At 49.8% G+C, this 71,334-nt stretch overlaps 1 protein-coding gene across 1 annotated transcript; it reads left to right on the plus strand.

Moving 5' to 3' along the window:
• Positions 1–4,150: 4,150 nt before the first annotated feature.
• Positions 4,151–59,067, plus strand: KCNK12 (potassium two pore domain channel subfamily K member 12). The gene is made up of 2 exons (XM_060623643.3): positions 4,151–5,893; positions 53,751–59,067. The coding sequence occupies exons 1-2, from the start codon at positions 5,503–5,505 to the stop codon at positions 54,650–54,652; spliced, it is 1,293 nt and encodes a 430-aa protein (XP_060479626.2). The 5' UTR covers positions 4,151–5,502; the 3' UTR covers positions 54,653–59,067.
• The last annotated feature ends 12,267 nt before the right edge of the window (positions 59,068–71,334 follow it).

Here is a 71,334-nt window from a genome sequence, read left to right on the forward strand (position 1 = left end):
AGACAGGAAACCATCAAAACCCTAGAGGAGAAAGGAGGAAAAGACCTCGCTGACCTCAGCCGTAGCAATTTCTTACTTGACACATCCCCAAAGGCAAGGGAATTAAAAGCAAAAATGAACAACTGGGACCTTATGAAGATAAAAAGCTTCTGCACAGCAAAGGAAACAATCAACAAAACTAAAAGGCAACCAACGGAATGGGAAAAGATATTTGCAAATGACGTATCGGACAAAGGGCTAGTATCCAAAATCTATAAAGAGCTCACCAAACTCCACACCTGAAAAACAAATGATCCAGTGAAGAAATGGGCAGAAAACATGAATAGACACTTCTCTAAAGACATCTGGATGGCCAATAGGCACATGAAAAGATGCTCAACGTTGCTCCTCATCAGGGAAATACAAATCAAAACCACACTCAGATATCACCTCACGCCAGTCAGAGTGGCCAAAATGAACAAATCAGGAGACTACAGATGCTGGAGAGGATGTGGAGAAATGGGAACCCTCTTGCACTGTTGGTGGGAATGCAAACTCGTGCAGCCACTCTGGAAAACAGTGTGGAGGTTCCTCAAAAAATTAAAAATAGACCTACCCTATGACCCAGCAGTAGCACTGCTAGGAATTTACCCAAGGGATACAGGAGTACTGATGCATAGGGGCACTTGTACCCCAATGTTTATAGCAGCACTCTCAACGATAGCCAAATTATGGAAAGAGCCTAAATGTCCATCAACTGATGAATGGATAAAGAAATTGTGGTTTGTATACACAATGGAGTACTACGTGGCAATGAGAAAGAATGAAATATGGCCCTTTGTAGCAATGTGGGTGAACTGGAGAGTGTGATGCTAAGTGAAATAATCCATACAGAGAGAGACAGATACCATATGTTTTCACTCTTATGTGGATCCTGAGAAACTTAACAGGAACCCATGGGGGAGGGGAAGGGAAAAAAAAAAAGAGGAGGTTAGAGTGGGAGAGAGCCAAAGCATAAGAGACTCTTAAAAACTGAGAACAAACTGAGGGTTGATGGGGGGTGGGAGGGAGGGGAAGGTGGGTGATGGGTATTGAAGAGGGCATCTTTTGGGATGAGCACTGGGGTTGTATGGAAACCAATTTGACAATAAATTTCATATATTTAAAAAATAAAATAAAATAAAAATAAAAAATTACTTGAAAAATTAAAAAAAAAATTTCTCTTTAGCACAGCTAAACTTTTCCCAATTTTTCCTATTTTTTTATTTTAAAGAAATCATGTTCCTTGGGATCAGTTCTTTCCTATTTCCATTTTTTCAATAAAAATTTGGTCAACTAGTTGTAGGTGTATTTTTAATAGCTTTATTGAGATGCAATTCACATAGCATACAATCCACCCATTTAAGATATACAATTTGATGCTTTTTAGTATATTCTCATAACTGTGTAATCATCACCACAATTTTAGAATATTTTTATAACCCTCAAGGAAACTCCTATACCCATTAGCAGTCACTCCTATTCCTCCTCAATTCCTTGGCTTTAAGCAACCACTAAGTTACTTCTATCTTTATGGATTCTCCTATTCTGAACATTTCTTATAAATGAGATCATACAATGCATCATCTTTTGTGACTGGCATCTTAATACTTAATACTTTCAAGATCCATTCATGTTGTAGTATGTGTTCAGTACTTCATTCCTTTTTATGCTTGAATATGTCATTGTATGGATATATCCCATTGTACTTATCCATTCATAAGTTGATGGACACTTATGAACTTGATGGGTTGTTTCCACTTTTTGGCTATTATTGATAATACTGCTATGAACATTCACTGACAAGCTTTTGTGTGGATATATCTTTTCACTGATCTTGGATATATACATAGAGTAGAGTTGCCAATTGGGTGCAGTTGACCTTTCCCAATTTTCCTGGTTTACATTCCTGTCATTGTGTTTTCTTTTACAAATGGCAGCAATAGAGAAAAAGAGAAGACCTGTGCCCATTCAGATGTCTTATTTGAAGTTCTCAAGGGCATAGCAGAATCAAATGATCTTAGGATTGAAATGATGGCATCAAAGTGATTGGGTCAAAATATCCTACAAAGGAAAATTTTTCTGGAAAAAAGTTCTAACCTGAGCTGAGCTGTATATTTGAAGAGCTGGAGAGGAGGAGAAAGAAGATGGCACTCTGGCAGGGGCCATAGCATTAGCAAAGGCCTGATGACTGAGCTGAGTATGGAACACTTGGGGGATAAGCAAGATGTAGTAGAAAGGGAGCCTGGAATGATTTGCTGGGAATCATATCATCAAGGGTTTCAATAGCAGGGTTTTAATATCTTTGGGGGACCATGGAAGACTGTGGTCTAGGGACATTAGTCAAGTGATCAGATCAAATGGCATGGGCACAGCAATGACTGGCAGATGCAGGCAACATGGAGCTAAAAAGGGAGACATCTGAGATAGCAAGTCTTCATCCCTAGGAGGCTCTTGCAGTAATTCAGGGCCAAGGTGAAGGCTTTGAGGATAGCCAGCTGGAAATCAGTGACTTAAATATTGATTCAGTGGGCAAAGTGGCATTCATCATGGGGCTGGTCCCTCAAAGGACCCGTGCCTGTGTGCAGGGAACTCATCATTTTCCTATTATATAAATTGATTAGATCATTCAGAGCTGAGACTGATGCCAGGGGTTTGCTGCTAATCAAGCTAGAATAACAAGCTGGAGGACAAGGCAGGCCCTTTGCCAACTGGGCAAGGAGCTGGTCCAGAGGCACAGAACACTGCAGCAAAGCACTCTGTCCCTGCCCTGGGATTCTGGGCAAAGAAAGGCCCTGAGGTCTGGCAATGCCCTTCAGCTGCCTCTAGAGGCTTCTAGGGCCGACTCCTGGAATGATACTTCTCAGGGCGTCTGTCAGATACTTCGGTCAAGTGGAACCCAGCCCTGAAGGCCTATGGCTGGGCTGTCCCCCCTGCCTTCAGGAATTTGTAGAGATGGGAGTATCATAGGGAAGACAGAACAAGTTGGGGCAACACCAGTGGAGAGCCCAAGGGAGGCAAAGCCGTGGAAAAAGAATAATTGAAGGGCATTTTGCAAATAAAGCAATAGTCTGCGAAGGCAATAATCTGTGTTTGCTTAAGCCTCCCACTATGAGATTCTCCCCTTCACGCAAAGATTCCCCTGCCCCTTTCTAATAAGATCATCGCAAAACATGACACGTGCCACCCACAGCCAGAAAGCCTAATTCTGACTATGGTGATGGATCCTCTTCTCATCTGTCCCTCCCTAACACGGAGGGGAGTGCAGTTGGCTCCATCTACAAACTGGAACAGCATTTCTAGGAAGATCCAAGTCTCCAATGTGCCTGGTTTAAGCAAATCAACATCCCAAGTCAGATGCCTTTTAGCTTTCTGCCAGCTCTCCTGCTCCCCACCCACCTCCAGTCTCCATGTGGGGGCATGGGGTCAGAGGTACTTGGTTTCCAAGCAGGGGAATGTTCAGTGAGTGGACTGAGGCTCCTTCAGGAACCACTTTGAGCACCCGGACCCTGAGGGGTCGGACGATGCTGCCACCACTTTTGGTCGACCTTAGCTCAGTGTTTTCTATTGTGGAGGCCAGATAGCTTGGGAAATGGGGTGGGGAAACAGTTCTGCATTTTGCCCCAGTTCACCCACCTAGGGTATTTAAATACAGTTACCATCATTGTTTTTATTTTCTGTATCTGCATGGATTCATCGTCGTCATCGGAAGGGGGCAGAGAAAGGGCTGGTTGCCTGAATAAGGTGGTGTTTCGTCCGTACCTAAGGTGTTCCTCACCACAGAACTTTGTGACCCAGGCCAAGCCCGGACTGTGTTCGCGGAGAAGCTCCGGCGGTAGCGCGGAGCACCTGCTGTTTCCCGGGCGCGGCGGGACCAGGGGACGACGATTCCCCGCCCCCGCCACACTCAAAAGCACACCCTTTCCCCGCCCCCCACGCCGGCCTCCTGAGAGCCCTCTAGTGAGCTTCCTCTACCCTTCTACCCACCCCACCGCAGCCAGGTTCCTATCCAGACTCCCCGATCCTGGGCTAGAGGGGTAAGGGGGCTGGGTGGCAAAAGAAGACCCAGCAGCAGGGTGGGTTTGGACGCCTCCTCCTCCTCCGGTGGCACCTCGATCCCCTGACTCCTCCCCTGTCTCTGTTCCGCAGCGTCCTCGCCCTGTCAGCACTCTGCTTCAGCAACTGTACCTGCCGCTGACTGGGGGAACACAGGAGAAGGAGAAAGGGAAACAGGGTTTGGGGAGCAGCGCGCAGCAGGATGACGGGCCTCGCCCCGCGCTGCGGGCCCCGGCAGCCCTAGAGCCGCCCGCCCCCCGGCTGCCGCACCGATGCGCTGTCCGCGGTGCTGACGCCGGCCGCCTGCTAGGTTGGGAAGGGGAGGAGACTCCCTCACTCCCGGGTCTCCAAGAGCCGAGTGACCCCACCCCCATTCCTTCCCAGGCGGGATCATTTCTGCAAAGGAACCTTCAGAGACCTAGCGCTGCGGAAGGATCCAGGAAGAAGAGGGAACTTAAACTTCGGTTGCAGCCCAAGAACCGGGTGTCGGGGGATTCGCGTTGTGTGGCCCCCAACGCCCTGCGACCTCAGGGCACCACCAAGTTGAGCAAAGTTTGGCGGCAGCTTGGAGATAAGAAAGGGATTCCGAAGCCGAAGCTCAGGGAGGGGACGGACGGGGTTCCCCGACAGGGTGGTAGCCAGCACCGCAGTCCGGACACCTGCTTCGGTGCCCCGCATTTAATGCCGCCGGAACGACTGGGAGGCGTCGCAGCAGCCCAACTCCCCACCCCTTCCCTCCCATCCTTATCCCCCCCCCCCCCCGCCTTCAACACCCCGCCCCGGGCGCCGGTGACTCCGCCTCTCCGTGCCGGGCGGCTCTCCGGCTGGAGCTGGAAAGGGAGCGCTTCCCGGGACTCGGCTCGGTTCTGAGGCTCCGAAGCCGACGCCGCCGGCTCAGGCCCGGGGTTGGGAGCTGGACTGCGGGTGCAGCCGGAGCCTGGGAGCCGCCAAGCAGGGAACGCCTCATGGGACGACCCCAGGGGCTCTCTTCGTGCCCTGCTGCGGCGTCCCAGTCTTAGGCTCCCGGGTTCCCCAGCCCGCCCCGCCCGCAGCCCGCGGCCTGTCTGGAGAAGAGTATGAGGCCCGGGGCCCCGTGGACGCCGGCCACAGGGCGGCAGGGGCCTAGCTTCAGACCCCCGCGCCCGAGGGTGGCTGGTGAGGAGCCGCGGGAGCCGGCGAGGCGTCGGGGCGCGGAGAGGAGCGTCCCAGCCCGGGCGCCCGAAGGGCCGCGGGACCCGTGTGCGGCCTGAGTGCCAAGGAGGAGGCGGAGGCGAGGCGCCCCGCCGTCCGGGCTCTGGGAGAAGCGGCAAGGGGCTCCGCGGCGGCCCCCGACCCCTGGCCACCATCCTCACGCTTCTGCTCCCGCGGGGGGGATGTCGCGGCCCGGGCCCCGAGCGCCGCCCCGGCCCTGGGGCTGAGCTCCGGACCATGTCCTCCCGCAGCCCCCGGCCCCCGCCCCGCCGCTGCCGCCGCCGCCTGCCGCGCCCCTCCTGCTGCTGCTGCTGCTGCCGACGCTCGCACCTCAACGAGGACACGGGTCGCTTCGTGCTGCTGGCGGCGCTCATCGGCCTCTACCTGGTGGCGGGCGCCACAGTCTTCTCGGCGCTCGAGAGCCCGGGCGAGGCGGAGGCGCGGGCGCGCTGGGGCGCCACGCTGCGCAACTTCAGCGCGGCGCACGGCGTGGCGGAGCCAGAGCTGCGCGCCTTCCTCCGGCACTACGAGGCCGCGCTGGCTGCCGGCGTCCGAGCAGACGCGCTGCGCCCGCGCTGGGACTTCCCTGGCGCCTTCTACTTCGTGGGCACAGTGGTATCCACCATAGGTGAGCAGCGCGCCCGGCGCGCGTCTTTCCTCTCCGCGCCTTTCACCTGCCACCCTTTCTACCGCTCGGCGGCTGGTCCGCGTCCCTCGGCTTCCCCCTTCCCTTCTAATGCCCCACTGCCTAGTTTCGTCTTGCCCTCACCCCTCCGCCGGTCCCCCTCCTCCTGACCCTTCTCTTTCTTAACTGGCTTTCGGCGCGGTAAGTGGCCTGGGAGACCCATCTCTGGCGCTCACCCAGCGGTGACTCGCCAGGCAGTACGGCCCAATGGGGAGAACCCTCACCCAGCCACTGGGCTGACCCGCGGCCGCCCGCGCGCTCTAGCGCTTCCCAGCTCCGTAACTTGACCTCTGTGCGCCTCAGTTTTCTCCTCTAAAAGGACTTGGGAGAATAAGCGTCTAGGGCCTTCTATTTCCTTCTGTTTCTCACGCCCCCTGGGTCTGTTTCCTCATCCAGATGATTTGGGAAGCCCCCTTTCCCTCCACTCACCACGTTTTTATCTCTCTCTCTTTTTTTTAATCTCTCCTTTCTTCTTTTCCACGTTTTTCTTCAGCATCCTCTAGCCCTTTACCCTGGGGAGGACGAACACTTTCCTTGATCTCCTTCCCACCCGCTACTCCTACAGTCTACACCGCCCCCTCCACCAAAGAAAAGCCCTTAGACTCTGAGGCCAGGATTTCAGCGCTCTTATTCCGCCCGCCTTCCCACTTGGATTTTCTCCCCCTTCTCCCTCCACCCGCTTCCCAGCTTCTCCTCCAATTTCTAGACCTCTCTCGTTACCTTGCCATCTTTTCCAACCAATAGTGGCACCAAGGGATAACCGGGTGGGGTGGGGAGGGGGCAGTTTCTCCATACTTTTTATCGTTCCTTCTTATGTTTGGTATAAACAGTTCACGGTTTCAGAACCACACAAAATATGATGTGTAAATACTCTTTCAAGCCCCCCACTTCTACTTTCACACCCCCACCCCCATCCCACCAGCCTCTCCTGTAGAGATCTTGGAGCCACTGGCTGCTCAGCACTACACCCCTTCCTTCTTTTTTCTTCTCCTGTCACCCACTTTCCCCATCCCCCCTTTCTGAGGATGCTGGGTTTCATGTGAAACAGACCTCCTCCTCAGTTACTACAGAGTGCAGAATAAATACAGGATTGCCACTTCGGTGAGATTTTGTGTGTGTGTGCCGTCCGCTCCTGCTTTGAGCTCCAGGGTGGGAGAGGGCATTTGGCTGGCCATATCACTAGTCACCCCAAGGCACTATCTCCTGGTGGTAGTTTTGGAAGAGAGGGCTGGTTTCACTGGGTTGAGAAGTGAGGGATTGCATAGACACAACTTCCATGGGTAGGTTCTGGGCTGGTTTTGTATGCCAGCTCAGAGGTGTGCATAGACCAACTGGCCAGTGTAAGCCATCGCAGATGGCTGCTGAGAGGCAGAGAAAGACTTCATCCATGTGCAGGATATGAGCAGCTTAGAGATGTCTGAGTGTATATGTATAGTCTACGAAAGGGCTTCCTTTCCTTCAATGATTTTTCATGTGTCATGCTTCATCTGATTATTTTAAATAGAAATGGCAAATATGGCCCAAGCCCAAAGCACACACAAATTTGGTAAAAATACCTTTTAAAAGCTATATCATGTTGTTATGGTGATTGAAGATATAAAATGACCCCCCTCAAAAAAAATCCCCTTGTAAGAGCTGCATCAAGTTGCTATAGCAACTAGAGTTTTTTTTTTAAGTGCTTTAAAAGTACTAAGGATGCTTAGTCCTAGAGGATGACATCATGCACTCATAGCTCATTACTGATTTGTGCTCTTCCTCTTGGAAACACACCCTTTTGCTTTCTTCCACCTAGAGGCACACCTGTGCACATATTGGATGGCCACAGCATTTCTCTCCCGGTTACATGCTCTGGCTTCAGCTTCCTAATGGAACGTACACGCTAAAGGGAGAGGTGTTAGCAGTGTCCTCTTCCCCTACAGGGAGTGAGTCCATCCAGATGGAGCCCCATGCCAGTGACCTGTTGGTCTCTGTGCCTCTCGGATGAGCACCCATCAATTTCTTCATGCACTGCCCAGCCACAGCTTCTAAAGCTTCTCTCAGTCCTTGCACGAAATCAAGTCTGTGTGTTGGCAAATTGTTCCAAGCCCTTTAAGCTACTGGCAGGAGTGGCTGTTCTTTAGTCAAGCAGAAAGGAACTATGTTCTCTTTCTTGATTTGTGTTCTCAGATGTAGGCAAGCAGTGTAGGAGGGCTACAGTGAAGCATGTGGCTGTGTTACGAATGACCCAGCACATTGTTTCCAAAATCTGCTGCACGGAGACATTCATCTCTCAGGGGAGCTACACTCAGGGACAGGAACTAGCCTGTGGACAACTTAGCATTGAACTAGACCTTTGCAGGGATGCCAAGACAGCTACACGAGTAGCAGGATCCACGTGCTGCCATGGCCTGGAGCACTGGTTCAAACTGGTCACTTCTGTCATATAAGTTCTGCTGAATCCCAAAGTAGCATGGTTGTCATTTCAGCCTTCTCTTGCAAAATATACTTAGATGAGATGTAAGTAAAGGTCTACATACATCAGTTTCTTTCCCTTAAATGCCCTGAGTCTTCAGAGACAATTATTATTAGTATTGGTGCTTTTGTGGATTTAGCAGCTCAGGAAGCCACAGCTTGGTCCAAAATGGGCAGTCAGGATTCTCTGCCTGCCACCTCATCCAGTGAAGAGGAAAATTAGCATGCACTCCGTTTTCTCTGATCAGTGGATATCATGGTATAGATGGTCCATGCAGCGGTGGGCATTCCTCTTTTGTGGTGCATGGACCCTGCTAAATGATTCATCTAGATGTTCGTATGGACAAATCTTCCTTTATTTATTCTATAAATATTGATGTATTGTGTATGTCAGGCCCGGTGCTACATTTTGAAAAGTTAAAGCTTATTCTATAAGACACAGGTTAAAGCATATTCCACGGCAGATGGATCATAGCATTTATGGGCAACATATCCTGGCTATTTTCACTAAAGATGATTAGAACAAGGAGGAGACCTTTAGTCCAGTCCCGTGTGGTGCAAAGTTCTAAAGGAATTGTCTCAGGTCACAGTTAATTATATGTTCAGCTGGATCGAGAATCCATGTTGTGCAGTGTTTGGTCTACCAGTTTCATGCATATAAGTGGCGGACACCTTCTTGTTTGAGACTGAAGTATTTAATAATGGGTGTGTGGGGGGATGGTCTGACATCAGGGCAGCGCTGGGCAGAACTGGTCTGTTGGTCAGGCCAAGAACTGATTAAGTCCAGAGAACACTTGAAGGATCAAACATATGTTAGAGGTCAGACAGATGAGAAGCATCTGGCAGGTCTAAGACAGCTGGGAAGGCAAGAGCCAATACCAAGAAGGTCAGTCAGAGACAGGTACTAACAAGTAGGAGACCTTCTGGTGTTTATCAGAATGGTACAGAGATGGAAACCACTTGCTTTCTGCCTTCTTTTGCCCCAATGTGTGTGTGTGTGTGTGTGTGTGTGTGTGTGTGTGTGTGTGTGTGCGCGCACACACACACACACACACACACATAGGGAAAGGGAAGAAGGGGCAGGAATGGGCCTTCAGCTAGAGGGAGACACACATGTGGCTGTATTTAGGGTTAGATGAAACACCATGATAACATGGAATATTTGTCTGGACATTTGGCTTGAACAGGGCCCCATACCAGAGCTAGGTAGTTTGCAGTGGTATAGACACATGTGTGTACACATGGTACAGATCCAGTGGGAAAATTTGCCAGTGATTGTTCAGCAGTAGTTGAGGCTGTGCAGGAAGTCAGCCTGAATAGCTCAAGCAAAATACAAATCCACTTTGTGGTCTAAATTATTCATATTGATTGCTTACACTGAACTGAAACCCTGAGTAGTATTATTTCTTTCATTTATGCGATGTGACATATTCCTAAGGGGTTGAAATCAAGTTTGTTTTAATGTGAATGCATTCATTTATTCATTCCTCCATTTAACAAAATCCAACACAAGTCTAGCTCATCGTAGATCCATGTGTGGCCTTTGGCAGATCATTATCTGCATCTCCTGTGATTACATGAACTCCTCCAGGTAAAGATGGCGGCTTGTGTTCTGTTCGCACTAAACAATATTCTTGGAGGCAGTGCTCTAGCTCAAAGATATTCAAGCAATCCAAAGGGTATTAATCCGTCGTTTCACATCCTAAAGGATGTTTTACTGGTTTACTTTGAAAAGATTAAAAGGAAACTCTCTACTGGGGTTTTAATTATGCAACTGCTGTCAGATTTACACATAGGGAAGAACATATTTAAAAGTCTTTCTCAAATGGCAGCTTGATATAAACAGAAATATTTTTGCTTCCTTTTATTAGGTTTGCTGGCAGCGTATTTGAGCTATAAAGTTAAAACCACGCCGCTCTAGACGGGATGGTGTAGGTATATGAGAGTTGTCACTGTTGACACTGCATAATTTAGCTTGCTACTTTCAGAATTAGGCACACTTAATTATTCAGCCGCGAGATTAGTAACAAGTCCTAACTTTTTTCCTCTTTTTTTCACATGGATTTTTAAAACGGTTTTCACTTCAAAGGAAACTAAGACATTATAAGACCGAAATGTCACCGCCACATTTACATTCGGTTTTCTTCTAACATGTATGTAATCCAACTGGAGGTGGTTCTGATCCCAGGAGGCAAATAACATTACCCAGAAGGAATGGAGCCCCTTTCCTCACTTATTTCCCCCATCAACTATTTTTTATTGAAAGATGGTGCTATGACAGCTTTGAAGGACCTTTAAGGAAACGCATTCTCATCCACACCCATCCGCAGCACCCAGCCCTGACCCCAGCACATGGTGGACACTCGATCGTTATTTATTCAGTGAACAAGAGAGCAAATCACTCATAATACAACTGTAGTTCTCTGGCACACCTTTCATAGGGAAAAGAAAGAGAACTGATCTGTGCTAAGCTGCTTCCCTTTTGTTAACATTTTATCATCAGTGTTGTTTCTAGGTTTCCACATAGCCTTCACATGCTAATTTTAGTGGGTGCATAATATTCCATCTGGTTGATGTTCTATAATTTACTACCCCTATTGCTGGGAAGCTGGGTGGTTCCCTGTTTGGGGCTATTTTGAGTAATGCCACAGTGATCATCTTTATGCAGATGGCCTTTTCCTCCTGTAATATCTCCTTGGGTTGAATTCTCAGTGGTGAAATTGCTGAGTCAGTGGATACTGCTGTCTTCTTGGCTTCTGTGGCCAGCCCCTTCCAAGTGAGGGGCTGTCTGGTCTCCCCCAAGCTGAGCCTATACCTCTCCATGGCCTGACAGAGACCAGTTATCCAGCTGCTTGTTCCATGGAAACAGGCCACAGACTGCCACTTGGTTTTCTCCAGGATTGCATTCAGTCCCTGGGGCTGAGCCGCCCCTTGAACAAGTCTGTGGCTTCAGCATTTTTAGCCTCCATTGCTTTAATGAGAATTGCTTCCTTTGGGAAGTTCCGGGTGAATGAAGAATGGCAGGAAAGAGGAACAGATGGGAATAGCTGCCAGGCCATCAAAGACTGAGAGAGAGGGGTACCTGGAGCTTCTTCCCTCCTGTCCCCTGCACTCCTGGGGACCATCTCCCACCACTCCTGGGCCGAGCCAGCTGAAGGAGAGCATTCTTCCCCTCAGCCCTGACTGGGCCACAGCCTGGAATGGCCCAAATTGTGCCACAGGAGCAAAGATCTACCCCTCAGGGATTCCAGCTAGACACTACCATAAAAGTCTCCCAAGCATTTAGACCATTTTGCCAACAAAAGCCAACAAGCCTCCCATTATAGAAAACAGACAGTAGCAAAGCTGCTCTGATTGGAGCCCTGCCCGTCAGGCCTACTCTTGGATGCCATGCTCTCCCCAAAACCTTCTCCAAGAACCCCCTAGAGCTCCTCCAAGACCCACCTGAAGAGGGCTAATTTAGCCTTGTTCTTCATTTCACGTAAGGTTCAGAGAGGGGGAGAGGTTCCCAAGGTCACACAGCGGGTCAGGGGAACATTTAGCTGTACCTCAGGGAGAAAAGGGAAGAGCTTATAGAAAGGAGAATAGGACATCTCAGGAGCAGCAAAGTCAGGTGCCTTCGAGGTGTCCTCCAGGGAGAAGCTCCTACTCCATCTGAAGGTGGTCTGTGTTTGAAGGTGGGGTGTGGTGCCCCCAGCCCTGTCATCTACAGTGGGACTCTCCTTGCCCCTGTATGGCCGCCTCAGATTCAGAGGAGCTGAGAGAGCAAAAAGCCACTGTGTTCCTGTGATCACTCCTAGCCCGGGTCTTCCCCAGTCTTCTGACCCTCCCCTGGCTCCTGTCTAGTTCCACTCCCTTCCCCAGGGCCCAGGGCTGGGACAGGGGATGCCAGCCAGCAGACCGGAATGTGTGTGGGCTGAGGTGGGCACACTGGGCAGTCTCAAGCTCTGACTGCACTCAGGGGCAGGGGCAGGATTTCTGTGTAGGGAAGAGTCGGGAGGTGGAGGGGCTTGAGGCTATGAGGACATAGGACTTTCCATGGGATTGAGAAGAGCCTTTCACAGTACTCGGGGAGGTGCCAGGAGAGAGCAGAGAGAGAATCAAAACCCCCAGGCCCTCAGCCCAAGCCAGCCCTTGGCTGCCACCCTTGCTGTCAGGCTCTGCCCCAGGGAGTTTTGTCCTGAATCTGCCATTCCCAGGCCCGCCTCCAATCTAGCTGTTCCTCACAGCACTCTAGGCCGCCTCTGCTAGCCATCAGTGGTGATGGGGGAGGATGCTCTGGACCCTGTCTGTGAGTGTCACCCCTTCCCTGGGCTTGGCAACCCCAGCTCAGGACTAAGCTCCCAGCTCAGTAGCAGTCAGCGGTGACTGGTGTACCTGTGTCCTTGAAGGATCGAGCTGTGGGGGACCTGCTCTGTCTGCTTCCCCTAGATCACAGAGGACTCACCCCCAGGTGAGCCCAGGATGGAGATGCCAGAATTTTATAATTTCAGGTTTTACTGTGTCTGGATACAGTATTGTTGTGCTCACAGTAATACATACTGCAGGGCAGGAAGACAGAGTAGCACAGAGCAGTGCTTCTCAAACTATAAAGTACATGTGAATCTCTGGTTCTTGTCAACACGCAGGTGTCTGCCCAGTAGGTCTGGGGGAACCTGAGACTCTGGATTCCTCACAGGCTTTCAGTGACATCCATATCACTGGTCCCCAGGCTGCACCTCTACTAGCCAGGGTGTAGAGAAGCAGCAGCGAATCAGGGGCTGGCAGCTGAGACCCACCTCTGCCACTCACTGGCCCTGTGGCTTTGGACAGGACACATCACCTCCCACTACCTCAGTTTCTCCATTCCTAAAAGGAAGGAGTCCCTGCAGTCCCTGGGGTCCCTTCCTGCTCTGACGTTCTCACGTCTAGGAAGGTGATTTGCTCCCATTCTCCCAGTGCAGTATAATGTGGACTAAACACGCCAGCTATGCAGCCTGCCGGCTTGACTTCCGGTCCCCGTTCTGCCACTTACAATCCATGGGCTCCTGGTGCATAGATATACCTCTCCTCACCTGTGTTTCCTCTAGAAAGTGAGGATAACGATGGCTCCTGCCCTATGGAGTTACTTTAAGGACTGAGGGAGCTAGTCCGTGTGTGCAGTGCCTGGCAAGCCCTCAGGAACCATCAGCTGCCCAGAAGTGGCTCCATTGGCAAGTTGCCTCACTGCACAGGAGGGAAACTGAGGCAGTACTCACCCCCTGCAGCTCACCCACACACACCACCCTGTGCACAACCCTCTGGGTCCCAGCCACACCTGCAGCGTGGCATCTGCTGCCCTCTCATTGGCCACTGCCTCTGGGGTGTGTTGCTGTCCTGCACTGTTACATAACTGGCCTGGGAGGGTGCTTTTTAAAATGCATTTTATTTGGTTCCTCAACTAGAACGTCTTACTAATTCTTCACATGTGTGTGCTCTGGTAATCTTTTTAAAGAACCTATTTAGGGAATAATTGAATGGATGATTGAGTGGTGGGTTAGACCAGTGTCTCCTGGTGCTTCTCTGTTCTCCACTCTCAGAATGGAGCCCTGGTGGGCCAACTGCTGCCCAAAGCCCTGGTTTCCCAGGTGGGCTATAGGGCCTCTTGGCAGTGCTCGGGCTTAGGGGGAGGTGATGGAGCTGAGAGCAGCAGAGGCAGAGGTGACTGAAGTCAGGCCCTGACACGCTTCTCTGAGATGGGACTGTAGGGGGAGGCCACTGGAGGACGGCACTGCAGTGAGTAGTCACCCTGTGGGCGGGAGCCAGGGTGTCGCTCCAGGTCCTCTTTACCCTGGGGCTACCTCAGTGCCCCTGATGGACAGAGAAGCATTCCCAGTCAGAGGCCTCCTAGGGCAGGACAGGGGAGGCTACAGAGGCTGCCAGCATCTCCCCTCTCCAGACTCTACTGTGCCAGCACCCAGGGCCTCTGTTCTGGGGAGCAGGAGCGATAGCTGAAGCCTTATCATTCTCGCTGGTGGTCTCCCCCTCATGTCATGCTTGCTGGTTTACCATGCTTTCACCGGAAAACATGTTTACTCAGGAACCTTTCAAAAACCCAAGGACAGCAAAGAGGAAGCTATTATCCCATTTCACAGATGAAGAAATAGGCTCAGGTAGGTTAAGCGACTTGCTTGGGGTCACACAGCAAGTGCGTCATTGGCAGGATAGAAGATTCAGGACTCTTGACCACCCAGCATCCTCTCTGCTGCCCCTGAGCCCCTCATTACCACCGACAGGGAAGGATCACAGCCCGGTCTTCAGTCTGCTGGGAGGTGGGGGTGGAGGAGGAGAACATGAGGAGGTATCAGCAAGGGCTCAAGCACAATTTAAGGACTTGGATTTGGCTCTGCTGTGCTCCTCGCAAACCCAATGGCTTCAATGAACTAAGGGCTGCTTGCTTTCCATCGTTTACAACTGCTCCTCTCTGGGAGGGAGACTTCTGGGCAGATGAGAGAAGGTAGATAAGCATAGTGCTTTGTTCAGAGCTCACCAGAACTCTGGGAGCCTGTGTGGAAGGGAACTTTGTCCCAAGCTCCTGCTCAGAGAGGGGACCCCATTACTTGAGGGCCCTCAGCCTTGCACTTGGGCTAGCAGCAGTGGACACGGAGAGGTGAGGACAGAAAACTGAATAAGGACCAGAAGGTCCACACACCAGCCGGGAAAGTCTGGGGATGCAGCCAGCTCAGTTCCCAAGGGCCAGCTGGTTTATGAAAGGCTCTGCTCAAGGTCTTATCCTGGAGGCAAACGTGCCCAGATGTTAGGGGAGCACATGAAACCAAGGACTTGCCAATGCACCCCCCTCCTTAGCCACTCTTAACTTCTGGCCATCCCTCCCCTACTCCCCACCCACTACACCCCAACCCTTCCCACTCACCCCCATCCCCAAACTATAGGCACTTTGAGCCTCCAGGCCATGGCTTTTGTTGTTCTCTTGACCTGCAGTGCTCTTCCCTTTCTCTCCATTTTCTACCCAGTGAACTTGGTCCTCAAAGCCCAACTCAAATGGGGCCACTAGAGCGAGACCTTCTATGAAGTCCCTCTTACTGGCCCCAGACTTGTGGCAACTATTTGTCTCTATGCCAGTTTCCCTGGAAATAATGCAAGCTATATCAAAAGCTGTCACAGGACCCAGCACATAGGTGTCAGAAATTATTCCCCCTTCCTCTTCTTCCAGGCTAGGAGCTCTTAGTGGGGCTTGTCACTGCTACAGTTAACAATAATAGGCATGCACTGAATGACTACTATAAAGTGGGCACTGTATCTGGAGACGGATGGAGATAATTAAAGCAAAGAGACCATTTCTGTAAATCATGAAGCATAATGCTTGGCACAAAATAGGTGATTAATCAACATTTGTTGAATGGATGGAATGAATGAATGAGTGTTAGTAACTGACAACCTTGGACTACTGGACATAGTAATAAAAAACTTTTTTCTTAAATGCAAAAAGCTGGGCCCAGGCTGGGCTCCAGGAATCTCCCCCCTCCTCCCTCTCCCTCCCCACTCTGGAGCCAGAGGGACTGGCTATTCCCTGGCCTCTCTGCTGGGCCATTGGTTTAACGATCTCTCAGCGGCTGGCAGGTGTGCAGCAAGCAGCCAGCTCACTCTAGCGGGGCTTCCCCTGGCTGACAGTGCTGTCTCTGTGGCTCTCTGAGTCACCTTGGTCCTTTCCTCCCCTGCCTGGGGCCCTACACGATGCTTGGCATGAAACCACACCAGACAATTCTGAGACTCAGCCCCTGTTGCCCCAGGAATGGTAGCAAAAGTTCAGTCCTAAACGAAGAAGCCAGACTTCTGGTCCCAGCTCTCTCACCGATCCTGATTCCCCATATGGCCTGGCCTTGGCCACAGCCCCTGGTCCCCAGCCCTAAGGAGACCCTGTTAAGTTCTAGCCCTCAGCTTAGCAGTGCTACCTTCTCCCCATCCTGCCCAGGACACACCCCTTGGGAACCGGATATTGGTTCACAAATTGGACAGAAGTTTTCCCAGTAACTAAACACAATTGCACAAACTGGGAAAAACCATGCCCACCCACACAATCCAGCACCATCACAATGCCTCCAAAAATACTTGGGGAGCTTTTATTGGAATTGGGTGTCCCAGCTTTCTGGAAAGTTACAGTTGAGATAAACACAAACCCCAAATCGCACTGTGTGTGACTTCTTCCTAATCCTTTCCAAATGGCCACCATCTCATTCCCTGCTGCCAAGTGTTCTGAATTCTGAGCTCCTCACACCAGGGCCTGCCAGAAATGCTGCAGAGACATCCCGGGCCGAGAGGGAAAGGAACACATAAAACTCTGCCCATGTTGGGCTGGTTGGCCTTTCTTAGGAGGGCAGGGTGCATTTTGGAGACCATGCAGTTTTTGATGCCCGGATTCTATGTTTAAATGGAAGGTAAGGAAGGAAAGGTGGCAGGTGAGCCAGTGCTGGGGGAGGTCTGGAAGCCCCAGGCAGCAGGCAGGGAAGAGAACCCTGCCTTTGTCAGCGCCAGTGACGCGGAAGCACAGGACCCTATCCTGCCAGTGCCCAGTCCTGCCAGCACCCGTGTCTTCCGATCTCTGCTGTGCCTCCCATTGGCCAGCACAGGGCTTGGCACATGGGAGGGGCTCCAGGAATATCTGTGGGATGAATGGCTGTGTGCAAGATTCTCAAGTCTACCTAGGCACCAGTTTAAGAAAAAGTAAAATATGAAAATCAGATGACGATTCGCCTTGTAAAAAGAAAGCTTCAGTTTGCAGAGGGCTTTACCCCAGGGCTTCTAGAAGTAGACCCAGGCACTTCATTGTATTTAGAGTGAAGTGCAGCATGCAGCCAGTATGTCAGGAACCCAGCAGCTGCATTAAGTCCCTTTTCCTGCCATCACCACCTACACACGAGCCTCAAATTCCTGAAGCAGCACAGTCCTTGATGGCGAGGGACCGTGGTCAAACTAGTGAGCACACATCTGGCCCAGTGAGCATCTCAGAAGCAGGTGTGCCGAGAGCTGAAGTGGGTAGTGTGCCCTGTACCCACAGGGCAGCAGACTGGATTTCCTGCCTGCCGTGCAGAAAGTGCCTTACAAAGCTCCCTGACACACACCGTTCAGCAGGCGGGTGGCTGTTCACGTCTCTGTTGTCAGACTGAGAAAATCTGCATCACCAGGAGACATCGTGAGGGTGACACAGTGGTCAGGGAGAGAGCGAGGGCTCTGGTCTGGGGTTTGAATTTCAGCTCTGCCATTCACTAGCCAGTCACCAGGGCATGTCTCCTGCTCGCTCACTGAGGAGGTCTTGATCACTGCCTTCCTCTGCACCCCTCTCCTGTCTTCTGAGTGTGACCCATCGAAACCCAGGGCACATGGCCCTCGGCCATCTCGTCTATAGAGATGCTCTTCTCTGTCCCACCCCACTCTACCTCTGTCTTTGCTGTGACCAGGAACTGTACTACCTTCAAAGCTTTTGACTCCAAACATCTCTTCCTCTGACCACCTCCTTCTGTCATTCCAGCTCTCCTCCTCTATTGTCCCAGAACAATGATCCTGGGACCTCAGGACCTGCAGTGTCCTATTTCCTTAATTTTTTTTTAACATTTTATTTTTGAGAGACAGAGCATGAGTGGGGGAGGGGCAGAGAGATAGAGGGAGACACAGATTCAGAAGCAGGCTCCAGGCTCTGAGCTGTCAGCACAGAGCCCGACACAGGGCTCGAACTCACGAACTGCGAGATCATGACCTGAGCTGAAGTCGGACACTTAACCAACTGAGCCACCCAGGCATCCCCTTTAATTTTTTTTTAATGTTTATTTATTTTTGAAGGAGAGAGAGACAAAGTGTGAGTGGGGTAGGGGCAGAGAGAGGAAGACACAGAATACAAAGGAGGCTCCAGGCTCTGAGCTGTCAGCACAGAGCCCGACACGGGGCTTGAACCCACAAACCACGAGATCACAACCTGAGCTGAAGTTGGACACTCAATCAACTGAGCTTCCCAGGTGCCACCACCCCCCCCCCCGCCCCTTAATTCTTTTCCAATCCAGTTTAGATTTATTCCTTCTGCAAGGACCCTTAACTTCCTTGCCCTGCTCTCCATGTGCTGTGCCCCTGTCTCCACTTGGTCACCATCAAAATGCCAGCTTTCCACCTATTCCTCACCTGCACCCAAGCAGCTGAATGTGGCTGGAGAAAACAGTGCCATCATGCTGGCCGATCTAACCTTCAGTCAGTGGCCCTGGGTACCAGGCCGGCCCTCCTACCACCTTCCTACGATGTCAACTCACTGCTTATGTCCCCTCTTCCTACCTCCAGCCTCTCACACCCCTCACTCTGCTCACACTTCACTGAGAAAATAAAAGCCACCAGAGACTCTCTTATCCTCACAATGCCAAATCCATGCATCACGTGGAACCGTTTGCCCTGTTATGACAGCACATGAATTGTCCACTTTTAAATGCCTGTTTTACTAGGTTCCATCCCCTCCAACTTGCTCAAAGATTCTGTTCCTACAATTCCCACTCCCATGCATTTGTCAAAGTGTCCTCGATTAGTAGGCAAACATGCTGCATTTTCTCCCTTTTTTTTTTTAAGTTTATTTATGTATTTTGAGAGACAGAGAGGGTGAGCAGGGGAGGGGCAGAGAGAGAGAGGGAGAAAAGGAGAATCCCAAGCAGAATTCTGCACTGTCAGCACAGAGCCCGACGTGGGGATCCAACTCATGAACCGTGAGATCATGACCTGAGCTGAAATCAAGAGTTGGACACTTAACTGCCTGAGCCACCCAGGCGCCCCTCTCCCTTCTTAGTAGACAACCCCCTTGACCCCTGCACTGTCCTCCAGCTACCTCATTTCTCTGCTCCCCTTCACAGGAAGACTTCTCAAAAGTGTAGCCAACCTCTCCCTTCCTCCCTTTCCTTCTCTTCTGGGTCCACATCAATCAAGAGGTTATCCCGCCTTTCCAGAGTCTGTACTTGCAAGATCCCCAGCAGCCTCCTTCTGCAAACCCAATGATGGCTTCCCTGTTCTCAGCTTACTCAGCATCTTAGCAATATTAGACATGGCTGACCACCCTCCTTCTTGAAATCCTCTTTTCTCTTGGCTTCTGAGACACCATGCTCTCCTTTAGCTTCACTGGCTGCCTTCCTCAGTTTCCTCTGCTGGATCCCCTCCCTCTGGCTGGCCTTTCAGTGTTGGAGAGCCCCATGTTCAGTCCTCAGACCCCTCTCTCTGCTCCCTCTTCAGATAATTGCATTTAACCTGTAGGGGAGGGAAAATCTTTTTTCTCTACCCTCTTATATTCAGTTCCTGGGGCCCTGCAAATTAAACTGGCAAAAGCCAGGTTAACAGGAGAAAGGGCTTATTATGTATGTATATGGAGGCCTGTTAAGGAAAGAATTGATACCCAAAGAAGCAGTTAGGCCAGGGTTTGATATACCAGTGTAATAAAGAGCTATAAATTGTGAAGCTGTAAATTGTGAAGACAAGGAAAAAAGGGTTTAAGCTTCTAGGAGTGATAAATTGTAGGAAAGGGAAACTTAAACTTAAGTGTTATTTTAGTAAGGTTTGTTATGCAGATTCAATCTCCTGCAGCATCAGTGTGATGTGAGTGTCTCTGGTGATTAAGAGCTCTTTTCTTTCTGGTGCGGTTGAGGGAAGGGAAGACACCTTCACCAAGGAAAATTTATACCCTACATTTAGGCAGATAGGAGAAGGGTAGAGAGCTTTTCCTGTATCTGCTGTTTCTCTATTGCCGTCAGCTCAAAATAATCCTCTGCCAAAGTTGCCTATTTTGGGTCTGCATACTCTCATCCCCTTACATCCCATGCCCTTAAATCCTGTCTATCTGCTGATGACTTCCAGAAGAAATGCCCCAATCTTCCACACTAAGCTTCAAGACCACAGGTCCAACTGCCTACTTAACATCTCCACATGGATGTCTAATTTGGTATGAAAACTTAAAAAGACCAAAAACAGAACTCTTGATTCTTGCCCCATCTCCATCTTCCTTATCTGAATGTCACCAACATAAGGAGCTGTCCTGATTCCTCTTTCTCCCTAACTTCCCATATCCAATCCATCATCAAATCCTGTTAGTTCAGGCTGCAGAATATATGCTGGTTCCATCTCCTTGTCCCCATACCTATCCCTACTGATCCACTCTGACCACCATCACTACCATCTGTTGCTGGGCAACGAAAGCAGTCTCCTAACCAACCCTTAGCTTCCTCTCTGCATCTTGACAACCTCTTCTCTACACAGCAGTCAAAGAGATCTTTCAAGGTATAAATTAGATCAAGTTCTTGTCCAGTGTTCCACTTGAAATCTTTCAATGACTTTCCCTTGCAAGAAATCTGATTCCTTACTGTGACCTGCAAGGCCCTGTGGGTTCTGGCCCTCCTTCTCTCAGCCTCACTGGCATTCCTCTCCCCTTTGCTCATGTCACTATGCCAAAACTGGACTTATCAGACCTCAGGGTACTTGCACCTGCTGCTCCTGCTCCTTAGAGCAGTGCTCCCTGAGTCTTAGCATGGCTGACTTCTCAACCACATTCAAGTCCCCATGATGAAAGCTAAAATGTCATCCCTTGAGGAGCCTTCCCTGACCACCCTGACTACCCCTACTCACCCCCGACCACTGTCCGTCGCACTTCCTTATCTTATTTTTTAACTTTTTAAATGTTTATTTATTTTGAGACAGAGAGAGCAAGCAAGTAGGGGAGTGGTGGAGAGAGGGGGTGAGAAAGAATCCCAAGCAGGCTCTGTCTGTGCTGACAGCATAGACAGAGCCCAACATGGGGCTCAAACTCACAAACCTTGAAATCATGACTTGAGCCGAAATCAAGAGTCAGATGCTTAACCAACTGAGCCACCCAGGTGCCCCTTCCCTGTCTTATTAGAGCATGAACCACTTTCATAAATCATTGGGTTTGTGTATTTGTTTACTTGTTTTCTTGTTTGTTCCTGACCACCAGCCACTCCCTGCTCCTTGAGAGGAGGGTTCTCCTCTCTCTCACCCACAGTTATGCACCTGTTGCCGAGCATCTGGTATTTGTTGAACAGATGAATCAACTTCCATAGCTTCAGTTTTAACATCAATAAAATGGGAGTATAATAATGCCTCTCTCTCTGGTTGTTGGGAGGATTCTGTGAGGTAATGAATGTAGTACCTAGTCTGGCCCTGGCATTTAATAAGCACTCTAACAGAGCTAGTGTTTGTATTAATAAATAACTTGGCTGAGGTCGCACAGTGAGTGGCAGAGCTGGACCGTGAGCTGAGGTTTCTGACCTCAGAGCCTTTGCTCACTCCACAGTGTCTGATGCCACTTCTCAGGCTGCAGGGTAGGGAGGCCTGGAGGAACAGCGTGTGACATCAGGACCAGCCTAGCCTTGGCATGTTAAGGAACAGTGACCTGATTTTGTAGGTTTAGATCATATCAGAGGGCCTTAAAAAGCTGGGCAGAAATGTTTAGACTTGGCGTGGGGAGCAATAAGGAGCCATTATGTGTTCTTGAGCAGGAGTGCAGTGTGATGATGAATGTTTTAGAGAAGGATTCTGACTGATTAGTCACTATATAGCGTGTCATTAAGTCAGGCAATCTAGTCTAAATTGTCATTCTCTAGACTGCCTGGAAACAACCAGATAATTGTGAAGTACCTTGTTTTGGCTGTTCACCTCGAACACTTAAATCAGCCCACTACCAGCTGTCCCCTTCACTTTATGGGGAGCTTACATGTCTATATGGGTGGTAAATCCTTGAGGAGTAGGTACTTAGTTTGTATATTTAGCTCTGAACTGCAGTGTGATTCCAAACTCATTCAAAAGGATTGCCAATGTGTATTGTTTCTTCATGAGCTCTAAGTGGCTCATGATCTATGATAGTTATAATTTTATTTTATAGCTACTGGTACACGCACATTGAACAAAGAGCTAGCAGAATTTGGCACATTAGACTTAATAGCTATATACAAATCTTTCCCACAATAATGTCTGCCTTGTAGGCGTACAGGGAAGACCCTCACATAATAGGCCAAGGGTCAATAAATGTTTGTTCATTTGTTTATATGTCAATCCAGGATGCTGAGTATCTGTGTGCAGAGTGAATTGGGTGGAAGGGGCTAGGGATAGGGGCTGACAATCCTGAGGCCTTTGGAAAAGAACAGAAGAGAAGCTGAGAGAGAGAGATGTTTTCAGGAATGATATGGCAGGATCTAGTGATTGTCACTCAACATGACCCAGCACAATCTCCACTAATCTTGGATTTTCTTGTTCTCTGTTCTTCCCATCCCTGTCATCAAGGCCACACATGACGATCCAGGGAAGGGGGCTGAAAGTGATCTCTACAATACATCTAGAGCTGCTTGTGTATGTGTCTAGTAGTGGAGGGAAGGCAGTTAAGGATGCTCCAGCCACAAAGAAAGTGGGGAGTGAAGTCAGGCTGAGGCTGGAGGAGAAAGCCCGTCCTCCATATCTGGGCTCAGCAGGGCAGCCCTCCCCTCCCTGCTCAGAGATTGCAGAGGGCAGTCTCCTGTGCCCTGTGCTGAGAAAGGCACTAGGGAAGGGCGACAAGACTGCAACAGAGGTTGGTGTGTAGCAGTGACCTAAATTCATGGCATTTTTGTTTCTAGGATCACCTTCATCTTCAAATAAATGTCTGATTTATTTCTTTCTAAATGTTTTTCTATAAAAATTCCTCTTCTTTTACAGCTGTTTGTGGCTGAAGGGCACCCCAGCTGCAGACTTGGAGCTGAGTACTCTGATTAATTCTATCCCAGTTCCTGACCCTGCCCCATTCCCCAGGGCTGAGAAGGGAGGAAGGAGATGTTTCAGACCCTGCAGGGAGAGGCCCAACTTTTCCATGTAATATGATCAAGTGAGACACCATCTGCAAAGCCCTGGTCTTTTCCTCTTGTAATGTTTCCAGGGTTTCCAACCCAGAATGGTGCCACTGTACTAAAATACCTGTCATTTAGAGCTCCTCCCAGCCCCTTTGAGGGAACCAAAATGTCTTTATGCATCAAGGAGTCAGGAACTGGAGAGTTCCAGAAAAACATGAGGTATGGATGCGGTGTGTATATGTGTATGAGTGATTGATTTCACATTCCTCATATAGCAGTGAACAGGTCGACAAAATCCCTACTGTATAGAACTAGCATTCTAGTTGGGGAAGACAGTCAATAAACAAGTAAGTGTCAGATGGTGATAAATGCTACAAAAAGAAAAAAAGCAAGAGACTAAAGAGTGTTGGAAATGGGGGTGCTATTTTTGATTGGGTGTTCTAAAAGGGTCTCTGATGATATGACCCTTGAGGAAAGACATTGAGTGAAGCAAGAGAGTGAGCTGTGTGGCTACCTGGAGGAAGATTATTCCAGCCATGGTTCTTAAGTACAAGTTGCATGCAGGAGTAGCAATGAGGCCAATGTGACTGGAATAGTGTTTGGAAGAGGGTCAGGTGGGAGAGTGTTAGAATGTGAAGTCAGAACAATAACCAAGGATTAGACCCATGCAGGGTGTATGGACCACAGCAAGGCCTTTGGATTTTACTGAGTGAAATGCAGAGCCAGTGGAGGTACTGAGAAGAGGAGTGAGATAAGCTTTGATTTTAAGATCACTCTACTGTTCAAGAAGAAAACTTTAGGGGAAGTTTAGAAGCAAGTGTAGAAGCATGGAAACCAGTTAGGAGGTTTTTGAAATATTCCAGATGAGAGATGATGGTGACTTAGACCAGGTTTTAATGGCAGAGCCAGGGAGAAGTGATTAGGTCTTCCAGAATAGTGTTCAGAAAAGCTTTATTCACTGGGTATAGAAATCTAGGCTGAAGGGTTATTTGTTTCCGTCAGCCTTTTAAATATTATTTCCTTTTTTTTTTTGTTTTTAAAGAAGAGAGCACGAACAGGGGAGAGGGGCAGAAGGAGGGAGAGAATCTTAAGCAGACTCCATGCAGCACAGAGCCTGACGTGGGGCTCAATCCCAAGACCCTGGGATCACGACCTGAGCTTAAATCAAGAGTTGGGCACTTAAATAACTGAGACAAGATTATTTCCTGGCTTGCATAGTCTCTGACAAGAAGTCTGTGATTTTTATCTTTGTTTATATGTAAGTAATGTGCCTTTTATTCTTTGGCTGCTTTTAAGATTTCCCCTTCATCCCTGATTCTCAGCAATTTGATTTTGAAGTGCCTTGGTATAGTTTTCCTTGTGTTTATCCTACTTGGGTCTTAATTGAACTTCCTGGATCCGTGTGTTTATAAATTTTACCAACTTTGGAAAATTTATGACCATTATTTTTTCAAATATTCTTTTTGTCACCCGTGTCTTTTTTTGGACTCCAATTACACATAAGTTAGACCACCTGATACTGTCTCACAGGTAACAGAGGCTAATTGCTTTCTTTTATGTTTTACAGACTTTTTCCTTCCTTCACTGTGCTTCATTTTGGATGGTGTCTATTGCTATGTCTTCTGGTTTGATCTTTTTTCTTTCTTTTCTGCAGTGTCTAATCTGTTAAACTTATCCAGTAAAATTTCCTTTTCAGATATTTTATCTCTAGAAGTTCTGCTTAGTTCTTTTTTATTTTTTTCCATTTCTCTCATTATGTTTATCTTTTTCTTAAACCCTTGAACATATTTAACATATTTCTAACAGCTGTTTAAATGTCTTTGTTAGTTCCCTAATCTCTAGCATTTTTGGATCTTTTTCTACTGATTTTTCTCTTGTTTGTGGATTCCTGCTTCTTTGCATGTCTGATAATTTTTTTATTAGAGACATTGTGAATTTTACATTTTTGATGCCTGATTATGCTGTACTCCTTTAAAAAGTGTTGTACTTTGTTCTAACAGACAGTTGAGTTACTTATAGATGCATTTGATCTTTTCCAGGCTTGTTTTTAAACTTTTTTAAAGGTAGAAATAAAGGAGCCTTTTCTCTGTGGCTAGTTTAGCCACACTCTTAAGGTAGAGCCATTCTGTGGTCTCTACTGAATGTGTTATGTATTCAGTAAAACCTTTGCATCCCGGCAAGTGGGAACTCTGGTGATTCCTGGTTCTATAAGAGCTCTGGAAACTGTTTGGTTTACACATCTCTGGCAATTGTTCTTTCCTGGAAGTTATTTTTTTGTTGGTCTTAAGAAATTTCATCTTACATCTGCACAGATTGTTATTCAGCCAAAGACCCAAGGAAGCCCCTTTGCTCTTTCTCTTGGTAATTCCTTCTTTTCCCACACACTACCCTGCAAGTGCTGCCTTTGCTGTAGCTGCCTTGTCCTCCTTGAACTCAAGTCTCTGTCTCCTCAATTCACTAAGAGTGCTGGGCTCTGTTTGGATCCCCATTTCCTCTATTGCTGTCTGAAAATTGTCTCCAGGCAGAAAGCCAGGACAATCAAAGGTCTCACTTCATTTGTTTCCCTTCTCTCAGGGATCATAGTCCTGTACTACCTGTTTTCTAGTGTTTGAAAATAATTATTTCATAGATTTTGTCAGTTTCCTAGTTGTTTATGGTAAGAGGGATGTCTGGATAGAGCTTCTCCTTCATGGCCTAAAGCAAAAGTCTGTGGTTCAATTATAGATATGTTTCTATATAGATATAGATAGGATTTGCTAATGGATCAGATATAGGGTGTGAGAGAAAGAAAATAAGGGCTCTAAGACTCTAAAGACTCCAAGACTTTTGACCTTAGCAACTGAAAGGATGGATTTGCCATTTACTGAGATAAGGAAGGTTGTAGTTGAATCAAGGAGGGGAGTTGCTGTGATGGAGATGAGAATCAAGGGCTAAGTTATGAAGATATTAACTTTGAGATGTCTGCTAGACGTCAGGATGGATGTCAGTTAGGCAGTTGTATTTGCAAGTCTAGAACTCAAGAAAAAGCTCAGGGCTGAGATACAAATTTTTATAGGCCAATGGTTCTTAACCCTGGCTACAGTGGCATTAAAAACACTTAGGAAACTTAGAAAGAAAAAAAAAAGTCAGTGTTCAGACTTGACCTTAAGCCAATTCAGTCAGCATCTCTGGGGATTGGACCTAGGAATTAATACTTTTTAAAGTTTTCCAGATGATTCTAATGTGCAGGCAGGGGTAAGAACCACTCTGTATGTGTCACTTGATGCCGTGCCAAAGATCGGCTAGGGCAGTTGTTCTCAGCCCTGGTTGCATATTAAAATTACCTAGGGAGCTTTTTATTTTATTTTATTTCATTTTTAGTTTATTCATTTATTTATTGTGAGAGAGACAGAGTGCAAGCAGGGTAAAGGCAGAGAGAGAGAATCCCAAGCAGGCTCCTTCATGTCAGCACAGAGCTTGAACCGATGAAACCATGAAATCATGACCTGAGCCAAAACCAAGAGTCAGATGCCCACCTGACTGAGCCACCCAGGTGCCCCACCTGGGAGCTTTTTAAAGTCTTAATGTCCAACCACCACCCTACCCCGCACCATCCGATTGCATCATCTTCACTGGGGGTAGGGCATAGGAACGAGTATATTGTTAAAGTCCTTAGTAACTCCAATGTATAGCCAAGGTTGGAAGCCCTGAGTCCCAGGGAGTGATCGTGGCACCCAGAAGTGATCTGAAGACTGAGTCTTAGTGGTCCAAAAGCTGAAGGGGTGGCTAAGCTAGGAGAACCGACAGAAGGAGGGCACAGTTTTCTGCAAATGTCTGGATTGTGACTGTCCATTCTCATTTAAGAATTAAAAATAGAGGGGCGCCTGGGTGGCTCAGTCGGTTAAGCATCCGACTTCGGCTCAGGTCATGATCTCACAGTTCGTAAGCTCGAGCCCCGCGTCGGGCTCTGTGCTGACAACTCAGAGCCTGGAGCCTGCTTCACATTCTGTGTCTCCCTCTCTCTCTGCCCCTTCCCTGCTCATGCTCTGTCTCTCTCTGTCTCAAAAATAAATAAACATTAAAAAAAATTAAAAAAAAAGAATTAAAAATAGAAAATCTGCATAGGTGGGGCTTGCAGACTCAGGTTTCTCTTTAGATGAGCGGGTGAGCCATTTATCTTTGCAGTGTTTCCCACACCCACGCCTGTCCAGGGTTCCTTGGGGCACTTCATCTCCTTCCCCTCCTCAACCACACCCACCTTCACCAGTCACCACTCCTTGACCTGCTGCCACCTTCCAGAAGTACATTGAGATTCCTCATCCACTGGACATCTCCCTCCCCATCCTCAGTGTTGTTCCTGCTTTAAGCCTTTCTGTCCCTTTTCTGTCATTTTAGCTGGTCTTGGGGTGGGGGTGGGGGAGCAATCCAGGTGATTAGATGATTATCTTAGAAACCAGAAGTCTCCAAACCTTTTTAGAGGTGAGGATCACTTGGGGCACCTGGCTGGCTCAGTCGGTGCAGCATGGGACTCTTGATCTCAGTCTTGAGTTCAAGCCCCACATTGGGCATAGAGTTTACTTAATTAAAAAAAAAAAAAAAAAATATATATATATATATACACACACACACACACACACACACATATACATATGTGTGTGTGTGTGTATAGATCACTTTAAATACTTTTACATATTTTTATTTATTCAGAATATTTTTACAGAACCCACATGATAGAAGTATTTTATATAGAACCCATATGATAAAAGTGACATATACTTTCAGTATTCATTAATTAATAGGGAAAATACATATTGACACACAAGTCCTCTGAATTAATTCAATACCACTTTTAAATGCATTCGTGGTTTTACATTTACATATATTTGGAAACTCCTAGCACAAGCATATAGGAGAAAGTTATTATGGCTGAGAACAATGCTCAGTGAACAAACAGATTCAGACGCCTTTGCAACAAATGCAGAGTTGTGGGAATCTGAGCCAGATAACTGAGACCCACAGCTCTAGGCTCTGAAAGCCCTTGGGAGTTTCCAACCAGGGAGGGGCTGTTCCTCTGTCCACCTTTGATGCCTGCTCCCTTTCCAGCTTTTCCCTGTGCATAGTGGTCTCTTTCTCTGGGAATTTAATGTGGGTGGGTTCCTCCCCAAGAGAGCATTTAGATAATGCCAGCTGGCCTCCTGAACAAATTATTTACCCAAAGAAAACAAAGGAAGCTGAATGAAATTCAGTCTGGGAGTTTTATTCTACCACCTTTCTCTTCTCTGTTCGTCCTCATCTCCTATCTTTAGAAATTCTGTTCTTTGTTCTCTAACTGCACAAATGGCCAACGTTTCCAAGACCTATGCTAAGCGTTTTACATACTTTATTTCATGTAATCCTCATCAGGTTCTGTGGAAATAGGTGCAATTCATATCCTCAGGTGAGAAAACTGTTAGAAAGAGGAGTTAAAGGGCTTTCTCAGATCAAAGAGCCAGCAAGTGACAGAAAGGAGACTCTGGCCGGGGCCCCTACCTCCTCAGCCATCCCACCTGCCCCCTCCCTGCGGCAAGGCTGCTGCTGCCTGAATGATGAGGAATTTAGAGACATTAAAGATACTTAGTAAATGACTGAATGGAGGGAAAATGAGGACCTGTATCCAGGTCTCCCAAAGGGTCCCTCCTCTGGCGGCAGCCTCCAGCTTCCAGAAACTGACCCCTGCCTCTCCAATCCTACGTGTAAGCAAACACTCCCCTTGCTGCTCCTTCGGTTCTAGTCAAACACCTGATCCCGCTCGGCTCTTTATTACCACATCACCTCTGCCCAGAAAGCCCTCTCCCATCCTCCCCCACTTCATTTCTCCAAAACCCACACAGCACTCAAGGGCGTCTTCCATGGCAGGGCCCACCCTGCTAATTCAGCCTCCACGGACCCTCCTTCTTCGTTTCACTTCTGCCAGTGATTATCTGACCACACACGTGTGTGACTTCCCTCCCCACCAGAGGCTAGACCCTGCCTTTAAAATAGAATGACACAGTTTTTAATCCATTAAAATAATATATGCTCGTTATTGAACATTTCAAAAAGAGAAGAGCACATAGAAGTGAAAGAAGAACCTTCCCAATATTTCTACCACGAAAATAGAACTACGCCGGGGATTTGCCTTTGAGTCTTCCTTCTGTAGAAAAATTGTAGGCCTTATATTATTGATATATAATGTAGAAATAAACTTTGTAAAAGCATCCTGTTGTTGGATGCGTAGTATTCTTTGGAGAGGATGTGCTGTGGCTTTTCAGAAGCACGAATGCCGCCCCCACAGGACCTAGGCCAGGGGACCCCCACCCACCCTGGGAGGGCCCTGGTGAAGACCATGTGAGTGAGTAATCAGGTTGTCTGGGGGGTGGAAAAAGGGTGGGTTATGTTTGGTGCGTGGTATGTGTTAGCTACAGGGGGGCCACTTAGGAGGCTAGAAAATTACAGAGTGCTCATGCTGAGCCCACATCTGCCAACAAAGGGCATTTAAAACAAATCCCATGAAATTATAGCTTTGCAATCTATGAGTTACTCAGACACGAAAGTACACGGGACTGATGTGTTTTAGTGGGAACCCTGGGAACAATGGTGCTAGCCCTCTTTAGGGCCTGGAAAAGTGCCTTGTGAAGGAGAAAGGCTTTTCCAGATGCTGTTCGCAGCCCATAATCCCTGTCATTCAGAGGTAACAAGGCCTAGGCCCAGCGCACAGAGACCAGGGCCTCCCCAGGCTATGAAGTCTTATGGAAGAGCAGGCTGAAACTATACAAAGATCTAGAGATACGATGAGAAGCCCATTGGCCTAGCTTTAGCCCCTGATTCCAAGTGTATGCTGAGGGGGGATAGGGCAGTGAACTGGAGTGTTGGCATGTCTGTGTGGCTGTCATCTGGATGGAGGTCTGTCTTTACTCTCCTCTGAGACAGTGGAATCAGTCCAAAAGAAAGAGAAGTGAAACTGGTGGCAGTGTTTCCAGAATCTTTCTTGGACTTTCACTGCCACCAAGAGCTGAGAGAAGGTGGGCCCTAGGGACTCGGCACGACATCTGGGGATCACCTGCTCCCAGAAACAGTGATGGGCGTCCTCCTGGCTCCTTGGTGGAAAGAGCCTCTGCCCTCCTCCCGTCAGTGACAGAAGGAGCTATGAGAATCGAATCTGGGTGGATGACATCTCACTTTGTGACACAGAGAGGAAAGAGAGACTGTAAAGATGGTACACATTCTTTCATAGACCTTCAGGATCATAGCGGCAGGGAAAAGGAGGGAGTGACCCAGCCCCAAGTCCTAGCTCATGGGCCCGGCCCCAGAGGGCTAGCCCGCGGGCAGTGTCCGGGGCCACGTAACCATGTTGATCCTCACTCTGCCTTTCCTCCCAAAGAGTCACAGAGCACATGCGAGGGCGGGGTGGGGGGCAAGACACCCAACTGCCTTCCGGAGTGTCTGTCCAGACAGGGGCAGGAGCGCGTAGAGGGACAGCCGAGCTCCTGACGAGTTTCTGCCCTCAAACCTTGGGACAGTGTCATCACAGACCCGAAAGGGTAGGGTCAGCCACGGTGGGGTCACTGACCTGAATTCTGACACCGCCTGCACCACTTCCTTGCCTTAGACCAAACCTGTCTTGACCTCAGATTGTGCATCTGAAAACGGGGACGTCCCACCCACCTCCCATGGTTGGGAAGAAACATACATAAACTATATGTGAAAATGGCCTTTACAACCATAAAACCCCACAGAAACCTAGTGAGGAGAGTGACCCAGAGAAGTGGTCAGAGCTAAACAATGTAGTTGTCATCTGTGCTTGTGGTGGTGGCCGTGGTTGTGACAGGGCCTGTGACACAGTGCTCTGGCAGCTCCCTTTCTCACGGTTACATTGGCACACCTGCTCAAGTGAATTAAAGTTCCCACCTCAAATAATTCCTTTAAAGAGAACACGTACATGTCACTGTGCAGACTGACCCGCGTTCTTTGTCCACCCCTGAGTATAAAGTGCCCTCCAGCCAGCGCTGGAAACCTGTAAGCTTCTCTGTGTCTTTGCTCCCTCGTCGCCGTGGCATGCACCGGCTCCCCGCACACTTGAGTTCTCTGCAGGCGGCAGAGGCCTGGGCACCCTGCCTGGCCCGGGTACTCTCATCCCACTCCTCTCGGATCTGGGGACTCAGGGTCACAGTGAGGAAGTGATTTCTCTAATAAATGAGAACCTATGCATTATGAGCACTTTCAACAATAGCCAAATTATGGACAGAGCCTAAGTGTCCATCAACTGACGAATGGATAAAGAAGATGTGGTTTGTATGTACAATGGAATACTACTTGGCAATGAGAAAGAATGAAATCCTGCCATTTGCAGCAACGTGGGTGGAAGCGGACGGTATTACGCTAAGTGAAATAGTCAGGGAAGGACAGATATCATATGTTTTCACTCATATGTGGATCTTGAGAAACTTAACAGAAGACTATGGGGGGAAGGAGGGGGAAAATAGTTACAAACAGAGAGGGAGGGAGGCAAACCATAAGAGACTCTTAAATACAGAGAAAAATCTGAGGGTTGATGGGGGGTGGGGGAGAGGGGAAAGCGGGTGATGGGAACTGAGGAGGGCACCTGTTGAGATGAGCGCTGGGTGTTGTATGTAAGTGATGAATCACAGGAATCTACCCCCAAAACCAAGAGCACACTGTATACACTGTATGTTAGCCAATTTGACAATAAATTATATCAAAAAAAAAAATTATCAATTTTAAACCTGTACTCCCTACTTAGCAAACAATAAACATCAGTACTTAGGGGAAATAAATAAATAAAAGATGAGCAGTTGAGCAATGGTGAAAAAAAAAAAAAAAGAATCTATGCATTATGGCCAGGGTCCTGCTGAAACCTGTCATTGGCTCCCAGAAGCCCAGGCCAGCTTCGAGACCACTGAACAACCCTGGAGTGGCTGGGACCTGCTCCCAGGAGATGCCCTCTCAGAGCCCCCAGGAAGGGGACCAAAAAGGGAGGACAGGTGGCAGGAGCACTTTACAGTTTATGAAGCTGGAAGTCCAGACTAATCTTTAAAATTTTTTTAAATTTATTTTTTGGGAGAGAGAGAAAGTGAGTGGGGGAAAGGGGCAGAGGGAGAGAGGGAGAGAGAATCCCAAGCCGGATCTCATGACTATGAGATCATGACCCGAGCCGAAATCAAGAGTCAGACACTCAACCAACTGAGCTACCCAGGCACCCCTAGACTAATTTTTTTTTAAACCAAAACTCCTTCTTACTCTGTTTGTTGAGCACCTGCTGAGTACCTGGTATCATGTTGAACCTGAGTGAGACTAGGATGGAGACTGGTTGGCAAAGGCCAGTCCTTGGGCTGGGCACACCCCAGACAGAGTGTGAGAAGCAGTCAGCATCTGTGTAATCTGCCTGGGCTCCAGGAAGGCCAGACTTTGGCCCCTGAGCCCAAGCCCAGCTTCTGGCATGAGAGAGAGCCTGGAGGGACGTGGCACATGAGAACCATGGGGACTGATGGTGTGGGCCCGGCTGGACGAACCCAGCAGGCCTGACGGGAGCAGCTGGCTCCTTGGCTGCCCTCAGCTCGCCCGGGAGGTTATTGCTCTGGGTATAAACAGTCCCCTGCAGCTAGCAGGATAAATATAAACACAGCCTCCTGATCAGGGCTCAGAAACTGAGCTGTGCATCTGAGCTCCCTGCTGCCACCGCTGCTGCAAAAACCCAGGATAAGCAAGGGTGCAGCGATTCTGGGCTTCCGCAGCCTAGCTCACAGGCTGGGTCGGTCATGTTGGACCACCAGCACCAAGTGCCATGGTCTGGGTGGCTTATTTTCTCATGGTTCTGGAGGCCAGAAGTCCAAGATCAAGGTGTCCATAGGGCTTGTTCCTTTGAGGCCTCTCTCCTTGACATGCAGGTGGCTGTCTTCTCTGTGTGTGTTCACACGGTCTTGCCTCAGTTTGTGTCTACGTCCTAATCTCCTCTTCTTACAAGGACCCCAGTCCTGGGGGAGCCTGGGTGGCTTAGCTGGTCGAGTGTCCAACTTTGGCTCAGGTCATGATCTTGAGGTTTGTGAGTGAGAGCCCCATATTGGGCTCTCTGCTGACAGTGCGGAGGCCACTTCAGATACTCTGTTCCCCTCTCTCTCTGCACCTCCCATGCTGGCACTCTGTCTCTCTCTCTCTCAAACATAAATAATTAAAAAAAAAAAAAAGACCCCAGTCCTATTTAGGACCTATGTATGTGGTCTCATCTTACTTTAAACTGCCTTGTTAAAGCCTCTATAAACAAATACAGTCATTTTAGGACTTCAACATAAGAATCAGCCTTCAGACTGAAACATGTCAGAGCCTTCCTTGGTGAAGGAGAGTAGGTCTGCATTTTAAAAACCACCTTAGAGAAAGAGATTCCATACATTTGGTGGGGTCACTGTGACTTAAGATTTTTAGAAATTGCTGATGCTTATTATATACGACTAAAAGCCAGCTTCTTTCCACAGAGTGTGAACAAACTTAGTGATAAAACTAGACTAAACTGAAGGGTAAGCTCTAAGAGAGCAGGGCTGTGCCCTAGCACAGTGCTTGCACAGAGCAAGTGCTCAGCAGGTCTTGTGGACAGGAGGAAGCAGACGAGGGAAGGAGGGAGGGGCAAAAGGAGCTAAAAAAAAATAGTTGAAAATCGATGAGGGTTGTCCCAAGTGTAGGACAGAGTCCTACAGCCATCGGTCACTGCGTCGGCTCTGAACTTCCCCTGAGCAGGCACACTGGGTGCTTAGCATTCAAGAAAAGGAAGCAAGTACATGCAAGTGCCCCTGGGAAACCGATACTTCGGATCTTAAATTCAAGAAGCAAATCTCACGGATCTTTAATAAGAGACATGGGCAATATTTTTACCTTGGTTCTGCAGAAAACACAGACATGGCCTTCCTAAAGGCAGGAGGTAAAACATTAAATCATTCCTGAAGGCATGTCTGTGAGGAGCAAGGGCAATATGGTCCGCAGTTGCTGTTTTCTGATGATGTGACTCAACACAGAGACGGCATTTGGAGATCCCACAAAAGGCAGCTTACTGCTTAGAGTCCCTGGACTCTTGTTCAGGCCTCTAATGGGCTGAGCCTGTGTCTTCCCAGACACTAAGCCCCTTGACACAGCAAACACGGCTCCTGGCTGGCACACAGTAGGCACTTCATAATGTTACAGAAGCACATGTGAGGGGGTGGTATAGTCTGAAATGTTCGTGTCCCCCCAAAATCCATGTTGAGACCTACCCCCTAAGATGATGGTATTAAGTGGTGGGGCCCTTGAGAGATGACTAGGTTATGAGGGTGGAGCCTTATAAAAAAGATCCCAGGGAGATCCCTCACCCCTTCTCTCATGTAAACACAGAGAAAAGGTGCCATCTGTGAATGAGGAAGAGGGCTCTCAACAGACATTGAATCTGCTGGCACTTTAATCCTAGACTTTCCAGTCTCCAGATCCGTGAGGAATAAATTTCTGTTGTTTACGAGCCACCCCATGTACAGTATTGTGTTACAGCAGCATGAACGGGCTAAGACAGGGAGTGAATGCCTAAAAGCAAGAGCTGACACTTGAAATTTTAGGACCCTTTGTAGGTATTTCCTCCAGGACAGAGGTCCGCCCAGCCAGGCCTTCTCCCTCTCTGCCCTTGCAGGGTGTGTAACCTTAATAATGAATACTTGACTGAGGTTCACCCTGCCAGGCACTCTGCTGGTCCAAGAGCCACCCTGCAAGGTACCACTGTCTCCCTTTGATAGATGAAGACACGAGACGTGGCAAATAGCTCTGAGTGAGTGTGGGGCTAGTTACAACCTGAACCTCTGACTCCAGGGCCTGGGATTTTAACCACAGTCTTCTGATACTTGGGCAAGTTATTTACCCTCCCCACCTATTCTGTTCAGGCTGCCATAACCAATATACCCTACACTGAGTGGCTTAAACCGTATTTATTCCTCACAGCTCTGGAGGCTGGGAAGTCCAAGATCAAGGTGCTGACAGATGTGGTGTCTGACGAATGCCCCCCCCCCCCCCCCCCGGTTCGTGGGCGACACCTTTTCTCTGTGTCCTCATATGACAGAAGGGATGAGGGGATCTGGTCTTTATAAGGGCACTGACCCCATTTGTGAGAGCTTTTCCCTCATGACCTAATCATTACCTCTCAAAGGCGCCACCTCCTAATACCATCACCTGAACAGGGGGGTGGGAGGGGGTGGGATTTCAACATATGAATTTGGGGTGGGGTGGGGGGAGACACACAAACATTAAGACCTTAATACTCCCTGAGGTAAAGTAAGCGAAGCACCCGTCTTGGCCCGGAGCCTTGCTGGGTGGGGATGTCCTAGCCTTCCTTCGTAAGGGCTTCAAAGACAGGCTCCCCACTTGCATCCATTCCTCCTCTTTCAAGACCTCTGCACCCCCTGCAGCCTGGCATCCATAAGGCCCCACCCCCTCCTTTCATGTCTAGAGCCAGCTTCTCCCAGTTGCCAAATCCCAGGGAAACTGTCAGGTTTCTATCTGACTAGATCCTTCTAGAAGTCTCCAACCCCTTTCTGCCTCATTTCTGCTTCTCAAACCCTTTGTCTGCTCTAGCTTCGGTGACTTTGTTCTCTCCTGCTTTTGCGTCTTCCCCCCTTCTTTAGTCTCCTTCTGGCTACTGCCCTGTTCAGGGCCACCCCCACCTGTTTGGTGCCACAGTCTCTGAACTGGACTCCTCGATCCTGGCCCTTCAGGCTGCCCTCCACACGCCAGCCAGAGAAACTGGCTTTTTAAAATTATTTTTATTACCGTTGTGTAAAAATTTTAATAGCTAAATACTGATTGAGAGCACATGAACACTATATACAAAATACAAATTGACACGCCCTCCAATATTTCCCTGGTTATAAATGAAAAAATCTAGGTTTGAGAGGTAGGAGGTACAAACTCTGGCTCAGACTCGAGGAAGTCAGATGTCGTGGAATTCACATCACTTCCCATAGACTTATTTCCTGGTCTGTAAAATGGGGATGATGGTGCCATTCTCCTTCCTGGGTGGTAGCAGTGGCTACATGTGATAGGACATAAACATTTGCTCTGTACACCGAAGAGCTGATGGTGGTTCTCATAATCTTAATTCCTTCTAGAATGGCATGTGATCCTCCTGATCGAGAACAAAGGTAGCGATCAGTTATTTTTAGCATCTCTGCTGACCCTTGAAATCTACTTGAATAGTTGTATTTCTTCCTCTTTAAGACCACTAGTTTATTTGTTTATCCTTCATGCTAAAATCAAATGAGAGTGAGAGGTTTTCGGACACTCTCGGACATCTGCGTGAGTTCAACTTTTCCCCGAGAGGGTCCTTGAGAGATTTGCTGACTAATCTCTCTGTCCAGTATTTTCTTTTTTTTTTTTTTTTCCTGCTCTCTACTACCATCTCCAGCTCCCCTGCCTCAGGGCCTTTGCTCTGGCTGCTGACTGGCCTGGAACACTCTTATCCCAGATACCTCCTTCCAATCCTTCATCAAATGTTACTCCTTAATGAGACCTGCCCTGACTCACCCCACTTCATACTGCAGTGTGCCTCCTCCCAGCCCACAGCTGGGCCAGCTCTATTTTTTTCTTTTCTCCATAGCACTTACTATTTGCTAACACAGTTTACTTGCATATTATGTTTGTACTTTATTATCCATCTCTCATGCTGAAATATAATCCTCGTGGGGGCAGGGAACTTTGTTTGAATTACTGATGAATCCCAAGGGCCTAGCACAACACCTGGCACACAGTAGGCCCTCAATAAGTATTTGTTGACCACATGAAAGCCTCCTTCACTGGCTCCTCTTCTGTCCTTTATTATTTTTGTTATTTATTTATTTATAGAAAGCACAAGTAGGGGAGAGGGACAGAGGAGAGAGAATCTTTTTTTTTCTTTTAATGTTTATTTATTTTTGAGAGAGACAGAGAGACAGAGCATGATCAGGGGAGGGGTAGAGAGAGAGGGAGACACAGAATCCGAAGCAGGCTTTGGGCCCTGAGCTGTCAGCCCAGAGCCCAATGGGGGCTCAAACTCATGAACTGTGAAATCATGACCTGAGCCAAAGTCCAAATGAGCCACCCAGGCACCCCGAGGGAGGGAGGGAGGGAGGGAGAGAGGGAGAAAGGGGGAGAGAGGGGGGGGGGGGGAGAGGGAGAGAGGGGGGGGAAGAGAGGGAGAGAGGGAGGGGGAGGGAGAGAGGGAGAGGGAGGGAGGGAGAGAGGGAGAGGGAGGGAGAGGGGGAGAGGGGGAGAGAGAGGGAGAGAGGGGGAGAGAGGGGGAGAGAGGGGGAGAGAGGGGGAGAGAGGGGGAGAGAGGGGGAGGGAGAGGGAGAGGGAGAGGGAGAGAGAGAGGGGGGGGGGGAGAGGGAGAGGGAGACAGAGAGAGACAGAGAGAGAGAATGAATCAATCTTAAGCAGGCTCCATGCTCAGCCCAGAGCCCAATGCAGGACTTAATCCCATGACCCTAGGATCATGACCTGAGCTGAAATCGAGATGTAAGTGTTCAACTGACTGAGCCACCCAGGCACCCTTCTTCTGCTCTTTAAATACTGGGGTTCCCCAGAGGCCCTCATTCTCATACAGCACACTCTCCCCGAGAAACCTTACCCACATGACCCCTGAGTCCATCTCCCAATCTCCACCTGCTTGCCTAAGGCATGTTTACTACTTAGCCAGTGGTACCATCTGTGGGAAGCCCCCAGGCCCCTTCTCCTATTTCCTGGCTTCTTGTGACATCTCCCATGCTGTCCTTTTCATCTGGTATCAGGGTCATTATTTTGAGAACAGGGGCCTTATTTTATTCATTTTTATTTATAGATTTCATTTTTTATTTTTTTAGTAATCTCTATGCCCAATGTGGGGCTTGAACTCATGACCCTGAGATCAAGTCACATGCTCTATTGAGTGAGCCAGCCAGGCACCCCTATGTCTACATTTTTTAAACGTTTTTTGGGGGAAAGTTATGATTTCAAAAGTAGTAACTATCCCCTTTGTACCACAGGGAATGTGAGATATTTATAAAAGCATACAGAAGAAAATTAAAATAAAAATCGCCCATATTTCTACAACCTAGAGGTATGTTCCACTCACAGAACTAAATACATGTGCGCACACACACACGCACATGCATATACACATATTTTTTAAGTACATTGGAAGACTTAGAAGGAATTTCCTTATTTTTTTAACGTTTCAAGATTTTATTTAAATTCTAGTTAGTTAACAGAAGGAATTTCTTTAAAAAAAAATGAATGGCTTCCAATAAAATGCTATTATGGAATGCTGAGTGCAGAACCATTTTGAGAGAGACAAAAACGGCCCCAGAAAGCCAGGAACTGGCCTGTGCTCACATCTAGGCTGGGGTGTTCTCACATTCAATGTAAGCAATTCTGCAGGACACCCGCATCACACGAGGCCTCTTTATGACTACAACGGAGTGAGATAAAACCAAGACCTATAATCACGCCCAGACACAGAGCAAATAAGAACATCACCCAAGCCACGAACATGACCAAACACCCCCCTCTGGTTACTGTGAGTGACTTCTACTTCTTTACCAATCATAGCCATGGTTTTGCTCCATGACTCCCACCTTCTAAGTAAGAAGTATGTTTCTAATGTTTATTTATTTTTGAGAGAGAAAGAGAGGGGCAGAGAGAGAGGGAGAGAGAATCCCAAGCAGGCTCCATGCTGTCAGCTCGAGGAGGGTCTCAAACTCATGAACTATGAGATTATGACCTGAGCCGAAATCAAGAGTCAGGCGCTTAACTGACTGAGCCACCCAGGTGCCCCAGAAATATTTTTTTAATGTTTATTTATTTTGAGTGGGAGAGAGAGAGAGCACGAGCAGGGGAGGGGCAGAGAGAGAGAGGGAGAGAGAGATCCCAAGCAGGCTCCAAGCTGTCAGTGCAGAGCCTGTCATGGGGCTCAGTCTCACAAACCATGAGATCATGACCTGAGCTGAAATCAAGAGTTGGACACTAAACCAGCTGAGCCACCCAGGCGTCCCTATGTAAGAAGTATTAAAATGCCCAATCCTAGAATGATCCCTGCTACCTGAGCAAAGCCTTGCTTCCTTGAGCCCTCCCCAGATCACCTAATACAAGCTCAAATCCTAAGTAAGTCCTTTCTGATACCCACTGGCTAAGAAGCTCCACGGCTCTCCAGGATGTACATCTCCCTTGTTGCAGTGAACTTAATTTTGTTCATCTAAAGATGTGTTCCTGGTGGCCTTTGGCAGCAGGGCACAGACGATACGGTATATCACAGTATTTCCTCCCCTGTCCCACAGCAGGTCTCAAAAACATGTTAGGTGAATTAACTCAAATGAAGGTGGAAACCATGTTTCTGGGACAGTCCCTGCTGGTGACCACTGGACACACTGCCAGTTCGGTCGGGAATTTAGCAGCTGCTCCCTGAGCACCTGCATTGTAGAGGGAGAGAGGAAATGTAAGACATGGGCTGGGTCCTCGTTGACAAGGCGACCCAGAAAAGCACAAAGAGGTAAAGAATACTCTGGGACATGGTCAGTAGTACAGGGGCCACCACAGCAGCACAGAACTAAATACCCAATGAGCTAAAGGTGCTGCCAGGTGATGAATGGACTTCAGATAAGTGTAAAGAAAAGGAAATAAGCCATTACAGACCTTGCAAGGTGGGGAAGGACAGGTGCAGAGGCATGGCACGGGGGCGGGGTGGGGGAGTGTTCGTGGCACATCTCCTAGACACTAGGTTCTGTTCAGGCTGCAGCTTTGACCATCTTGCTTGCCTCGTATCCACCAATGCGCGACACAGAGCAGGCTTTCAGTAAATTCCTGGTGAATGAGTGTGTGTGTGTGTGTGTGTGTGTGTGTGTGTGTATGCATAAGGCAGTGAGGGTACCCGAGGGCCTGAGGAAGAAGGTTCAAAGAGGGGAGATGATGCTAGAAAAGTGGGTCAGGGCCTGAGTGCCAGACTAAGACATTCCAGATCCTTCTGTCAACTGGGAGCTCAGTGTGGCTTGAGCAGGATAGTCCATCTAGGACAGTGTGCAGAAGGAGGGTCCCAAGTCATCAGGGCCTCTCTATGAATGGGGTGCCAAAAGCAAGGTGAGGAGAAATGTAGGATTTAGAGTCAGGCAGACCTGAGTTGGAATCCCAGTTAGGCCATTTTCTGTGATCCTGGAGAAGGTCCTTCACGGTGCCGAGCCCCAGCCTCCATCTCCTGTCACTTAGCATCTGACACACACTCATGGCGCAGACCTGTGGCAGGGGTTTTGGTCACAGTTCCCCATCACGGTATGATCGTTTGCATGTTTTAGAGCAAAATCAGTGCATTCTCTGAACCAAAGGGGAGTCGGGCTTCAAGAGGGCGAATGGAAAGAACCATGGGTGTGGGGTTTGGGACCTGTGTGCTGGTGTTCTTTCATTACTTGACTTCTCTGGGCCTGGTTTCCTCACCTGAATAAGGACCAGAAGCACTTGCTCCAGGAATTTCTCCGGGGGTACAACTTGGAAAGCACCAGCAGAGTGCCGGGCATGGGCTAGGGCTCCATACCAGTCCCTCCATCCCTCACCTCCCGTGAGCCGGTGGTCACCCACCCTTCCCCGTAGGCGGCTGAGAGCACAATGTGCAGTAGGAGCTGCCCTGCCCCATTTGGAGGAGACGGCACCCCTGATCCCTTGGCCTCAGTCCTGGGGCCACAGGTCCAATCCCTCCTGACACAGCCAGGCCCTAACAGAGGCCCCTGTGCCAAGCGAGGCACCGTGACACAGCCCCTCTAGCTTGTTTGCCAGCCCACAGGGCAGGGGGCATGTCAGCAGGCACCGGGGCAGACACAGGGGTCTGTGGGGACCCCAAGAGCGTTTCCCCAGGTCCGGCTCTCAACACTGGGCTTGTCTGTCTCTAGCACTCTCTGGAGCAGCCCACAGCCCTCCTTCTGTGAGGAGAGGTGCGGGGGGAGGAGGGGGGGTGGGGGGAGCCACGTGCTGGGACAGCCCCTCACACAGATCAGGGCCTTGAAGAGCACCCCTGTGCACAAAGAGCCTCGGAATCCAGCTTCCCAGGCACTTGGCCCCCTTCCCTGCATCTCTCCTCCTTCAAATGTGCCTTGCAGCTCCATGGGCAGGGGTGAAGGATGGGAAGCTGAGCTTCTCCAGGCGCACGAAAACGGAATTGGCCGAGAGGCGGGGGAACTGTCGGTGGGAGAGCACGATTCTGCCTTACAGGAACCTCCATGGGCTTTAAAACCTCTGCTCCTCTATGATACAGGATTTGAGGTGACAGGAGATTCAGGTGATGTTGTAGTGACACTTCCAAGCAGGGTTGACACACCTGCTTTCTCCCCACAACCATGTCTGCCTGAAAGGTGAGCTCTCAAGCTCCTCACCACAGCCCCGTGGGGGAGGGAACCCACCCTTCCCCCCTCCTCCCCCCTCCCCCACCTCCCCTGAGGTCCAGGAGCAAGGCCAGGGCGGCCTTTGGCTTCCCCCATCTCACTGCGCCCTCTCCAGGCTCCTGTTGGCCAGGCCTCTGTCCCATCAGAGACCGCTCCTCACTTCCCCTGGCCTTGGATCCAGCCTTCTCCCACAACCCTGGGCTGAGGCTAGGGCTCTGCTCTTTGGGGAGGGTGGGGGGCAGGAGGGGCAGTGATCTCATCCCCCAAAAGGATTAGTCATGAGAGAGGCAGGGACAGATCTGGGGGGCAGGACGCAGGATGGGCTCCATGTAAATGACTCATCTTCCCGCCAGCTCCGTGGGGCCTGGGTTTGACAGCTGCTCCCGGGGAGAGGTTGTTAAGCAGGAGCTACCCGGAGGCAGGAGTAGTTAACCGGCTTTTAATAACTCATTTTGCTGAATGATTTCTGGTGAGAAGAGAAAAACCTTAATCCCACAGAAGCAGCACAGAGTGGGAGGAGGTTCAAGTCAGCCCGGCTGGCTGGGAACGCCCATGCCAAGGTTCAAAACTGGTTCTCGGGGTCACTTGCCCATTGCTCACAGTTTACCAAAACTTTTCTAACGTTAAACATCACTGGCCTGCAGCGCTCAGCCTTCTTTTCCCAGCCCCCAGCCCCCTGCCGTCTAAGCCACCCCCAACTGCTCTCCTGTTCTCATCAAGAATCATCCCAGAGGCCCCCACAGAACAACCCAAAAGCAAACAGGAGAATGAGGAGGGGCCCACATTCTCCAGGTGCTTTGCTGGCAGTGCCTCTTTGTCCTGAGTCATGGGGCGTCTGGTACGAGCTCAGCCCCACGCTCAGCTGTGGAAAGAAGGGGACCAGGAGCTGCTGTCCTCGAGAAACTGTCCATCTGGTTTGCAATTGAGAGAAATCCACAAGTGCCAACAAATACAGCAGCCCACGGTCTTGGCTTTTCCATAACGGTCCCGTTTTCTAGGATCCTGCCATGCGAATTTGGGGGATTGGAGAAGGCAGTGCCTCCCTCTAGCTGGGCCTCCCACCCCACACAAGGCCAGAGCCTGAAGTGAGTCCAGAGGGTGCTGTCACTCACCTGAAACTGCCCAGCAAACTGAGGCCCAGGGAGGTAAAAGCAGGCAGTGGTAGAGTCGGTCTTAGGTGTGTAGATGGGGAGCTCTTTCTTGCCGCTGAAACTTCTGGTCACGGCTCACCCCTGGCTTCCACGTTTCACCCGATGCACCTGAGCTGTGATGGAAGGGCCGTGCCTCTCCCGTGCTGTTTGCCAATTAAGCTCGCTGCTTTGTGAACACTCAGCATGTCCCAGGTGCTGCGGGAGGCGTGTGGGAACCACCTCTTCACGGACTCCTCACAGTAACCTTCCGAGGTAGGCAGTCAGCAGGCCATTTTTAGAGGGAGAAGTAACCTGTCCGTGTTGCCGCATTCACAAGTGAGGCATGCGCCTGACGCCACAGCCTCTGCTCCCAGTCTCTGCTGTCGGCTCTCCAAGAAAGGTGACGTTGGCCCTTCCCAAGCCTGCAGGAATGGAGACATGCCAATTTTGTCTTCTGTAGCGTGAAGTTTCCAGAGCTTGTAAGTTTGTACAAAGGCAGGGCATGTTGCCGGATGTCAGGCTCAGATGCTGGAGAAGCTTCTGGAGGTGCCCCTGGAGGTGTTTCTAGAGGCCTCATTCCCACAGTGTTCCCATAGTTCAGCCTGAGAACAAGGTGGATGGGAAGTTCTCCCACATCGTCCCCTTCCTTCCACATGGTCACCTGTTCCATAGGCGAGCGTTACTGGATACTGTGGGCCAGGCTGAGCCCCTCGCACACCCGGCCCGGTGCCCGGCACCTTCCCAGTAGACATGCTTTTCTCAGACCCAGGCCTCAGCTTCCTCCCTCTCCAAACTCGACTCCCTCCCCAAAACACACCCTTCTGGACTGAACACAAATACACCTTCCTCCATAAGTCTTTCCCAGACCCTCCACGGGGAGGACCTCAGCCCCAGTACTGACCTATGCTGGTCCGGGCGCACCTGGGTACTGGGGACAGTTTTAAGTTTCCCCAGTGATTCTCTTGCATAGCCAGAGTGAAGAACCACTGTTCAAGCCACAAGCAACCGACCTCCCTTTCTTCCAAACTCCCCTGCGTTTGACTCTCTCCTTTATCACATCGCAAGCTCTTTCCTCCACATTCACCTCCTGGCTCTGCAGCTTGTTCTGTGATCTGGGCAAGTTATTTAACCTCGGTGTCTTTATCTACTAAGTGTGAGCGCATTTACTAATCTCACAAATGGAGATGATAATAATTCCCACTGTGGTTCATCACATCTAAGATTATAAATGCACCATCGATTAGAAATGCACCATTATTGTGTACCATTAAGAATTTAAAATGTTGCCAAATAAACCATGCCAGGTCATTGACTGTAGGAAGCATCCTGATTTCAAGAATGTTAAAATTCAAGGGAAAAAAAGCTGTGACTTAGAGTAAATGAAAGCCAGTGCCTCATGGAGTCGTGAGGATGAAATGCATGGATATACATGAAGTCTTGGCACGGTGCCTGGAAATAGTGAGGGCTCAATACATGTCAGCTATTATTATCCCCCTCCACGTCTTTATTCCTCACTGAATGCTTTAGTGACTTTCCCCCACCATTCTTTCAGCCCCAGCTCTCCCAAAATATTCGGGGCTTACCCAAGCTGGTTAGTTGTCCCCCAAGCCCCCCCGCCACAGCCCGAGGGTCCAGGGCTGAGGCTCATGTCCCAGGGAAATCTTTCTGGCCTGATGCCTTCTCAAGTGTCCAACCTTCCTCCAAGAAGAAGCTCCTTCCTTCTCCCTGAGAGTCAGTGTCTTGGCACTGGCCACAGAGCAGCCCAATGGCATTCCACCTTCCACCCCCCAGCCCACCCCGAGTCTCCCACTGCTCCCTGCTTACCTGGTCGGGGGGGTGGGGGGGAACGGGACACGGGAAGGCCTGGCTGCTAACGTAGCCTTGGGCAAGACCCAGCCTCCTTGATATTAAAGTGAGGCTGTTCAGAGGCATCTGGGTGGCTCAGTCAGTTAAGCATCCAACTTCGGCTCAGGTCATAATCTCACGGTTTGTGAGTTCGAGCCCCACATCAGGCTCTGTGCTGACAGCTCGTAGCCCGGAGCCTGCTTTGGATTCTATGTCTCCCTCTCTCTCTGCCCCTCCCCTGCTTGTGCTCTGTCTCTCAAAATAAATAAATGTTAAAAAAAATTTTTTTAAAGGGAGGCTGTTCATCCTTCTACCAGCCAGTCAGGAAGGATCAAATGAGATGGCTTCCCAGGGGATTGTGCCAAGCAGACAAGCGGAGCCCTGGTTAGGGTCATCAGATTGAGCACATAAAAATACAGGACACCTAGTTATAGTTGAATTTCAGATAAATAATGAATCTTTTTTAGTGTAAATGTGCCCCATGCAATGTTTGGGACATACTTACACCAAAAAATGATTCGTTATTTATCTGAAATTCATATTTAACTGGGAGTTCTGGCTTTTTAAAATATTTAATTATGAGAGGGAGAGAGCAAGCACACACACACAAACACACTGTGGAGGGTCAGAGAGAGAAGGAGACAATCTCAAGCAGGCTCCATGCTGTCAGTGCAGAGCCTGGTGCTGCGCTTGAACTCCTGAACCATGAGATCATGACCTGAACTGAAATCAAGAATTGGACACTTAACTGACTGAGCCACCCAGGAGCCCCGGAAGTTCTGTATTTTATCTGGCAATGCTAATGAGTCTCCTTGCCCATCCCTGCCCACTGACCCCACATCTCAGCTTTCCTACTGTCTCTGGTATTTAACTCTCACCCTTGAGAGATTCTTGAAATTTTTACTTTCAGTCATTCAGTCAACAAATAACTATCAGTGCCTACTTTACATGAGGTTCCTTTGTCCGCTGTAGAGCACAGAAAGATTCATAATAAATCTTTATTTAGGACTTATTAATGTGCTAGGCACTAAATATTCTGCATATACTTAACTCAAAACAAAAAATTATTGAGGCAGTTATATTATCTCCATTTTACAGATGAGGAAATTGAGGCTCAGAGAGGTTAATTGGTGGAACTAGATTCAAACCTGAGCAACCTAGTTCCAAATAGCCAATTACGATGTGGTCCCACCTGCCAGGGATTCCCTGTCTCATTGTGGAGACAGGCCCCAAAAGGTAATTGATGCTGTAAGTCATCTGTGCTCGCTACTCAGGATTCACTGACCAGCTGCAGCGGCATCGCTGGATGCCAGGTTACAAATGCAGAATCAGGAACCCCGCCCTAGAATTCAACAAGATCCCCAGGCGGGTCCTAGGCAAACCAGTTTGAGAATCCCTGCTCCAAACCAGCAGAGGGAGAGTCTATTTATTCACTCGACAAGCTGAGCTCCAGCACGTTCTGCATCCCAGGGGCTATTCCAGGCACCGCATTGTCACGGTGACTGTTGAAAATGTGGGTACTCCTCAAGCGCTTTTAAAAATGTCGTATCCTCAATTCTTCCTGAGGGTGGAGTGCAGCATTTCCCAAAGATTATTCTTTGAAACACTCAAGTCACCTGAGGTGATTAAATACAGTCTATGGTCCAGTTAGTGTGGGGAACACTGGAGAGTGCCAGCACAGCCTACTCGGATTCATAAGTCACATTAACATAAGTGCTCTGAAAAGTCCTACCATAAATAAACATGTTGCCCTTACATCCACCTTTTTTTTTTTTTTTTTAATTTTAGGAATTCTCCTCTCCCCACCACCATTAAGCATGTTTTATCATCTTAAGAAGCATTTTTTTTTAATGTTTACTTATTTTTGAGAGAGACAGAGCATGAGCAGGGGAGGGGCAGAGAGAGAGGGAGACAGAGGATCCCAGCAGGCTCCACACTGTCAGCACAGAGCCCGATGCGGGGCTCAAACTCATCAACTGTGAGATCACGACCTGAGCCGAAGTCGGAGGCTTAACCGACAGAGCCACCCAGGCTCACCTTGAGGAGCATACTTTGGCATAGTGTATTACAGTTTACAAAGAGAGTTCACATTGGGGGGAGGGGGGGTTTACGTTGTACAGATGAAATTGAGGCTTAGAGAAGTTAGTGGTAGCAATTTGCTTCACGCTTGCCTGATAGAGGCCACAACGGAGGTCATAACTTCCAGTTCAACTCTGGTTCTATTTCCTGGACACTGAGCTGCTCACCCAGGCCCTCAAACCATCACACCAGTTGGAGTATGTTTGGTGGCATGTAATGGAAGGTGTAAGCAGGCAAAGGGGTTTATGGGCTCAAGCAATGGGAAGGCTGGAGGTAGGTGGGGCAGCATGGCCAGTTTGATTTGACAGCTCACTGGGGCCATGAAAGCCCCATTTCTTTCTGGCTGCCTCCACTCAGCCTCCTGCAGTGTCAGCTTCATCTAAGGCTGGCCCCACCTCATGGCCACAGATGGCTGTCAACTACTCCTGGGGCCAGGGCAGCTCTAGAGCGAGAAATCTTTTAACCCGGGAACTATCAGAGAAACTCTTCTTTGAGCTGATTCACTTGAATGAAGTCACGTGTCCACTCCTACACCAATCTCTGTAGCCATAAAAGTGTCCTGCACTGATTGGTTTAGGCTTATCCATCCTTGAGCCAGTCATGGTAAGGGACTGGTAATCTCGATTGGCCTAGACTAACAGAGCCCACTCCTGATGCTCGGTCAGTTCTTCCAGTGGCCTGGCTGCCTCCTATAGGAGTTGGAGGTGGGAGGTGTTGTTAAGGAGACAGCCACAATATCCACAAGTGTTTTAAGCTGCTTGAAATTTAAATCAACAGAGCACCACAATATACCCTTTAAATATCTTACAATTTTATGTATTAATTATACCTCAGTAAGCCAATTTTTTAAAGGAATTTAAATCAAAATATTTGAAATTGGGCAGATTCCAACCAGTAGGACATACAGGGCTACCTTATCACATTTTTTTCTAAAGAAAGGGCTTTAGCCCGCCTGCATCAGAATCATCTGAAAACATTTGCTAAAATGTAGATTCCTGGGCCCTTTTCATGACGCACTAAATAAACTTCTGGAGTGGGAATCTGCATTTTGTTAGTACCACATTCTAACTGAGCTAACCAGCCTCTGCTTTGGAATCTGCCCTTTAATCATTTTAATCATACATCTCAGTTGCTTGGATCATCCCTGATTTATGGCTTTCCTGGTGTAATGATGATCAGTGCCCCTTTTACTCTCAAAAGTATACTGGATTGGACTATATATTATATCTCCCCTTCTCTAAGTTGACACTGTAGAGCCAGCAGAAAATGTACCCCAGGTAAAGAGCGAAGACTCCCCAGCCTTCTGCCACAATGGAAAGGGCTTCAGAGTCAGCTCAGCCACTTACAAACGGAAACTCAGCCGGTACCTTCACCTCCCTTAGCTCATGTCCTTATTAAAGCTGATGATGCCTGCCTCCCAGGGTGGTTGGGGGATCGGATGAGAGGACAAGTGTCCAGTGTCCAGCACGGACACTGCCAGCCAGGGGTACCCGATACAGATCAGTACGGGCCTCTCCATCTCGATTCCAGCTGAACTCCAGAGCTGAACTCCAGAGGCCCCGTCTTTAGCTGAACTCCAGAGGCCCCGTCACCAGAGCCCCAATTGCAAAGGCGGCACCAGACAGGCTGTGGGAACGAGCTTCACAGTTTTTGTCAAAGTGGCATAATAAAGCCCCCAAGTGTCTGCTCTTTGCAAACTGGGATGGCAGATCAATTGTGGCATAAACAAAACAGCAGGCTTGGTGTGAACCTGGGGACAGATTACGCCTCTGCAGGGTGTGATTGGGGGGGGAAGGAGGGGACTCTCAGGGTGCCTGGGGTTGCCTTTTTCTGGCTGAGGCTTAAGGCCCCTCTCCGGAGCCAGCCTGGCTCCCCACAGATTGCCAGAGCTTGAGGGACTGCTACTCCACTCTGAGAAGCAGCACCAGGCACATAACCCACAGCCCTGACCCCAAGGCCTCAGTGCCCCCAGAGCTCTGAGCCTATCGGTGTCAATGGGGAAGGACGGTAAACTGCCACCTATCTCCTGGGCAGAGCAGACGGACAGTGTTGTGTGTAGGAAAGCAAAAGGAGGTGTCGTGGGCACAGAGCCAGACCTCAGGAATAGGGCTGGTGGGAGGGACACTTGCATTGGGTGCTCCTGTGCTGGCAGAGAAACTCCTGACCTGCCTGTCCCCTTCCTTCTGGGCCGACGGTGCCACAGCCAGTCAAGCATTTGGCACCATTTTGGGCCTGTGGTCATGGCCATGACGAGACCCCAGAACAAGTTCTGGCTCAGACTCTGTGGGGGCATCGGAGAAAAGCTGTGCCCTGGCCCAGGGGTGAGCCTGCAGAGCAGAGGAGTAGATGAGTACTAAACCTCTAAGAAGGCAGCCCAAATACTCTGAGGGCAGGGACCGCATCTGTCCGGTTTTCCAACATACCCCGAGCCTAGCACGAAGTCGACCAAGCTGTGTTTCTGAAGGAGTGAACAGGTGGATGTCCATCTTCCTGCAGCGTATCTAGCTGTGGCCTTATGGGGGCCCTAGGATAAGGCCATAACCCTCTGGGGAGGGAGAATGGTCAGTGGGAAACATGTCACATTCTCAGCCACATTCTCAGTCATGAAGGGAAGAGACAAATCCTCAACAGGGAACCCAGACTCTGGAAGGGGGCCAGGAATCCAGACATGGGGGAGTTTGGAGGAATCTGAGGCTGCTCCTGGTGGCCTGGCCTTTGACTCAGGGGGGTAGGTCAGCTACGGGTAGTCCTGTGAGGACCCCAAGGGACAGATGAGCCACCAGCCAGACTGTTAGCCAAAAGTACAGGCCCCCCTGTATGGCATGCCTCCTGCTGTCCCTAACCAAGCCCTGGGGCATCTGGTTCTAAAGCCTTGCTTGTCTTAGCTGTGCCACTGGAGAGGTGATGCATCCACCTCAGTGGGAACGTTAAAGGAGGAGCCATGGCCCCTCTCCCCAGCAATGGTCCAGGGAAAGAGAGCCACAGGGGACAGAGGACTCTTAGGGACACGAGTCATGACTCAGGGTCAGCCAGCCTCCCCGGGGGAAAGTGCTCTCTTGGCTGCCAGCCTTGGAGGACTGAAATGAGCCGTTACAGTTGGAAAGGAGGCCCTGCAGTGCTCTCAGAAGGCAGTCTGGGGTTGGTGGAAAGAACATGAATGTTAGACAGCAACAGACCTGGATTTCAGGCACAGCTTCCCTGCTCTGTGCTGTGAGGCCTTGACAACTACCTAACCCCTTGGTGAGTGGGGTGTCCCTCCCCCACAGCTGTGGCCAAGATGGAGTGAGGCGAGAAAGGACTGTGGGCTCGAGCCGGGGGCTTTGCTGCAGCAAGTGAATCCAGGTGGAACCAGTTTATCCAGTGGCCTGACACAGAAGTGACCTTGTCTTCATCTGCTGTCTTAAGGAACTTCCCTTCGGATCCCTTCAGGTCTTGGGCAGATGCTAGAGTTTTCCAATCAGCCTTTTTTTTTTTTTTTTTTAAGTACCATTAGTCTTAAAATTGAAACTCATTCTCAGGTATCCAGTCCCATCTAAATCCAATATAAATCCAGTCTTTAAGTTCACTTCTAATCAAAGATCAGCTTCTCCCTCCAGCTCCATGTCTGGCCCTCAGCTCAGGGGCCTGTGGGGGGAGGGCAGTCTGTTGGCTCGGTCTGACATCATTGGTGCCACTATAATCCTTTCTTACCTATTGCCCACTGTTAGACATACCCTTTCATGGGGCCTATCTATGGGTTTTTGGAGACCACCCACAGGGCCCACTGTTCTGCACCATTCCCTCAGTGGGGGCACCCTCTCCATCCTACCTCCTGGGAGTGCCTCAAATGCTGTCCCAGCACCCCATCTCCTAGCCTCTTATTGCTAGAGGCCCCTCCACCCAGCAGCAACCCTCTTGGGCAGAATGTCTTCAGACCTGGCTGCCTTCTGCACATCCACTTGACCCTGTCACTCTCAGTGACCTGTGTGTCACTCTCACACAGCCTTGATGCAACAAGCATCTGAAGTGCAGACTGCTCCCCTCTTCCCACCTCTGTCTGTGTGGCCCGCTCCAGTCAGCCTCTCACCCAGAGAACTCTCCAGCACAGCTTCAGACTCTAGGAGATACCTCTGACTCTCCCAGAACTCTCACTATACTCCATCCAGGGGTCCTGGATGGGCCTGCCTAGTTCTGCAGGTCAGCTAGCCTCTGGGAAGCTAACTGCCAGCTCCCCTCTAGCTGCAGGCGAGGTGTTCTTGACCGCACCCCCATCACTTGGCCTGGGGGTAGGTGGAGGATGCCACAGCACCTCCTACTATGACAACCACTCTGCTACTTCATGACCATCTCCCGTTATCCCTGAATAACTTCCAGCCTTTCCATGTAGCCCAGGGCTGGGGGGTGCTAGTCACCAGACCCATTTTGATCTAGTAATTCTGCATAAATGCATCTAGAACTTCTCTTTCCAATAGGGGATAATGTGCCACGTGTCACTCTTAGCTTTGAGACTTCAGCTAAAAATCCTAAAGATTAGGAAAATCCCATTCAGTATTCTCTTAGGCAAATTAATTTTCCAGGCTCAGGACTTTCCATTTCTTCAGGAATCTAGCAAAGTGATCCCCTATTAGAGGTGCTGTTTTTCCTCAATGTGTAGAAACAGTGTCAGGTAGAATGGTCTAAGACCAGGCTAGAAGCCAGGACATGTGTAAGGTATGTGTTCCCAACAAGCTATAGATCATGTCACTTTTGCCCCTGCTCCCTCACTTACACAGCGAGAGATCAAAATTAAGGTCCCTTACAGTTAACAATCTAGCAGGTTTAAAATTTTTTTTAATGTTTATTTATTTTTGAGAGAGGGAGAGCCAGAGACAGAGCACGAGCGGGAGAGGGGCAGAGGGAGATGGAGACACAGAATCTGAAGCAGGCTCCAGGCTCTGAGCTGTCAGCACAGAGCCCGATGTGGGGCTCGAACTCGCAAGCTGTGAGATCATGACCTGAGCCAAAGTCGGACACTCAACTGACAGAGCCACCCAGGTGCCCCATAGCAGTTTTTTAAAAAGTTTTTCTTATCATAAGAGTACCAAAAAAAGTCACGAGGCACATGGTTAGACAATTATACAACACCCATGTAACCACTACCCAGATTAACATTTCTGGCACCCCAGAGGCCCTGTGTCCCCTCCCGTTTATTACCCCTGCCATCCCCAGAGGAAACCCCAACTCTGACTTTTATTGAAATCACTTCCTTGATTTTCCTTATAATTTTACCAACCAAGAATGCATCCCTAAAAAAATTACTATAGTTTGGTTTTGCCTGGTTTTGAATTTGAATTTTTTATAAATGGAATAATACAGAATGCATTCTGTGTTCAGCTTCTTTAACAATTTTGTGAGATTCATTCATATTATTGCAAGTAGCTGTGGTTCATGCTTTCTCATTGCTGCAGAGTATTTCCTTGTAGGAACAGACTGACTTAGTTGTGGACAATTGGGTTATCAATCCAGGACTTTATATAAATGTGCACATGCAAACAAGCATGCACACACACACGCACACACACAAATACAAATACTCTCACTCCACATATAACCATATAGATTCAAAGCTGATTTCTTTACGAATTCAAGAACTTGGATTTGGCTTTGAAGTGTGGAAAAATCCGTTAAATTGCTTACACTGCTAATATGTTGTTGTTGTTTTTTTCACTCTCTTGTGGCCCAAATCTGAATCTAAGGATATAATCCATCCTCCTCAACATGGGTATTGTTATAGCTTTTCTCCTAAATTAAGTTATTAAGCATAAGATGAAGATCGTGGTCAGGCAATTGAGATTTCCTCCAGGGAATCTCAAGAATGATTAGCATAGAGGCTAAGGAATTACTGGAAAAAAATCTTTTACCTCTGGCTTTTTTAAGGAAATAGTAAACCAAGTGAGACAGAAGTCTTCAGCACCCAGTTCCCAGGGCTGGCTTCACCCCACTAGCAGCACACAGGCAGCCCCTCTGACAGGGCACCTAAATTTAACAGGGATGCCCCTGAACTTTTGCTGCAGAGGTGGGAAAGGTGCCATGGTGCTGTTTGGACAGATGATCTATTTCCAGCTCAGACTCCGAGCAGCAGTGAATATTTGTGCAAAGAAATTAAACCCCCTTCCGAAACCAGAGTGGGTTATGGGTCCCACAGAGAGCCCACAGCCCACAGCCAGCTGAGCACGCAGGTGGGAGGGGAGAGCTGCCCGGGAGGGCAAGGGAAGCCAAGCCCTGGTGGGAAGCCAAGCCTTCGGCAGAAATCAAATGATAAAGAATCTCCTTTAAAGCCTGTGCTTTGAACAAGTGGACACGTTAAGGCTTAATTATGAACTAAAAGCAATAAATAGCTGCCCAGGCACAGAACAGGCCTCCCAGGACAAAAGTGACCCCAGACACATGGCAGCATAGGACCCTGCTGGGCCACCACCTTTCCCTTGGCCACAAGTCTGAGCAAGGGTGATGGTGGTCCTTGGATGAGAAAGATACCCAATGACACCCAATGGTAGAGCCAGCTCACTCCCTGAATGTTGTGGACTCATTCTCAAGCTTTTTGTCAGTTTCATAAACCCTCTTTTCAGAGACCATCACACATAGCCACCTGGACTGAACACACTGTACCTGGTCCCTAGTAATCCCAGATCAAATGAAGTCTTTATGGAATTGTGTCCTAAGGAGGCCCACGTGTGCCATTGGTTACATTAAAAAAAAAAAAAATTGAGGGGTGGGAGAGCAGGTGACATCTCTTTGTAGGCTTTGTAGGTATCTCAATGGTTTGCACCCATACAGTGGTTTCATTTCACGAGTCTTTATGGGTCCTTCCTAGTGACCATCCTGCCCACCCATCTTGATCCACAGACCCCAAGACGAGGAGCCACATCTCTGCCATCAGTTTAGGCGTTGCCCCAATCAGGAACCACGCCGCCAAGGGCGAGAAATGTCTAAGTACTGTTTCCCCTCCCCCGAGTGATGCCACTCGGTAGGAGCCGCGTCAACACCTATGTACGCCCGGCTCCCCCGCCCAGTGGGCACCACCTGCCCAGCCAGGACCTCACTGACCCTTGCCCTGTCTCCACAGGTTTTGGCATGACCACCCCCGCGACGGTAGGCGGGAAGGCCTTCCTCATCGCCTACGGGCTGTTCGGCTGCGCCGGAACCATCCTGTTCTTCAACCTCTTCCTGGAGCGCATCATCTCTCTGCTGGCCTTCATCATGCGCGCCTGCAGGGAGCGCCAGTTGCGCCGCAGCGGCCTGCTGCCCGCCACCTTCCGCCGCGGCTCGGCGCTCTCGGAGGCCGACTGCCTGGCGGGCTGGAAGCCTTCGGTGTACCACGTGCTGCTGATCCTGGGCCTGTTCGCCGTGCTGCTGTCGTGCTGCGCCTCGGCCATGTACACCAGCGTGGAGGGCTGGGACTACGTGGACTCGCTCTACTTCTGCTTCGTCACCTTCAGCACCATCGGCTTCGGGGACCTGGTGAGCAGCCAGCACGCCGCCTACCGGAACCAGGGGCTCTACCGCCTGGGCAACTTCCTCTTCATCCTGCTCGGCGTGTGCTGCATCTACTCGCTCTTCAACGTCATCTCCATCCTCATCAAGCAGGTGCTCAACTGGATGCTGCGCAAGCTGAGCTGCCGCTGCTGCGCGCGCTGCTGCCCGGCGCCCGGAGCGCCCCTGGCCCGGCGCAACGCCATCACCCCGGGCTCCCGGCTGCGCCGCCGCCTGGCCGCGCTCGGCGCCGACCCCGCGGCCCGCGACAGCGACGCCGAGGGCCGCCGCCTGTCGGGCGAGCTCATCTCCATGCGCGACCTCACGGCCTCCAACAAGGTGTCACTGGCGCTGCTGCAGAAGCAGCTGTCCGAGACGGCCAACGGCTACCCGCGCAGCGTGTGCGTCAACACGCGCCAGAACGGCTTCTCAGGAGGCGTAGGCGCGCTGGGCATCATGAACAACCGGCTGGCCGAGACCAGCGCCTCCAGGTAGACCGCCCGGCCGCGCCACGGACCCTCGGCGGGCTGGCGTGCCGCCGGCCGTGGTTTGCTTTCCTTCTCTCAGACGCTGGCGCTTTCTTAATCTTTATCCAATAAAATCAAACCAAAAAAAAAAAAAAATTTTTTTTTAAAGAAATACTATTTGGCCAGGCCTGATGTTATCCAGGGCAGGTTTTGGGGGAGCCTGTTTTCCTCGTGGGTCCCCTCGTGAAGAACGGTGGCTCCCAGCAGATTCTCCTCCAGGGAGAGAGAAAGTGGCACCTCAGACCCCCACCAGGTGCGTACCGCAGCCAGGAGAGGGCCATCCCTGGGTTTTGCGGACTGGCACTGAACCCCGTCCCCATGCACATAAGCAGCCGGCAACCCCAAAGCATATGGTGCAACTTCTCCTGGCTCTGAATTACCTCCGCAGCATTTAGAATCCTGGCCCAGCCTAGCAGCTTCCTTCTGGTCGTCAGAAGTGATGTAGTCACAGTTTTGACAGGTGGGGGTGGGGAGAGCCATATGTTGCCTACCGATGTATATAAATAGAACAGCCGCTACACACGGAGAATGGTGTAGTATTATGCAATGAGATGAAACATAGCACCAACTTGCGGACTGTGGCATTTCCCCGAGATTTAGAAATTGGGATGGTAAGGGGCTCAGCTGGCCTTTCTCAGCCTGGAGTTAGTGCACTTAGCACACAGGGTAGCTACTTCCAATGCCGAAAACCCAGAGTGGACGGCAGGGCAGGGAGCAGGGGAGCACTAGGGCTGTAGGAGCCCTGCTTTGCTTCAGCCAGCTGATCTTTGAGGCTCCAGGCACATCTCAGAACCCCCCAACCCTCCTTTCTCTCACCAGCGCTGTCCTTGGGAATGCTTTTCATTACTAACCAGGAATGTCTGAGTCTTCTCAGACGAGATCTTGCTTTGTTGGTGTGGATTTTGTTTCTTAACTCCCGTTGAGCAGTTCATTTTTCCCCTTTTAGAGAACCTGAGGGTGCAGAGTGCAGTCCCCAGAACCCCTTTCTCCTCCTCTCTGAGTCAGGGCTCTGCAGGACCAGGCTCTACCTCACCAGAAAGCAGCCATCATGCAAATGTTAGAGAATCTGGCTCCAGAGCCCATAATGTTTGGGGGACAGATCCCATTCTAAACCCTGTTTGGCCCCCACTGACAATCAAGTGGATTTTTCTCCATGCACAGTCTGTATTGGAGGTGGAGGAAGGCAGGAGGTAGGGAGCTGATGGAATGGGTGGATGGAAGCGGTTTTAAAGTTTTGCTTGGGATGATCCTTAAGCTGAGGGACGCCCTCTGCTGCATAGAGGTCACTGAACTGAAGGAAGGTCAGATGCTGCCTTCATTGAAAGGCTGGGGGTCTTGGACTGTAAATGAATAATGCTCTTTCAGCCCATTTTCCTCATCTGAAAAGAAGGTCCCAAGGACACATGCAACAGAAACAATGTGACACACCAATATATACAGCTTCTGATAGGAAGTCTTACTTCTAAGACTCCTAAAGCACCAGGACACCTCGCACTGTCTGCCTGAGAGGCATGGAAAGCCGTGAAATCTGCACCCCCTGGCCTCCAAGGAAGCATATGTGCCTGGAACACACACGCACGCACACACACACACACACACACACACATACACACACACAGCATTAAGAGTCATGCTTGAATGTCAGCCTCCCCTTTCTCCTTCCCGTTCATGACAAGAAGGGAAAAATGTATTGGGATCTGAATGATTCTCTAGCTTCGGGGAGCTAATTTCTAACTCAGATTAGGATTGGGACTTAAACATAGCTCCTAATCTGAGGGTAAACCAGTGACACAGAGCAGCCAGGAGAGAGGACAGTCTTGCTAGATCCTGAAGGGTAGGCTTCCAGAGAGGATTCGCCATGACTGTCACTCAGGCCCGCTGGTGAGCACCCCACCCCTGCCCCACCTAAGCCGTGGCTTTAGTCCCACTGCAGTGACTGCACACTCAGAGGCACAAGTGCTCTAGGCCAAGGCCCTCTCACAGGATCTAGAAGTAAAGTGTCATGTTTATCCCTCCAAATGAAGGAAAGCTGAAAAGGCATCCAATTAGAGGTGTCACCCAGGCAACGAGCAATAACTTGGGGATCTGAAGCATACAGAGGGGGTGAGAGATCCCCATGATAGAGGCATCTAGATCATGAGGACTTAATAACAGGCAAAATAGAAGCCAACCCAGAGGAAGTGAGCCCCAGCAACGGCACAGGAAGCTTAAGACCTAGCTATCGAGGTTCTTTGAGCTAGACAGGCCAAAGACGTGTCCAAGCCATCCCCCTGACCAGTGCTCAGGACTGCACAGAACCGTGTCTCTGCAGGAGGAGCAGGACCTGCCTACAGAGAAGAACTCAAGACCTTCCTTGGCAGTCTTCTCTGTCAGGAGTGCTTCCTAAAGTCTATCCTAAATTGCTCATGCTGCAGCCTTAGCTGTTTTCACTTCTCCTATGTTCTGCCTTTGGAAGGAGACCATTGTAAGCAGCTTAAGCAAGCTGCTGAAGGAGCCTTAAGCATGGCTTATGGGGGCAGGGAAGAGAGCCTCCCCTCTCACCAACCTCCCAGAGAAACACCAGCCTCCAGCATACTAAGGTAGCTCAGGATCCAGGGCCATGCTCATATTTTTGCCCATGTTCCCCTAGTCCCCCACCCAAATTCAGTATGTCATTGTCCTTCACTTCAGGCCAGAGGGCTCAGTGCTCCAAATGCCAGGGGCTGCTTCTCTGGAAAAGCTGGGCTCCCAAAGTTAGGGGGATTGATGGAGCCTAGACCCATACCTACAGACTTATGTGGCATCCTGCTTGAGGGTGAGCCCTGAGAACCAGGACCGGGGTCCTACCATCATTTCAGGAATAGTGACACTGATAGGGACCCCTTTCTTTGGTGCAGGTTCTTCTGAACCTCAGGCCCCATAAGAAAGGGCTCCCCATTCGCTTAGATACTGTGGCCCATCCCACCATGCAGGACTCTCCAGTTTGACCCAAAGTTGGTAGCTCGCTGCAGTCTGCGTTGTCCCTGCTCCTCAGGTTGCTGCCTCACCTTAAGCCCCTACTCACCCCTCCCAGGCTGGGACTATGGGTCCCTAAGCAGCCCTTGACACCCGCTGTGGCCACACAGAGGCCAGGGTCTTAGTGAGCAGCTGGGACTTCTCAGAGATGAGCAGGCAAATAAAGAAGCCACCCTTGATGTCCTTGCTTGCTAATAAGGCCAGGTGGTCAGGCTCTTCTGTCCTTTGATGGAAGCCAGAGCCTCTGGGCCTGGAGAAGGAGTCAGAAGGCTCAGGTAGTGTCATGCCTTCAGTTTGTGGAAAATGCCAGTCAGTTCTGGGCATTTGTCCAGGAGCTTCACACATCGCAGCATCATGTGCACCTACATGCACTCACACACCAGCCTTACAAAGAGCTACTAGCCCCTTCCCCCAAGGAAAAATCCCAGTCTAGATCACGTTGAGAAGAAAGATTCCCCATTTTTAACTCCCTGGAGATCTACTAGGGCCTGGAAAATTCCTCTCCTCCTTGGGGGAGTTTCACGTACACTTTGCATGAATTTGAATCTGTGTTTTACATAGAAGCCAGCGTCCAAACCCAAGCCAAACCCTGGAAAATAGCTGCTAAATTTACAGCAGGGCTCCTCCATCCCTGTGGCCTCCTAGCAAATGCCCTCTTCCTGTGTGCTTTGGGGGTGAGGGTGGCTAAGCCCTCACAGCCGAAGGAGAAGCTTCTGGGGAGCTGAGGCATATGGAAGTCCACAGAGGTGGAGACCGCAGGAGCTGTGGGCCAGGTGGTTCCGTCTTACTGTAATTTCTTACATTCTTAACAAAAAGCACAATTCCACACACACACTGTCTGGAAAGCACATCCAGACAGACTGCTTAGGGCCTTTCTGAGTCCAGAAGAGGCGCTGGGGCTTCTCTGTCACAGGGGCTGTTGTACAGCGAGCTCATCGCGGTGCCGGTGCCACTGAAGGCTGCACACTCTGTGGGTGTTAGGCGGGGAGAGGGGACGCAGGGGAAGGGCTGCTGGAACCATTCCCGACCCAGGGCAGGCTCCTCAGCATGGACTTGGGGCCTGGACTCTTGCCCCTGGGGCAGGCCTAGCACTTTCAGGCACCTCGTTAAGCGCTGAGAAGCGATGAGATTTCTGTACTAACCTGGCCCAAGATCCTCTTCCCCTCTCTTTCAGCCTCTTCCTCCTCTCTCCCCTCCCTAGGGAAGCTCCACCTTGCTTTACAAATCATTTTCTATGCTACTGTGTTCTCTCAGGAGGGGGTTAGAGCATGCGGGGTGAGCCTGCAGGGTTTCTTAAACAATACATTTATTTTTCTGAGCAGTAACTCCAAGACAGGAGTTGAAGGGTGTTTAAATTAACGATGAATAAAATGCAGCCTGCCACCTCTTTGAGCTGTTTGCGGTCTGTCTGTCAGAGTCTCCTGCCTCCCCACCTCCCTGATCACACCTCTTCTCAGGGGGCCCCAGGAGACCTCAGTTTCTTGGATCCAGGCCCTAGCAGCAGCTCCCTGGGGAAGTTACTCAGCAAAACAAGAGTGACATCCATCTGGAGGGTGGGGGGCACCAAAGGATCTCGCAGGCAACTGGGCTGAATTGGGCCAGTTTCCAAGGGCCAGGCCTGGAAGGAAGACAGGCACAGAAGACATTGGCCTCATTGTGGCAGGGGCTTTCAACCCTCGTGGTGTGCCAGATTCTCCAAAGGACACTTGAGAAGATACTGATGCCCAGGACCCACCCCACCTCTGCCCCCCACCATCATCCCCTCACTCCCAAGATTGTTCAGGAAGGCTGAACGGCAGCTTCCAGTTTTGGAAGCTCCCCAGGTGCTAATGGACATCTAGGGCCTTGAACCCACACTCTAAACACAGAGCACTCTCGTCACGGTGTGGAAAGTGCACTCACTTGGAAGCTAGGAGTCTGAATTCTCGTTCTGCCTCAGGCAGTCACTGTGCTGGCTCAGATCCTCAGGCTCCCCATCTCTAAAATGGGATAATGATATTGTGCCCCCCCCCCCCCACCTCTCAGGAGTCTTCTAAAAACTCAATGAGAGGTTGAGAACTCTGAAAAGTATAAGCTCACCAAAAACACAAGGTGTCACCCTGAGAGGGACCAGGCAGTCCCCACTGCTTCTGCAGTGCCAGCTGGGGAAGGAGGTTCCATCTAGATGATTGCTTCTGGCCTCCGCAAACCTTGCCTTTTTGGCACCACCTTAATCAGCATATTAGTGCAAAGTCCACAGCCTCGTGGAGGTCATCTTTTTCCCTCAGGGTGCCTTCCCTAGAGATGAGAAGTAGTTGACAGATCCCTCAAGGATGGGTCCCGTCCCCCTCAATCTACAAAATCACTCTCTCCCCCTACCCCAAAAGTTTCACAGACTGTAGTGTGACACAGTGTACTATTTTCTATTCTGTTTTGTTTTAATGCTGGTCAAAGCTATTACATTGATTTCCTGATGAATCACACTCAGCAGTTTGAAAAAACACTGGCCTACAGTGTTTCTGGAATGAAAGCTTCCTATCACCCTGCTTCCAGCTAAGACCCATTAGCTAACTGTGGTAGTGGAGGAGCCCAGCAAGCCTCCTTTCTCTCTGGACCCCATGCCCCAGCTGCATAATCTGCTCAGGCAGGTGATTTAGCTGCACAAAGGAGTCCTTGCCTTCCTTCCAAGTTGGAGGCCTATGATTCCTCTGACGTTTTAGACCCCCAGGAAGCCATGCCCAATGGACAGCCAACCCTCTCCCTTCTATGGTAGGTTACCCTTCAGTTCGCCTAAGAAGAAAAGGAGCTTACATTTATCAAGCCAGGCCCTTGCATATTTATCTCACTATCCCCTACCTCCCCTAGGAATTTGGTATTTTCCCCCATGTTGTCCTGGGTCAGAGAGTTAAGTAACTTGTCTAGTTTAGGGCCAGCCCCCCGCCTTGTCATTAGGGGCTGGAGAGACAAGGATGAAAAGGATAGCACAGCCCTCACCATCCAGGAGACCAGGCCCTGCAGTATGGCAGGATGGGAGCCACACATCCACGGGGCAGTCCGGGCTGTGGGAGTGCCCAGGGGGAAGCAGCCAGCTCTTCATCCAGGTGGAGAAGGCCCTCAGAGGCAGGGTGTCCAAGGTGAGCATGCTGATGAGGGGCAGAAGTGAGCCGGGCAGGGGGAGTGGCAAGTGAGGGACCAGGGAGGGGAAGTGGGTGGAGTGATCTCTTGGCTGGAAGAACTGGAGTGTAGGCAAAGCAAATTACTCCCTGGCCCCTTCCTACTCCATTTTGAAGGAAACGGTCAGTGGAATCACTTAACCGGAGGCAATGAGCGCTCCCTTCTGCCCTGTTGCTGCCTCTCTGGCTGCCTGCCAGCAGACCTCTTGCTCTCACTGAGGCTCCTCTTCCACATCAGCAAAGTGAGGGCTGGCCCCTGGGCTCTGTCACTGCAGCTCAGGAGAGGAGGGGAGGGAGGAGAAATGCAAGTGTCCATGAGGATTCCTTCAAGAACCATACTTAGCAAACATCTGCCAAGTGGCTAACCCAACATGGACAATTTATGCCAGCTCTTTCTCCATGGGCTGTGCTAAGCAGGACTGGCCATCTGGATGCAGGATGGAAGGAAATGTGCCCACTGAAGGCTGGCCAGCTTCCTGCCAAAAGCTGCAGCTTCCACACACATTCCCAACCCTGTGAGAACCTCTGTGAGCTTCAGGTCACCGTTTCCATGTGTCTCTGTTTCCTCCAGGACAAATATAGGACCATTCTCTAGAGTTTTGCTGTTCAAGGCAGTGCCCACTAGCCACACACAGCTATTTAAATTTAAATGAATTTAAAATTAAATTTTAATTAAATTACAAATTCAGCTCTTCAGTTGCAGGAACCACATTTCAAGTGTTCAATACTCACATGTGGCTAACAGCTACCACATTGGACGGCACAGCTAAAAACTATTTCTGTCACTGCAGCAAGGGCTATTACAAAGGATGGCTCTAGGTAGCTCTGGGTCAGAGAGCTTGAACTCCAGGGCCACCCTGGGATGGGGGGTGGTATTTATCAAAATCTCAGTGGTCAATTAGGAGCACCTGAGTAGCTCAGTAGGTTGAGCGTCTGACTTTGGCTCAGGTCATGATCTCATGGTTCATGAGTTCGAGCCCCGCGCCAGGCTCTGGGCTGACAGCTCAGAGCCTGGAGCCCGCTTCAGATTCTGTGTCTCCCTCTGTCTGCCCCTCCAGTGCTTGCACTCGGTCTCTCGCATTGTCTCAAAAATGAATAAACATTAAAAAAAAATTTTTTTTAATCTCGGCGGCCAATTAACACCCAAGTTTATAGACCTTTTCTACCTATACTCCATCGTCTCTGTTTCTCCAGATCCAGAATGTTCTTAAAGTCCTTCTGCTCATAATCAGGTCACAATCCTGCTGAGTTTCACTCAGTAAGCACATACCCACAGTTTGAGTGCTGCCTGAAGGTGAGGGTTTAGGGGTGTTGAGAAGGCCCATCAAAGTAGATTTTGGAGCCTTTCCTTTTGTCTGCCCAGGATGCTCTCCTGTCCCTTTCTTCTGGGACCGATATCCCTGTCCTGTCCTTTTGAAAAACCTGCCCCACCTCCCTGTGGTCTAGCGGACTTATCAATCATAGGGTGCCTCCTGTGTTAATTAGGAATGTGTTTGGCTGCAATTAACAGAAAATCCAACAGAGAGGAACAAAGAGACAGAAATAGGGTTTTATTTGATGTTTGCCAGAGGTCTGGTAGCAGGTGCCATAGTAAGGCAGTAAGGCCAGCTCGCCTTCTCTCCCACTCACCATCTTCAGCATGTTGGCTTTAGTTCTCATGCTGATCACCTCAGGTGCCGGAGGCAGCCACACCTCCAAGTTTCATGTCTATGTTACCACCAGCAGGCAGTAGGAAGGGCGACTTCCTGGTAAGTGGCTTGCCCAGGCCTTCCTGGGGAGTTTCTGCTGGCATCTCATTGACCAGAAGAGTGTCACATGTTCACCATCACCTATGAGGGAGGCCAGGAGCCAGAACAATCCTCTTTATAGGAGCATGGCAAGGGTGAGAGCCTTTGGATGGTAAGGAGTGAGACCAGCTACATACTGGACCTGGCATCCTCCCTCTAGGCTGGATCACCCATGGTTCCACATCCTCACTGGTATAAGGGAGGGCACACGCCACAGGCCAGGGGAGCACCCCATTGGCTTTACAAGGATCGGGTGTGATGGAGTGGCCCTTTCTTCTTTTAAATTACAAGCTAGGCCTGGTGCACCAGTCAAGGCAAAGTTAATGCAGTAGAATGCAGTCCACCTGGTTTAAGCATAACGCATTTATTATAGGTGGTAAACTCTGACCTGGCCACCTAGGTCACTGACACTGACTCAGTGATGCTGCAGGGCACTGCTGCCATAGCCCCCAGGCAGGGTCTTATGTGCTTGGGAGAGACACTTGGGCACCATAATCCTAAGACGGGCACCACAAGCAGCCAGCAGGCCTCGTCCAACCCTCCATGCTTACACAACTGACAGACCCAGTCAGCATCACTAGGAGACTTTGCTTTCCTGCTGTGGGACACAGAGAATTTACAATCTTTTAAAAAAAGACCTACTCCATTTCCCCTCCCCAAACTTCATCTGAACAGCCCTCCCAGACCCTTTCCTCGATCAGGTTTTCTGCTTGGCTGTAAAACTTATTCATTCTATTTTTAGTCTCCAATGGGCTTTACTTTGTATTTACCCTGGGCTAGCAAACAGCCTGTACATCACTGGGAAAGCCAAAAAGGCTCTCAGGAGAGACATACCAAGGAGAGGTTGCTACCTCTCCTACGATCGGGGAAGCAGCTGTTTTCATAAAGGCCACCATGATGAAGAAGCCACTCCAGAAAAATCAGACAGACCCCCTTGCCAGCAGCAAACAGCAGAGGCCCAGGCTCTACCTCCAATCTGCCTTTCAAATCTTGTCCAAATGCATCTAACATGCAGAATCCACATCTCATCCAATTGGTAGCTGCAAGAGAGTCTGGGGAATATAGTTTTCAGCTTTCTAGGCTCTGCAGTATAGGACAGCCCTCTAGAAGGAGGGTGGGATAGGTGCTGAGTGCCAGTCTACTGCATCCTGCCTGCAGGTGCGGTCAGGAGGTAATTGTCCTCCCTCTCTGCAGGAAGAGAATGGAAAATCACTATGCAAAGGGAAGTAGAGGCAGCCCAGCTGCGCTCCCCAACGCTGGTGCCTACAGTTCTTCCTCCAAATCTGGGAGCCTTCTCAGCTTTCTTCCCATGAGGGTGGGCCAATAATTTTCCCCTTTGTCTACGGGCTGAATTAGGTTATCCTGCAACTGAAAAAATGTGAGCTAACATTGTCCCTACACCTAAGCTAACTCCTTCCTTGCTCTTGGAGAACTGGAATGTCATTTGTAGCGATAGCAACTTTCATGGGAAAGTTCAGTCTTGGAATGCAGACATCTCCGGGACAGGGAGTACAATGACATATTCACACTAAAGTGTAAATGACCAGTAGCAGAGCCTCTTCCAAGACCAGGTTCTGATGGAGCAGGAGAGGAAAGCCTTGGCTCCTGGCAGATGGAGAAGGGAATCCTACGAATCAGATAAAGGTCACAGTAAAGGCCATTTGAGAACATCATGGAGCCACCTTGCTGACTTTGGGCTTCAGAGGACTGAAGCTGAATGTATGCCCCAACTAACACTCCTTCCCTTAGAAAACAAAGTTCTGGAAGTACCTGGGTGGCTAAGTCGGTTAAGCATCTCTTTTTTTTAATGTTTATTTATTTTTGAGAGAGACAGAGTGTGAGCGCAGGCGGGGGGGGGGGGGGGGGGGCAGAGAGAGAGGGAGACACAGAATCTAGGGCAGGCTGATAGCTCAGAGCCTGACGCAAGACTCAAACTCACAAACCGTGGTGAGATCACGACCTGAGCCGATGTCGGATGCTTAACCGACTGAGCCACCCAGGTGTCCCTGAGCATCCGACTCTTGATTTTGGCTCAGGTCATGATCTCATGGTTGTGAGTTTGAGCTCCGCATTGTTGTGCTGATAGCACGAAGCCTGCCTGGGTTTCTCTCTCTTCCTCTCCTTCTGCCCCTCCTCTGCATGCTCTGTCAAAAGAGAGAGAGAGAGAGAGGCAAATTTCCAGCCATTCCTCGTTATATCTCTAACAATGCTATCTCCAGTGTTGACTTAATGTTTCTGTGACAGGGTCTCTGCCAGCCCAGCTTCTAATACTATTAACCAAATGCTCCAAGTGCAAGAGTCTCTCAGTCAGTCTCCCTCTTCCATGTTCCACCTTCTCTAGATTCTCTCCAGAGCCTCGGGCAACAGGGCTGTAGGGAGATTTCTACTGGCTAGAGAGCATCTCTGTTCCAGAAATTGGGAACATTTGCCCCTCCACAGCCCACTTCTCACCTCATCTCACCCTCCCCAGTAAGAGATTTCTCTTGCCATTGGTTAAAAGTCAAAATAATAAAACAGGGAGGATTTTATTATTATGGCAATCTTATTCATCCTAAACAAGCTAACAGGAATAATGCAAAAGCACTGGAGGCGGAATCAAGCATTCTGGCCCGGAGACATCTTAGGGAGCAGCTTTCTCCTGGGTGTCACAGCCCTGCAACCCTTGCCCCTGACGGCATCAAAGCCCCACTGCTCCCACAGCCTCAGCGCAGTGAGCACCCCATCCTCTCTGCACCACACCTGCGGGGCCTGTGTGCGGGCTCCAGGCTGGGCTCACATCAGACTGTTCCACCGCCAGTGATACAAGAGCTTCACTCCTGATGTGCAAACCAGGAGTGGCCAGTGTCCCCTTAAAGGCAGTGGCGACATAAGCCACCCGGTCACAGAAGGAGCAAGCAGAGCATCACTGGCATCTCATTCCCCACTCCAGCTCACCCACTGCACACCCGGGAAGCCAGTGACACAAGGAAGGGGGAGCCACAAGAACCGCCCCCGAACTGCAGAGGCTGCACTGGCCACCCTTAGCCACGGTTTGGCTTGCCCTCCTGTGTTGCAGATCAGGAGGCTGGCTGGAGAAGGGAAGTGACTTCCCAGGCCTCCTGGTTGTATGTGAGAGAAGCCTAGAATAGAAGCAGAGCTGCCTCTGAGATGAGATTTCAGGACATCTCTCCCTCATTCACCACTTAAAGAAAAATAACACTGCCCACCAGCTTCTTAGAGCTGAGCATCAGTAAGACCACATGCTCTAGGGCCTTTGAAAGAAACATGGGGCTCAGGTCCCCTTTCACTGGGGGTCGAGACCACCCTCAGGTTCAATGAAGGGCTCACAGTTGTGGCTTATTACAGAGAAAGGGTATAGATTCAAGTCAGCAAAGGAAAGAAGAGAGAGCAGAATCCTGGAGAAACCAACTGTAAGCACCCAGTGGTCCTCTCCAGTGGGATTACATGGAGGGCATGTATTCTCCCAGTAATGATGTGAGACATGTAAAGTCTTGCCAGCAAGGGAAGCTTCCCTGAGCTTTAATGTCTAGGGTTTTTATTCGGGGTCGGGGGTCAGCCCCACAGCCATGGAGCACCTGCATAACTGACCGTAACTACTCACAATTCAGCCCCTCCAGAATCAAACTGATACGGCATTGGCCAGGGCCCCAGGTGAACAGACAGGTGTTGACCATGAATCATGTTGCGAGTGTATACTATCTGTCATAACACAAGGGCTCAGGTGTACAAGGACACTTCTCTAAGGCAAGACCTTCCAGGGGCTCAGACGTTATTTCCCAGGAGCAGGTCAAGGGACAGTTCTTCGGTATGTGTATGGTGCAAGCACCCCAGGCCTTCTGGTTGACCCTCTCCTGCACACGCCTGTGCTCAGGCCCAGTTCTTCAATGATAGGCAGCCTCTGCCTCTCTGGGTCATGCCAGCAGAGGCCAGTGGCCAAAGTGGGCAAGGAGAACAGTGGAACATAGCTGCCCTTGGCTCCTTGCCTCCCCAGCAGAATCAGCCCCAAAGACTCTTTCTCCTGAACAGGGACCTCAGGGGCTGATGCGTTCTCCTTGATGGCCATTCAATTGTCACCCTGTGTCCGTCAGTGGTGACCTTCGCTACCCTGTGGAAGCCTCACTATGTCTTGTCCCTTCTACCTGCTGATGCCCTGCAGTGAGTGGGAGGCCAACACACCCATGGCTCACCCATGGCTACTGTTGACACCCCTCTACTGTATCACTTTCACACACATCTCATTTTCTACTCTTTTGGGGGTTGGGGGTCCTCTCCCAATGTTATAGTTCCTAAGACTATTTTCAAAAGGGGCCTGGCTGACTCTTTTTCCTATTGCCGTGTTGCTCAAGAAGCCAGGGACAAGCAGGGTCAAAGGGCACCCGTAGGGCCCTACCTAGAACCCTAACCAAAAGTGCCTCTCCCCCTAGCATCACAAGGTCCAGGACAAGGGCCTCCAGTCTTTTCAACCTCATGGGGACTTTCTTCTCTACCTCATCAACTCCCTGATGGAGGGGAGGGGGCGATCTCTTCATCCACCTGGGGGATGTGCTCCAGGAGCCAATCACCCACTCCAAAGGCCACAAGGCCACCCTGTACAATATGCGCCAATACAGCCTGGGCCTACCAGAGCTGTCAGGTAAGCAAACGAGTCCCCCCAGGGATGCCATAAAGCGGCATTATAACAACCCCAAAAGACATACGTGAAAAAATAATGTGTACTATTAAAGGCCTTATGAATAAAAATGATTAGTCTTCTTTGACTGACAAACTTTTTTCTCCACAATATGATCTTGAAGTGTAAATAACCAGGGAGAAAGGAGATACTGTGGTTTCCACTTAGACTCGCTTGCCAGGAAATGACTGATAACAGAAGCCGTGCAGAGGGTGGTTTATGGCAAAGCTTAAGGAAGAAATAGTAGGCCTCCCTGGTACCTCAAGGGAGGGGGTGGGAAGAGGGGCTTATGGGGAGTTCACAAAAGCTGAGTAGCTTCATGGTTTGTCAGAAGCTCAGAAGCCCCACCTCAAAGAGGACAGAGCAACGAGGGCAACTGAACAAGGGGTGGGCCTGCTGAGGGAAGTCCTGCCCCTCACCACACAAGACAGGGCATCTGTGAGGGACAGGCCCACTCAGTTTGGGGAGGATAGGTTTTGGAACCAGGATGCTTCCTCAGGGCAGACCACCATCAGGCGAGGAAGTTACACAGAGGATTCAATCTCCAGAACAAAACCCACAGTGTAGGCTCCCAAACCCTGCTGCCTGTTGGCTCCCAGCCCTGTCTTCTTTGATAATAACATCAGCGGAGCCAGGGCTGGCCAACACTGTTCCGGGGCAGCCCCCGGCTCCTGGAATGAGGCCTCCACTCTCTCCTCCTCTGAGGCTGCCATTCAGGTGACATTTGCTCTTAGCTTTTACACTCCGCAGTAGGCACTGAGAAGGGTACAGTCTGCTGCCTAGCGGGGAAGGCAGGACTGAGGGACACAGAAGGGGAGAAGGCCATCTGTCCCAGCATACAGTATTGTAGGACAGGTATGCTGAGGACATGGCCACACCTGTCCTGACTCCTCTGGAACCAAAGAGGGGAGCAGTCTTCTGGGGCTGACACTTGAGTCACCCAGGCCCTGGGGAGGCCAGCTGCTCCCTCAGCCCCCACAGCAGACCCTCAGTCAGGCCCAAATCCACTCCACATTAATCTGCATTCACATAATTTCAGGGTCAGCGTACTGATTAAACAACACCGTAAAAGTCAACTTTTGGTGCCCACTTGGTGTTGGATTGAGTTTTACAGTGTGGTGGGTTTTCCATTCAGACTGGTCTAGATGAGGGTCCCATTAAGCAAATTCTGGAACCCTCTGAGCATCAAACACCTTGAAACGAGAAAACAAACCCATCTAACTGCATTGATGGAAGGAATTGGAATGGTTATAAAGTGCCAAATGCAGTATCTAGCAAGGACAGAGACATACAATGGATATCAGTTCCCCTTCTCCATCCCCTCCTCAATCCACAAGTTCTACTTTTCCTATTGGAAAGGAGCCACCCTGGGGCGCCTGGGTGGCGCAGTCGGTTAAGCGTCCGACTTCAGCCAGGTCACAATCTCGCGGTCTGTGAGTTCGAGCCCCACATCAGGCTCTGGGCTGATGGCTTGGAGCCTGGAGCCTGCTTCCGATTCTGTGTCTCCCTCTCTCTCTGCCCCTCCCCCGTTCATGCTCTGTCTCTCTCTGTCCCAAAAATAAATAAAAAACGTTGAAAAAAAAATTAAAAAAAAAAAAAAAGAAAGGAGCCACCCATCCTTCCATCCATCCACCCACCATGTATTTATATTACATCATGTATTGAGCACCTTCCACATACAAACCACTGCAAGTTGCCACAGAAGTAAATATAGGGATGTACCATCTAAAGGCAAAAATTAAACATTAAGGCCAGACGTAAATAACTTGGCAGAAAGGGAAGAGTGTCATGAGGGAGGTACAGAAAAAGTGCTGGGAGATGAAACATTCCCAGGCCTCTCTTCAAGCTCCAATAGAAAGCAATTGGCAGGATTACATATTGTTTAATAAAACACTTCTTTCTCTAATGGAGACCACCAGGACAGGTTTTTTTCCCCCCTTTTTTTCTCTTCCCAAGGAACAAGCCTCGAATTCTAATTATCCTAACCTGAGCAATGGCTTTGTCTTGCTTTTCATTTTACTCTTTTCATCTCTTAGTTGCTCCACTGAGGACAATGTACACAGCCCAGATTCCTTCCAAGATCTTAATTGAACCCTCCATGAGGGATTCTGAAACCAGCAAAATGAGCTAAATGAGAAGGTGATGGATATGTTAAAGACAGCTGCCTCAGGCCTGATGGTCCCTCCACAGCAGGGTGCAAGTGAGTGGGTGGGTGAAGGGTGGCTCAGCATCAGCAGCCAACCTCCACCCCCTTAGACACCTCTCCCCACAAAGGGAGTCTAGCCCATACCTAAGTCCTCAACCCCAGAAAGAATTAGAGAGAAGGTATCTTGCTATAAAAGTGCCCAATAAACAGCCTGGAGATGCATGTCTCAAACATGAAAGAGGAAAATGTGACAAATGTTGTTGCCACAGTGAGAAAGAAGGACCCATCAGCATGATAAATCAAACACTCAGAAATCTCAGCAGACCACTACTCACCCTGCAGGTGGAATCTGAGTGCAAGATCTCTACAAAGGATCTTTGTATGGCCGCCAACCCTGCCAGCCAAGTACGTTTGGGCAAAGTCCTCCAACTCTCAAATCTCTGTGTCCTGCTTGGTGCAGGGGGAGTGCAGCGGCTGGTTTCATTCTGACAGTGCTCTTCGGTGAGCACTCGGGGGCAGGAGGTATGGGGGGAAGCCATCCTTCCATCACTCAGCTCAGTGACCTCTAGCAAGTAACTTCCCTTTTCAGAGCCTCCATTTCTGCATCCGCATCAATTATAGGCTTGTGTGCAGAGTGCATGGCGCAGACTGGGTGCTCATTGGCTTTAGTTCCTTTCCTCTAGACCTTTGTTGTCCACGCTCAGTTCCCCTCAGCCTAGGTCAGGGTCTCCCTGGGTCCCCCAGCTAAGGCCTTGAGTAACACCTCTGTTGCCTTAGGCTGATTTCCACTTGGAAACCAACACAGGCTCAGTAGCTTTTGGCTTCTAGAAAGTGATTTTCCCAAACCCTTCCTCATTTCACTACACCACCAGCCAGAAATTCACACTCCCATTCAGCATTCCTTTACAAGATTTCAGAATCATTTTTCCAGCTCTGGCCTTTGTGAGTTCAGGGATTTTAGCTCTTTGTGTCTCGACACAAAGACACTTCTTTTTTTCCCCCCTAGAGGCCATCATTGCTCATACAGGTCCTTTGTGGGAATGAGAAGGAGGCGGCCCTCTGAGCAGACAAAGCCTGGGCCAGGGCACAGTGCAGCCAAGGCTGGCATACATCCCACTCAGCCACCAGCTGGCCACCCTGAAGCAAGGCACAGAGCACAGCAGAGCCCTGCTCCTGTTCCTTCCATTTCCTCCTTCTCCTCCTGCTCCTCTTCTTCCCCGTGACTGCCACCACCGCCACCACCACCAGTCAGCAGCAGCTGATTGTTACTGAGGGCTTGAGACCAGCAGACACTGCTCAGTCTCCTGCCGTATCTCTTCAAATCCTTGCCTCCTGTAAGGAAGTGTATGGACATGCTGTTCTCAGCCCAGCACCCCTTCTTCACTCCTTTGGGTCAACATGCTCCCCATTTCCTCTAGGGAACATGTCCTCCCCAAGGCAGGGAAAGGGGTGAAGCTAGACAGCAGGAACCAGCCCAGGCAAAGCTGAGAGCAGGAAGCAGCTAGGCCTGGGCACAAAGGGAAGACTGAACTGTGTGTGGTAAGGAGAACTGGCCTGAGACATTCAAAGTGGTGAAAGTGCTCCAGGAACTCGGTCCTTCGGCTGCCTGGATGAGTAGGGAGCATTTGGGGCCAGAACAGCAGAGATCTGGAAGCTCCACAAGAGGAACCAGAGAGGGTAAAAGCTACATGTGGAGTGGAAGCAACTCAGCTTCAGGCCAAGGAGGTTGGGACTTTTCTTACTTGGCCATTGGACTGCCAGGGCCCAGGTGGGATATACAAGAGACATCTTGAAGCTAATAAGAAGCTGAGTCCCCAGGGCTCCTAGGAGGTGGTTCCCTCTCTGAGCTGTCACCTGGGACCTCACCAAGTGTGACTACAGAACCTGGGCAGGAGTCATCAT

Source organism: Panthera onca, chromosome A3 (assembly GCF_046562875.1).
Source record: "Panthera onca isolate mPanOnc1 chromosome A3, mPanOnc1 haplotype 2, whole genome shotgun sequence".
Lineage (NCBI taxonomy): Eukaryota > Metazoa > Chordata > Mammalia > Carnivora > Felidae > Panthera > Panthera onca.

Bases quoted from the DNA above. Each gene is read 5' to 3' on its own strand.
- KCNK12 (XM_060623643.3), top strand. From the start codon at position 5,503: ATGTCCTCCCGCAGCCCCCGGCCCCCGCCCCGCCGCTGCCGCCGCCGC. The intron at 5,894-53,750 runs GTGAGCAGCGCG...CTGTCTCCACAG, and splicing joins CACAGTGGTATCCACCATAG to GTTTTGGCATGACCACCCCC.